Here is a 72,089-nt window from a genome sequence, read left to right as displayed (position 1 = left end):
TCAATTGTAACTTTATACACTAGTCCCCTCCACCACCACCCCCGTCCATCCATGGTTTCTCTTTGCACGGTTTCAGTTATCTGCAGTCAACTGGTGCCAGGAAGCAGATGATCCTCCTTCGGATATATTGTCAGAAAGCCAATAGTTGCCTAACACGAAGTCACAATGCCTACATCATCTTGTTACATAGGCATTTTATCATCTCACATCAACACAAGAAGGATAACTACAGTACAATAGGATATTTTGAGAGAGAGACAACATTCACATAAATTTTATTACAGTATATTGTCATAACTGTTCTATTACTATTAGTTATGGTCGTTAATCTCTTACTGTGTCTAATTCATAAATTAAATTTTATCATGGGTATGTAGGTATGTATAGGAAACAACATACCATGTGTAGGGCTTGATACTATGTGTGGTTTCAGGCATCCACTGGGGGTCTTAGAACATATCCACATAAATAAGGGGGACTATTGGGTGACCACTTCAGAGAGCAATTTGGCAGGCAGTATCTAGTAAAGCTAAAGATATGTACACCCTTCAACCCTGAAATTCTGACCCTGGGTATGAACTCCAAAGACATTCTTACAGGTTACACAAGAAGATAGCATCATTCCTTAGTTTTACTATCAATAGGAAATGGGTGAGTCAACTGTGGTATACTCATATAATGGAATCCTAGACAGCAGTTAAAAATGAACAAACTAAAGTTGCATACAGCAATATGAATAAAACTTAGAAACATCATTTTAAATGAAGAAAACAACCTAAAATGGATGTGTACAGTAAGATATCATTTTATATATATATATATATATATATATATATATATATATATATATATAATTTTAAGGCCTACAAAGCAATGCCAAACATTGTTGATGGGTATGCTTGATATAGTAATGGGTATATACCAATGCATGGAAAATGAGCAGTACTAACTATAGAATAATGGTCATTCCAGAGGGCAGGAAAGCAAATGGGATCAGGAAAAAGAACACAGAGGCCTTTGGGCGTATTTCTTAAGCCATGGTGGTAGGTACCATTAAAATGGGATTGTAGAGGCACCTGGGTGGCTCAATCAGTTGCGCATCCAACTCTTGATATTGGCTTATTTCATGATCTCCTGGTAGTAGGATCAAGCCCCACATCAGGTTCTGTGTTGAGCATGGAGCCTGCTTGGGATCCTCTCTCTCCCTCTCTCCCTCTGCCTCTCTCACTCTCTCTCTCTCCCTCAAAATAAATAAATAAACAAAAAATAAAAATAAAAAAATTAAAATGAGAATTGTGGAAGACAGAGACTTAAAAAGGGTGATAGTCTGTGTCTAGGAGCAGAGAGGAAGTGGGGGCCAGGAGGCATACCAGGCATCAAAATCCATTAAAACAATTACATAAAAATATGATTGGGGCACCTGCCTGGCTCAGTCTGTAGAGCATGCAACTCTTGATCTTGGGGTCTTGAGTTCAAACCCCACATTGGGTGTGGAGCCTACTTAAAAAATTGTTTTTAATTTAAAAATTTTAAATATGATTTCTTGATATAAAGAGATGTTAAAAACATATTAGTAAAAATTAAGTGTACAAAACAGTATAATCTCATCAACCCCGTTTTATAAGGTATAATATATAGGTGTGAAGGGGAGAGATTTGGAAAGAAATATAGCAAAATGGCACTACTGCTTAGGGTAGGAGGATGATAAATGCCTTTTATGTGCTTCTTCACATTTATCATATTATCTTTTTGTTTCTGAAACAAATACAAACTTCTTATATAAGAAACTCTTTTTTTATTTTTTATTTTTTGAAGTTTCTTTATTTCTGAGAGAGAGAGAGAGAGAGAAAGAGAGAGAGCATGAGTGGGGGAGGAGCAGAGAGAGGGAGACACAGAATCCAAAGCAGGCTCCAGGCTCCGAGCTGTCAGCACAGAGGCCGATGCGGGTCTCAAACTCGCGAACTGCAAGATCATGACCTGAACTGAAGTTGGATGCTTAACCGGCTGAGCCACCCAGGTGCCCCTTATATAAAAAATTCTTAACGAATGTCAATACTACCCAAAGCTATCTGTACATTCAATGCAATCCCAATCAAAATTGCACCAGCATTCTTCTCGAAGCTAGAACAAGCAATCCTAAAATTTGTATGGAACCACAGAAGACCCCAAAGAGCCAAAGTAATTTTGAAGAAGAAGACCTAAGCAGGGGCATCACAATCCCAGACTTTAGCCTCTACTACAAAGCTGTAATCAACGAGACAGCACGGTATTGGCACAAAAACAGACACATAGACCAATGGAATAGAATAGAAACTCCAGAATTAGACCCATAAAAGTATGGCCAACTAATCTTTGACAAAGCAGGAAAGAATATCCAATGGAAAAAAGACAATCTCTTTAACAAATGGTGTTGGGAGAACTGGACAGCAACATGCAGAAGATTGAAACTAGACCACTTTCTTACACCATTCACAAAAATAAACTCAAAATGGATAAAGGACCTGAATGTGAGACAGGAAACCATCAAAATCCTAGAGGAGAAAGCAGGAAAACCCCTCTGACCTCAGCCGCAGCAATTTCTTACTGGACACATCCCCAAAGGCAAGGCAATTAAAAGCAAAAATGAACTACTGGGACCTCATGAAGAAAAAAAGCTTCTTCACCGCAAAGGAAACAATCAACAAAACTAAAAGGCAACCAACGGAATGGGGAAAGATATTTGCAAATGACATATCAGACAAAGGGCTAGTACCCAAAATCTATAAAGAATCACCAAACTCCACACCTGAAAAACAAATAACCCAGTGAAGAAAGGGGCAGAAAACATGAATAGACACTTCTCTAAAGAAGACATCCAGATGGCCAACAGGCACATGAAAAGATGCTCAATGTCGCCCCTCATCAGGGAAATACAAATTAAAACCACACTCAGATACCACCTCATGCCAGTCAGAGTGGCTAAAATGAACAAATCAGGAGACTATAGATGCTGGTGAAGATGTGGAGAAACGGGAACCCTCTTGCACTGTTGGTGGGAATGCAAACTGGTGCAGCCGCTCTGGAAAACAGTGTGGAGGTTCCTCAAAAAATTAAAAATAGATCTACCCTATGACCCAGCAATAGCACTGCTAGGAATTTACCCAAGGGATACAGGAGTGCTGATGCATAGGGGCAATTGTACCCCCATGTTTATAGCAGCACTTTCAACAATAGCCAAATTATGGAAAGAGCCTAAATGTCCATCAACTGATGAATGGATAAAGAAATTGTGGTTTATATACACAATGGAATACTATGTGGCAATGAGAAAGAATGAAATATGGCCTTTTGTAGCAACGTGGATGGAACTGGAGAGTGTTAGGCTAAGTGAAATAAGTCATACAGAGAAAGACAGATACCGTATGTTTTCATTCTTATGTGGATCCTGAGAAACTTAACAGAAGACTATGGGGGAGGGGAAGGAGAAAAAAAAGGTTAGAGAGGGAGGGAGCCAAAACATAAGAGACTCTTAAAACCTGAGAACAAACTGAGGGTTGATGGGGGGTGGGAGGGCGGGGAGGGTTGGTGACGGGTAATGAGGAGGGCACCTGTTGGGATGAGCACTGGGTGTTGTATGGAAACCAATTTGACAATAAATTTCATATAAAAAAAAAGAAAAAGAAATTCTTAACAGTTTTTCTAAAACATCCTCCTAAAGAAAACCCTTCCTTATCCCCTGCCGTGATCTCAACATGCCATTGTGGGGTTTCCCAAAGTGTGGAATGTTAGATGATTTGGGGTGGCCTTGTGCAGATTAAGCATTTCTTATATTCATAGATATGTTAATCTTAACATATGTTACAAAGATAGTTTCAATAAATGGCACTGACACAACTGGACATTGATGTACAAAAAAAAAAAAAAATGAACCTAGACACAGACCTATACCCTTCCCCAAAATTAACTAAAAATGGATCACGGACCCAAATGTGAAATGTGAAACTATAAAACTCCTAGAAGATAAGGTAGGAGAAAAATAAGTTAGCACTTCAAACCCATGATTCAGTTGATACTCAAATTTTTTTAAATGGGATTCCTGCAGTGCAGGGGAGAGGGATTATCTTTTCAGTAAATAGTTCTGGGTCTGCAAGAAATATATATGAAGGAAATGTCATTTAGACCCCTAATTCCCTATACACAGGTAGAGAATCAGTTCCAGGTATCCTATATTAAAGACAAAGCAACAAAGCTTCTAGATGGCAAACACAACAGGATCTCTTCATGACTTTGGAGTGAAAATATTTCTTAAACAGAACAAAACATTACCAATCAAATTAAAAAAATGATTGAAAAAACAGATTATTTTAAAATTAGGAACTTCTGTTTATCAAAGGACACCATTGGGAGAATAATTTTTAAAAAACAGAATTGAAGATGGTTGCAATATTTATAATCAAAAATAGATTCATTTTCAGAATATATAAGCCCTGTGAATCATAAAAAGATAGACACAAGGGCGCCTGGATAGCTCAGCTGGTTAAGAGGCCAAGTCTCGATTTAGGCTCAGGTCATGGTCTCACAGTTCATGGATTCAAGTCCCACGTCAGGCTCTGCGTTGACATTGCATTCTGTCTCCCTCTCTCTGTTTCTCCCCTGCTCACTATCTCTCTCTCAAAATAAAAAATAAAAGATTTTTAATTAAAAAAAAAAAAAAAAAAAAGACCACACAACTGAAAACTGAGCCAAAGACTTGAACAGGCACTTCACAAAAGAAGATGCCAAACTACCTCACAAACATATGACAGAGGAATGCTTGTGGAGAACGGGCAGTTCTGTCCTCCTCAATCTCAGAGGTGATCAGATGGGTCCATGTACTCTTAGATTTTCAATCCATGGAGCTGTACATTCCATGTACACACATTTTGTGTACTTTTCTGTACCTACACTATCCTTCAGCAAAAATATTGTTTAAAAAAAGAAATTTGGGGGGTGCCTGGGTGGCTCAGTTGGTTAAATGTCCGACTTCAGCTCAGGTCATGATCTCATGGTTTGTGGGTTCGAGCCCCACATCAGGCTCTGTGCTGACAGCTCAGAGCCTGGAGTCTGCTTTGGATTCTGTGTCTCCCTCTCTCTGCCCCTCCCCCACTCATGCTCTGTCTCTCTCTGTCTCTCAAAAATAAATAAACATTAAAAAATTTAAAAAATAAAAAATAAAATAAAATAAAGAAATTTGGGTAAAGAAATAAATAGCACTTTGGGGCTTTTGCTGACCTAAAGACAACTTAGCAACATAACAATGCACTGCATTACTTTCAAAAAGAAACAACAGAAAGACAGACCAAAAATAAGTAGAAAGGATTTCCTTTGAGGGGAAGAGTGAGAATAAGAGGGAGGGAATATGAATAAATATCAGACTTCTCTCCATCTATCTTTTTTTGTTATCAATCTTAATTCGCAAGCATGTGAATAATCAATACAATACCCAACGCAGGGCTTGAATTCACGACCCAGAGATCAAGACCTGAGATCAAGAGCCAGATGCTCCCCTCACCAAGCCACCCAGGTGCCCCAATAATCAATACAATTTTAAAATAAATTATTTTTAAGAAACAATCAATTTTTGGGGCGCCTGGGTGGCGCAGTCAGTTAAGCATCCGACTTCGGCTCAGGTCATGATCTCACAGTCCGTGGGTTCGAGCCCCGCGTCGGGCTCTGTGCTGACAGCTCAGAGCCTGGAGCCTGTTTCCGATTCTGTGTCTCCCTCTCTCTCTGCCCCTCCCCCGTTCATGCTCTGTCTCTCTCTGTCCCAAAAAAAATAAATAAACGTTGAAAAAAAAATTTTTTTTTTAAAAAAAGAAACAATCAATTTAAAAAAAATTTTTTTTCAACGTTTATTTATTTTTGGGACAGAGAGAGACAGAGCATGAACGGGGGAGGGGCAGAGAGAGAGGGAGATACAGAATCGGAAACAGGCTCCAGGCTCCGAGCCGTCAGCCCAGAGCCTGACGCGGGGCTCGAACTCACCGACCGCGAGATCGTGACCTGGCTGAAGTCGGACGCTTTACCGGCTACGCCACCCAGGCGCCCCGAAACAATCAATTTTAAATTAAGTTCATAATCAAGGTATTACATACATACAGCAAAAATTATGACAGCATTAACATTGAATGGCTAAAGTCATGCAGTAAGAAAGATTTCCAGGTGATTGGGCATGCTGTCACTGCCCATGTCACAACCATGGCAGACCCTGCTAATCTACCTAGGTCTTTCCCACTGAGCCTAGATTGCACCTCAGAATCCAAATCAACATAGGACTCTACACAGCAGTGACACAAGAGCTGAAATATGCTTGCCATCCCTATCTGATGATATCAGGTCTCAAAGAAGTAGGTCAAAGCAGTCATAAATCCACCTAGGTCTCCTGACCCTTCATGTCACTAATGTGAAAGCTGAGGATGAGACAGAAGGAGTGGCTTTCCCAAGGACACACCAGGAATTTCATTTTCCCTCTGCTACACCATCACCCCGGCCTTAGCATTTCAGTCTAAAGAATGGAGCCCCTGTGCTTCTGTCATCCCGTTCAGCTGAGTAGAGAAGGCAGACAGAAGCAGTCAGCTGTGACAAGCTCTTCAAGAACTCCCAGGTAAGAATATCACAGCTCACCCTTGCATCAAGCCTTTTCCTAAATCCAGAGTTTTTCCCTTCCCTGAACAACCAGGCCACTTTCTTCCCTAACCACCACCACCACAGAGATGTCTTGTTGAATCACGGTGGTGATCTTGCTATTTCTCCGCTCAGAAATTTACCATGGCTCCCTATGTCTTCAGTCCCAACCCTTAACCTGGTATTCTAAATAGTTTGTGATGAGACCCCAAACTGCCACTCTTTGTTAATATCAGCTTACTGCCCCTATGACCTCCAGCTTCATCTACCTCCAGATCTGTGTTCATGCTGTTCCAACTGCCTTGTCCTTTCAGTGAGTCCCAGAGAGTGAAACAGGGATGCTTTAAAGTTGTGCTTCCATGCCCTGGGATGAAGCTGACCCATGGAGTGTGGCCAACAGTCTCCAGCTGAAAGGAAAAAGGGTTCCTGGGACTGAAGCCAGGTCAAACAGTGGAAACTTTCTCTTGATCATTCTCAACCTCCTTTAGATAAAGGACCCTTTGAAAATCTGATTAAAACTATGGACCCCATCCCTAGTCAAATACACCAAACACAACATTTTTCATTTAATATCAAAGGGCAGGGAGAAGAGACCCCAGCTTAAGAATCATGCCCCATGATGCTATGATAGCAGTCAGTCACCGTTTCTTTTGTGTTTATTATGTGTCAGGAATGTCCTAAGCACTACAGGAATTACCTTATTTAATACCCTCAATACCACCATGATTAATCCCAACTTTGCAGACAAAGAATGAAGGCACTGAGAGATGGTAGGCACAGAACCAGAATTCAAATCCAAGTCTTTCTGACCCCACAGACCTCTTAAACGACTCACCAAAGTTTTTGATTCCGCACCAACTATGTCAGAATTTCCTGGGCCTATCGTTTAAAAGTGCAGGTCCCCAACCCCATGTCAAGTCTAATGAATCAGAACCTCAGGAGATTCTGCATTATTTAACAAGACCCCCCCCCCCAGTTGATTCCCAATACCCTAAGACTGTAAGTTGCCACATACACTGGACTGTCTGCCCCAATAAGTGGTGGCTGAGTGGTCCAGCTATTATGAGTGTGTAACAAATTACCCCAAAACTTAATGACATAAAGCAACCACCATGTTATCTTGCTCCCACATTTGTGGGTCAGGAATTCAGGAGAAGCATCACTTCTGCCGGACTTTATTGGTCAAAGCAGTCCCAAGCTGGCCCAGATTCAAGAGGAAAGGAATTAGACTCCACCTGTTGATGGGCATGACAAGGTCCCATTGTACGCAAGCACATGCAATAGGAGCTGGTGTTGCGGCCATCTTTGAAAAGGGCAATCTGCCACTCGAAACCTCTGCTCACCTGCAAAATCGCATCAGATCGACCAGGCTGCTTCCGTGCACAGCCTAGAGAGAACAATGCTTAACATTCATCAAAGTCACTTTTTTAACAGGCTTTCCCAGGCTTCGTGGTTCACCCTTTCTGCTTCAGGAAGAGCCACAGTAGCTGCACCACACACCTCAAAGCCACTCTCAGGAAGTGCCCTCTGTGACAATGCTTTCCCAGCAGCTCATGATCTCACGGACTAATACAAAAATATGTGTTCACCCAGCTTTCTTCTGCACTCAGGTGGCCTCACCTAGGACAGAGGGTTAAGTCTAATGGGAGACCCAGAATCAAAATGAAGAAGGTTCAACAAGACATCATGGGTAGAGAATGTAAATTGGTAAAAAAAAATTTTTTTAAATAAACCTTTTCAAAGGGCAGCTTGGCCACATGTATCAAAATGTAATATGTGCGTATTCTTTGACCCAGCATGTCCACTTCTAGAATTTAGCCCAAGGAGGTAGCGGCCCAAATGTGAGAAGACATTTGCATCAGCAGGAACACACAGTGTTGTTTATGATGGCAAAAAATTGGAAGCAACCTTTCCACCATAGGTTGATGATATCAGGCAAATAAATTGTAGTCCATTAATACTAATTTTCAAAGAATGATGTAGATCTATATAGACTGATATGGAAAAATCTCCAAAACGTATGGTTAAGTGTGGGGGGGGGGAGGATTATTCGAACAGTACATATCATAAAACATATTTCTATAAAACTCCTTGTATGCTTCAACCCAAAGAGAGATGGCTGGAAGAAGGCCCCCTGGGTGATAGCATTTGGTGCAAATTTTGTTTTCTTCTATTTTCATTTTAGAAGACAAGGACACTGTGGCACATAAAGCTCAAAGAGTTTCCCCACCATCACACGGCCAGTGAATGGCAAAGATGGGAGCCAAACCCAGGCAGTCAGTCTCCAGAGTCCATGCTCCTACCCGTGAGGCTATCCTGCCACTCTGCAGCAATTTGATATAGCATTTTTACCAAAACAATAAAGCTCTTTTTTTTTTAAGTCACCAAATTAGCCTTAGGAAGCTTTAAGTTTCCAGAAGGAGCCACCATGGGTCCCTACAGAGGATTCTCCTACCCTTTCAACCCAGCTAAGTGTGCAGACAGAATTCCTCCTGGGAGAGGTCCAAGGGTCGACAAGGTCTGTGCCAGGAAGCCCCCCTGGTGCAAACGGGATGTTAAGGAGACCCAGTGGGAGGTTTCCCCCCTTGGGTGGGAATGTGGCGGACCTTCAGGTCTCTGAGAGACCAAAGGTCAAGAAAGAGACCCCCTAGAGCCTGCAGACCCAAGCCACAGCTCCTGCCCACCCCCCTGCAAGGCCAGAAAAAAGTTATTATGATAAATATCTGCTTCAAATGAGACCTTGATGGCTAGAGAGTGAGATCACCAGATAGGTGACATCAGAGGAACTCTTCGTATCCTTGGACTCAGGCAGGCCCAGCAGGAGCTGCCGTGTGAAGGACGAAAGGAGTCTCTAGGGGAATCTCATCCCAAGGGAAGGGAGAAGTGAGGCCCAGAGCTTGCGCCAAAGATGAGGATGGGGACGATTCTGAGCACAGCTCTACTGTGTGCCCCAGAGCAGCCCCAGTGCCCTTGTGCTTAAGACCTGGTACAGGTGGCCCCATAAACACAAGCTGAAGTCTGAGGAGCTGTTTCTCTCCTATACCTCAGGGTCCCTTCAAGCAGCAGAGTCAGCAGCCACCCCTCAGGACCCTTGGTACACACAGTGACACAGGAGTCGTGGCTACCTTCAGCCTAAGGGACACAGCTGACCCTTTGGGCTTCAGTAGGACTGGAGGAAAGTGGTGGACGCTTGTGGTTGCCAAAGGCACATGAGGCATCGTGAGGATCCCAACAACGTGGGAAGGGATTTGCGGTATCAGGAGTTGGCCAGACCAGTGAGGACTTGGTTAGCCCCAAGGAGAGTATGTAGTATGAGAAGCAGAGGGTCAAGTGCAAATCCTCAGTCAGACAGGAGAGAGACTAGATGTACGATCCTGTGTCCTAGGCCTGCCCTGATGAGGAGGGGGATCTGCTTCCCCCCACTTGGTTGTCCCTTTACCATCCTCCACCCTTCCTCTTTCTCCACTCTTTTTTTTTTATTTTTTTAATGTTTATTTATTTTTGAGAGAGAGACAGAGTGCAAGTAGGGGAGGAGCAGAGAGAGAGAGGGAGACCCAGAATCCGAAGAAGGCTCCAGGGTCCAAGCTGTCAGCATAGAGCCTGTCACGGGGCTCGAACTCAAGAACCTCGAGATCATGACGTGAGCCGATGTCGGACATTTAACCAACTGAGCCACCCAAGTGTCCCCCTCCTTCTCCACTCTTAACCCCTCTCCCCAGGTCACTTTCAATGCCCCCCACATGGTTTCAGAGCCTGGGTCTGTGTCTTCCTTCCATCAGGAGTCCGGAAGACTCAGATGGAGCTGCCAAGCTGGAGGCAGAAGAGATCTGAGTCTGGAAACTTTCCTTTTAAAGCAGAGCAAGAAACAAATGGTTCTCCAATCCACCAGGATCGCCTTGGGTTGGAAATTTAAAATGCATTAAGGTTGAGAGGCCCATAAACATGTCATAACACGCTCTGCAAGCTGCTGCCTCTGTGACTCGTGGGCACAGGAGCCCCGGAGGGCACAGGCAGGCATATTTGCCACACGCAGATGGGCACACACATCCATACGTGCCCATCCCTGGAACACACTCCCTCCACACCTGTGCATGTATGTGCACGCACTCTCCCCACAGACACACGCAGCTCTGTGCACACGGTCCCCCAAACGATGTCCATACAAAGCCCCTGCACACACACTCACCCCTCACATAGGAAGAGATGTGTAACTACACTCAGCCCTACCCGTGTGCATAAATATACATACCTGCTGCACTCACACACGCACACAGGTTTACACACATAGTCACTCCACAGACATGCACACACCTTCACCATGCACATGCACACACATGCGTACACACATACCTCCACATTTATACACATCTCACAGAGATAAGTCCAGACCCCAGGTTCACCCTGGGTGGGAGGCAGACATTCTCCCTCCCCACGCACAGACACACACAGATGTACACACTCACACACACTGATGCCACCCACATCTACACGGATGTGTGGGCACGTTCAAATGCACTCATCCAAAATATAGACATTCATACGCATACACGCTCATCCCACACCAAATGTATGCATTTACTTTACCCAAAGCAAAGATGTGCACAAACATGAACGCACACCCACCCGCAGGGAGTGTGTATACATATGCAGCCCACAGAGACGCATAATCAAATAAACATTTAGCATTCCTACAAACTTCAACAACCATCTGGGTGACCATCCAACAGCCTGGACTCTGGAGTGTTTTAAGCTTCTCTTCTCTGAAAATGCCACCATTTGCCAGTGGCTCAACCAAAAACCTGAACATCACCCTGGATTCTACCATGTTCCTCGCCCTCCACAGCCAGGCCATTCGTGAAGGTAACCATTTCCGTCATCTCTGAAGCCTCCTCCCCCTCCGAGGCACCGTCTCTCACCTGCACCACTGCTACAGCCCCCTCCCAGCTGTCCTCATTTCTGCTGTTGCCACCTACAATCCATCCTTCACGTGGCAGCCTGGAGAAAGGACCTTTTGGTGGCTTTGATGGCACTTTAAATAAAATGCAGACTCCTTACCAAGCCTGCAAGTCTGCCTGACCAGACCGCTGTCTCTCATGCCTGGACCTCACCTCACACACCTGCTGCCCACTCACCATACTGGCTTCCTTTCCCAGTCTCAAGCACACCAATCCCCTCAGGACCTTTGCACATACCGCTCCCTCCACCGGGGATGATCCTCCCCTGCCTCTTCCTTGGCCTACACTCACCATTTCCATTGAAATGTCACCTGCACAGAGATGGCTTCCTTAATTATCTAATCTCAACAGCATGCTCCCCATTATTTGCAATCCCCTGTATCTTGTTTCCTACGTAGCCCTTACTGCCACAAGCAATTTCTTTACATTTATTGTCTGTCTTTCCCTCTAAACCTGCGCTGTCCAATAGAGTAGCCACAGGGAGCTATTTAAATTGAAATGAACCAAAATTAAATTAATTTAATTTAAATTAAACCAAAACCCAAAATTCAGTTCCTCCGTCCAACTGGCCACATTTTGAGTGCTCAGAAACCACAGGTGGCTAGTGGCTGTTCTACTGGACAGGGTGAGCGTTTACATCATTGCAGAAGGTTCTCTTGGATGACATTGCTCTAGCATGCAGCTTTGAGAGGGCAGGGCGATGGCTCTTCTACTCACCAGTGTTGACTCTGTGCCCAGCATGCTGTTTGGCCCATGGAGGGGCTCAGGAAGTATTTACTGAATGAACTCACACATGTGCACACAGTCATAAAAGGAGATACGCCCTCCCATATATCAAAGACCCTACTCAAATGCCACCTCTTTCTTGGAGCCTCTTGTCATCCTTCTCCTCTCCCTTTCCCCCAGCCCCAAGCTTATACCTCTGTGACAGAAGGGTCCTTACGGGCCACAGAGCTGAGTTCACCACAGGCACCTTTATCTTCCACTGGCTGTGAGAAGAGAGGAGAGAAGGAAGTGTCTGGGGTCATGTCCTCATGAAGCCCACTCTGTCCGTCTCTTTAGGGACAGTAGAATAACTACAGTTAGTGTACAAGCCCTGGACACAGGTAATCCCAGGTTCACACCCCAGCTGTGCCTCTTACTAGCCATGACTTTGGGTCATTTGCTGTACCACTCTGAGCCTTGATTTCATCTGTAAAATGCACATAATGATGCCTACTTCATGGAAACACTGTGAGGATCGAAAGAAATACCATATGTGGAAGATGTCACACAGTGTCGCGTGGGGGGGCGTTGCCTACCTCAGCAGAAGTAGGACTCATTTACATCCTACCATCCACAGTCTTGTGTGGAAAGTTTATTCTCGACTCATTCCAGCAATGTCTGAAATTCTTTATAGATGAGGGCTGCAGGTCACTGCCCAGACAGCCTAATGATTAACTAGGCTCTGATCCCGGCCAAGTGGCTGCAATTCTGAAGCAAAACAATCAATGGTCGTATCTCAGTAATTAGTTTACATGGTACTGAAAGACTAGTGCTCCTACAAATATTTTGTTAAAAGGAAGTCATGATTACCACTGAACCCTAAACGTGGTCCTGAGATGGGGCGGGGTCGGTCACTGAGCTGCCGTCGGCCTTCGGGCTTAAGATTCTCCAGGTAGGCTGATGGAGGAAGAAGGTCTTGGGCAAAATAAATGATCCGACCGAGAAGAGCATGCCCCATGAGGAAGCAGCTAGCTCAGGAGGAAAAAGAAGGGGACCTCACGGGGAACTCAGCCATCAGGCAAAATACAGCATCGTGTGGTGGTAAACTCATGGCATCTGACACCAAACGGCCTGGGTCCAGTCCCAGCCTGCTCCTCACTGGCTGGGTGACCCTGACTGTATTACTTGTTCTCTCTGTTCCCTTATCTGCGAAGCAGGGATAACAGCAATACCCACTTCAATGGGGTGTTTGGGGGAGTATATTAGTTATTATTTAGAAAGTGCTTAACATGGAAACTGGTGCACATTGAGCTCTATCCCAGGGTCTGTTAAGTTGGTGGAGAGAGAAGTACTGAGATCTGGGCAACCTCTCTCAGCATGGCCCTCTCTTTTCCCCTTATCTCCTCACCAAACCTTTTTCCTATTTTCTTTAAAGTCCCCCACTCCCCCCCCCACCCCCACCCCAATTCTAGGCCAATTCCATCAGAGTCGCAAAGTGGCTCTAAAGGAAATACAGGAGACCCAAACCTGGGGAAAGATGCTCAGCCACTCGTCTCATTATCATCCAGGGGTGGGAATTCAGACAGCATCAGAGATCCCGGAAGGGCCCCACAGAGGACCAAGATATACTCAAAACGCTTCCTGAATGAGTGCACCTTTATTCAGTTGGAAATCTTGATGCAGCATGTAACTCTCGGGGTAGGCTTCACACATCCATGATTCAAATTTTTTTAATACTGAAATAACACGGGTACACTAGCAAAAACTGACTGCATTTCAGTACTTAACAACAATGCAGTGTACCAGAACATCAGAATATTAAATCCTTAAAAGTCTTAGAGTCCCATTATCATTCCCAGATTTCATGGTCAAGGGCTGTTTGGGAAGGGCCTGTCCCCTGAGGCAGCCCCTCAACAATGTGAAGCCTGGGGCCAGGGGTGTGGAGCAGGGTGTGCACAAGAGGGAGAAAGAGAATAAATCATTGAAAAAGACAGGTGGGTATCAGGCAGCATAGGACCCCCAAAGATATTCATGTTTTAATTCCTGGGATTTGTGAATGCTACCTTACAAAGCAAAGGAGACTTTGCAGGGGTGCCTGGGTGGCTCAGCCGGTTAAGCATCTGATTTCAGCTCAGGTCATGATCCCACAGCTCATGAGTTTGAGCCCCATGTCAGGCTCTGTGCTGACAGCTCAGAGCTTGGAGCCTGCTTCAGATTCTCTTTCTCTCTCTCTCTCTCTCTCTCTCTCTCTGCCCCTCCCCTGCTCATGCTCTGTCTCTGTCTCCTTCAAAAATAAATATTAAAAAAAAAAAGTATCATCCACAGACGATTTATTAAAAAAAAAAAAAGGAGACTTTGCAGATGTGATTAAGGATCTGAAGGTGGGGAAAGGATTCTGGATTTTCCAGGTGGGTTCAATGTTATCACAAAGATCTTTATAAGAGGAAGGTAGGAGGGTCAGAAAAAAAGAGAAGATCCAATGACAGAAGCCGAGGTAGAGTCACAAGCCAAGGAACGTGGGAAGCCTGGAGAAGCCAGAAAAGGCAAAGCCACAGACTCCCCGCTAGAGCCTCCAGGAGGAACACAGCCTGCTCAGGCATTTTAGACTTCTGACCTCGAGGTTTATGAGATGATACACTTGTTGTGTTAAGCCGCAAAGTGTCTGATAATCTGTCACAGCAACAGTAGGAAACTAATACAGAATCCATAACAGATAGGCGGGTGATTAACTCAACAAAGATTTGTCAGAGGCCTACTATGTGTGCCAGGCACTGCTCAGGGCAAATAATAAATGAGTAAACCAAGTGGGATCATTTCAAATAGTTAAAATAGCATGAAAAAAATAAGAAAGGTGGACGTGACAGAAAGTTACCCATTGCCGGGAGGGGCTACCTCAGGTGGAGCAGTCAGGGAAAACCTCTCCGAGGAGGTGGCCAGAGTGATGAAGAGCCAGCTGAGCTAAGACCTGAGAGAAGAGTATCGTGGACTGTATGGTTCAACCTTGACTCCCTAACAAACTGCCCCAAAATTTAATGGCATAAAACAACAACCATTTATTTGCTTCCAATTTTCAAATTTGCTGGAGCTCCTGGAAAACAGCTCACCTCTGCTTCATGTAGCACCAGCTGGGATGGCCCACCTGGGGCTGGAGGGTACACTTCCAGTACGGGTCACCCATATGGTCCAACAAGCTGGTCCAGCTGTCAGCTGGGAGCTCACGTGGGGCTGTCAGCTGGCTGTGACAATTAGCCTCCACATGGCTGCTTGGGCTTCCTCACAGGATGGCAGCCGTGCTCCAAAAGGAAGGGAACAGACGCTGCCAGTCTGAAACTGGCATAGAGTCATTTCTACCACATTTTATTGGTCAAAGCAGCTGCAGTCCAACCCAGAATCAAGAGGACAGAGAAACAGATTCCATCTCTCAGAGGGAGAAGGGACAAATAATCTGCAGTCACCTTTCACCCACCACAGACACCAAAGGCACTGGATTTGCAAAAGTCCTGAGCTAGGAATGACCTCGGTGAGTTTGGAGACAGCAGTGTGGCTGGAGAAGAGAACAAGCTGGCAAAGAGGAGAATGGTAGATGAGGTCAGAGAGGAGGGCAGCTACTGGATCGCACAGGGCCTGGAGGCTCTACTGATGAGTTTAGATTTTATTCCAAGGTAATGGGAAACCATTGGAGCAGTAAGTAACATAATCTGATAGACGGCTTTTTGGTTTTCGTTATTTGTGTGTGTGTGTGTGTGTGTGTGTGTGTTTTATTTCTTTATTTTTTTTAGTGTCACTCTTCATGCTGAGTGCAGAGGGGTGAGGGGGGGAAGCAGGTTGCTATAGTAGGACCATTCACTGAGATAGAAAACAATGAGAGGGCACACGGCTTGGTTTTAGCTGTCCACTTTTTCTTTTTGTGAACAGTGATGGAAGGGAGATTGGGGAAGAGTCTATTTCAGATTAGCTGCACCTGGGGAATAACAGAGAGTGGCAGTTAACAGCATGGGCCTTGGCCATTGTCAGCTTATGACCTTGAGCAGATAACCTTTCCTTTCTTAACCTTAGTTTTCATAAAATAGGGGATAATAATATCTATCCTATACAGTTCTTGGGCAGCTTAAATTAATGAGGTTATTAATTCACTCCACAAATGTGTACTGAAGGCCAACTATGTACTAGAGAAAGATTACAATGACTGTACCTCCATGGAGCTTACAATCAAACACAGAGTGATACAGGTACATAAATAATTCCGTGCCTCACACACACACCACTGCTCAGTAGCTATTTTTATTGTTGCATTGGAGGGGCCTATGGCACCCTCAGGTGGAGAGTTGCAGTAGTCAGTTGGCTACTCAGCCTGGCTATCTCTCTCTGCAGCTCAGTGGCCATTTATTGAGCACCTACTATGTGTCGGCCACTGTACGAGGCTCTTCCACATCCACTCTCCCTTATCATCTTCCCCAGAGTGGAGCTGTTAGGAATTCAGGGTCTCAGGTGCCAGGCTGAATAATTTACACCAGGTACCCAAAGGGCTGTATGATCTGGCCCTTGAGGCGTCACAGACACACAAGCAAGCAGTTTGTCACCCCTGCTTCTTCTGGAATCAGATCGTAGGACACACTACCAGTGTGCCAGGCTCTCTAAACTTTCCACTTATATTATCTCATTACATCTTCACAACGGCCTTACGAAATAGGTTCTGTGTTGTCCCCCTCCCACAGATGGGAACACAGAGGCCCAGAGTTGCAAAACAAGTAATTGGCAGACCTGAAATTTAAACCCACACAGGCTGACTCCAGGGACCACTATCCCCTACTGCCACATAGCCATTGGTGCGAATCCCCAAATGTAAGGACGGTGGGAGACCCTGCAGCCTCCTCTGTTATGGGGGGAGGCACAGGAGGCTTCTCTGGGGCCAGCAAGGACCAAAGCAGCATAACACTGCAGGAAGAAAATCAGCCTGGGAGTAAGAGCCCTATGGGGTCTGACTCTACCACGTCCTAGCTGCAGACCTTAGCAAAGAACCCTGGCTTCACTTGGCCTCCGCTTCCTTTCAGTAACACCGAGATCATCATTCATTCATTCATTCAACAAATAAGTACTGAGAGTCTCTTACGTGCCAGGACCTGTGGCACACGCACTGTCCCCCGTCCTCATGAATCTGACATCCTAGCTAGGAAGACAGATGATAAAACAAGGCAACAGACAAATACAATATTTTCCAGCCATAATGAGCACCGTGACAGAAATTAGCAAGGGGCTGAGAAGGAGAGGAGAGGAAGGGACTTGCTTTGGACAAGAGCACCCAGCGGAAGGATAAGAAGGAGCTGGCCGTGCAGAGAGGAGAAGCAAGAACATCTGGGCAGAGGGAGAAGAGAGGCAAGGACCTCAGGAAATTTGGGAACCACAAGAGCTCAGCGTAGCTGATGGGCAATGAAGGGATCACAGCATAAGATGCTCCTCAACTCTTGCCAGCTTGTCCTGAGCAGGAAAGAGGATGGTGCTTGCCAGACATTAGGCATGATGCCTGACATGCGGTAGACACTTAATAAATGTGAGTTCTCTCTCCCCCTCCCCCAGCCAGATGCTCCGGGCCCAGAAAGAGGCTCCTTCTCTGGGGTGGGTGGGGGAAGGGTGGCAGGGCAACCCCACCCCCAGCCATCTCGGGGTCCCCGAGCCCCGAGCCCGTTTGCCACCATCGAAGTGCACACTTTCTCTCTTTGTCTAATTATTCCTAATTGGGAGAAAAATTGTTTGGCAAATCAGCTGGCATCTCCTCAGCTCCGGTGTCCTAGCAACCCAGCTCTCGGGGGTGACATTGGGGAGGTGGCGCTCCAAGGCTTCCGCGCTGCAGGGAGACCGGGGCAGGGCGGCGCCAGGCTCCCCCGGGGTGACCTCTCCTGCGCCCCGGCCACCACTGCGCACTCCAGCGAGGCCAGCAGCGCTCGCACAGGCCAAAGCGGAGCCTCAGCCTTTCTGGAAAGCAGAAGGTGTCTCAGAAATAGATTTCTAATTTTCCAGCCACCTGCTCGGCTGAAAGATATTCTGGAGTTTATAATTACTTTTCAGGCACTTAACTAGAGTCTAGTTTCTAGGGCAACTTGATGCATCTCTTAATGTGTTTTTGGCTAAATCGCACCTTGCAGCTCAGCCGGGGCGGCCTGAGAGTGCCCTAGCCAGGCCCAGCGGAGGGTCCCGCATCCCGGGGTCAGGCCTTTGAAGAATAGTGATACTGACCACAGGGAACTGGAAGGAGCAAATGTGATGGTGTGGGTCAGGCTCCTGGCGCCCCCGCACGTGGCCCTTGAGAATATTTAGCAGCCGTAGTAATGGGTCTAATGGAAACAGATGGCGTGGCCTCCACCCTCGGGGAGCATGCAGGCTCAGCAGCCAGGCCTCAGGGGCAGAACCACCCTCCATCGCCCAGGAGCGTCATGGCTGGGCTAGGATTTGAATCCCAACCGCTCCATTGACTGGCTGTGTAATAATGGCAAGTTACCCACCACCTAGGTGCCTCAGTCTCCCCTCCTGGGAAGTAGAGATAATCGTGGTGCCTGCCTCAAAGAGTTGTGATGGGGCTTAACACAGTTAATTCATGGAAAGCGCTCAGCATAGTACCTAGCTCATACAGAGTGAGCACTGAGTAAATAGTCTATTATTGTTATTATTGAAAAATCACAGAACAGCTCCTGGAGGGCCAGGAAAGTCCTGTGTGGGCCACAGGAGACAGAAATGGCTTCGGGGAACTCACAAACTAGAACAGAGGTCTCCCAGAGGAGGAAAATATATACATATTGTAACTTCTAATTTGTATTTTTATCTTCTCCTTTTTGATTTATATTTAATGTATATCTTACAATGTGTGTATTCTATAAATAAATAAATAAATAAATATTCAGGGGCCTCACTCAAGAAGGTTCCAAGGACAGAGGAACATGGTTCAAAAAAAAAGGGTAGCACAAAAAAAAAAAAAAAAAAAAAGGGTAGCACAGAGGGAGTAAAACAAATTATTTTAAATGAAAGGGGCCCTAGGTGTCATTTGACTCACCCCCACCCACATTTCATACGTGGGGACACTGAGGGCCAGAAAGTGGGTCACACTTAACCCAGAGTCATGCCAGAAACAAGGATCCCCCTGAGGGATCCACAGAAAGCCCATGAAGCAGGCCCTGCAAGCCTTCCAGGAGACAAGAGCCCCGTGGGCCGCACAGTCAAGAAGGCTTCCTGGAGGAGGAGCACAGGTACCAACCTTTGAGTGGAAAAGTGCGGTTCCACACGGGCAAACCAAAAACAGAGAAGCAGAGCCATTGCTTAGAAAGCCCCTCCCACTGGGCTCCCCAAGGGTCATGACATGGGTGAACACCCCCACCAGAGCCAATTTCAGACATCAGGGGTTTTACAACTGGCAAATTTCCTGAATCTGTAACAATCTGTTGTGAGCTGGCGCCAGCATGCCCTGGAGGGTCTCTCACCCAGGTCGTGATCATTTGACCCTGAGGCCTCCTCACTCTGAATTTCTACCTCCCCCTGGTCCTCCCCTCAGTCTCCCTTCTTCAGGAGAAAAAAAAACTCAGTCCACATTTTTGTTGTCTGTCTGTCTTCTTTGGTGCTCTCTCTCTCTCTCTCTCTCTCTCTCCCCCCCCCCACCCCTTTCTCTCAATGTACCTGGTCATTCTTTGACCTGGGATGGGGGACCACAGGGGATCTCCTCCATGACTCCATATTTTGGGGTCTCTCTCTCTCTCTCAGTTCTGCCTACATGCATCTGGGTCTCTCAGCCTCCTTGGTACCTCGACTTCAGAGCACGTCTGTGGGTCCCCTTGGCTGTCTGTCACCTCTCTGGGCCTGTTTCTGTCTCCAAGTCTCTCTCTGGCTCTGAGTGTATGTGAATGGGGGCAGTGAACATCTGGGCTTCTCTGTCTCAGATTCTGTCTGTCTGTCTGCCTGCCTGTCTGCCTGACTTCTCTCTGGGCCACTCTCTAAGTTGGTGATTCTCAAAGTATGGTTCCAGAGCCAGCAGCATGACTTGGAAATCTGGTAGAAATGCGCATTCTTGGCCCCACCCCTGACAAAGATTCCCTCCTTGACCAAACTCCACTCAGTCTCCACGGAGCTCTTTTTCAACTAGGCCTCGATTTCCATGTTCTTTGTGTTGTCCAGATTTAGCAGGAATCCTGCTAAGTCCATTTAACCAGAACCCTCCCCCCCCCCCCCACACACACACACACGCTCACTAATCAGGTTCCTCAGCCTCCACCCACCCTCCCCCCAACCAGATGATGTCTGATCACCCTGGCCTGCCCCCAGCAAGAATCCTATCAGGCAGAATCCTCCAGCAAGAATCCTATCAGCCAGAATATCCCCTGACCCCTGATGTTTCCTCTCAGTAGTTTTCCATCCGCTGACCCCACCCCTGTACCTTAGCTTTAAGTTTCCACTTGCCTGTGCTGTATTCAGAGCCAAGGCCAATGTCTCTCATTGTGAAAGCCCATTTCAGGGGTCCCTACATCTATCCAGGTTGACTTCCAGCTAGAATAAAGTCTTCCTATCATGCTCCAACAAGCACCATTGAGTAGTTTCCTCTTTAAAACCCAAGACAGACTGAATCTGAAACTCTGGGAATGGGGCCCAGCAATCTGTGTTTCTAGAAGCCCCTCCAGGTGGCAGGATGTTTCTGATACAGGTCAAGCTTAAGCACCAAGGCAATCTCTCTTCATGGCTCTGTTAGGAGGAGGGGGATGGCAGGGGACTCCGACCTCTTGGCTTTGTCTGTCCCTGTGTCACTCACTCTCCTTTGTAGGTCCATGTCTGTCTGTCACACCCAAGGCCATTGGACAAAAGGCAGCTGGTTTCCATGGGCGTACTGCATTTGCTGTCCCCTGTCCCCAACAGCGTGGTCACAAACAAAGAATAGACAGCTCAGAGAAAGAAGGCTGCCCAGTCTGACTGGCCCCAAAGCCTGGGAAGGCTGCTGGGGATTAACTGGGAACTAGCTCTGCTTCCTCTGCTGGAGGTGATCACAAGACTGTGGCCGCATCAGCTAGTACAGTGGCTCCCTCCCCCTCGGCCCCCATGACCCAGGTGATTCTTTAAAGTTTTTTTTTTTTAATTTTTTAACATTTATTCATTTTTGAGAGACAGAGTGCAAGTGGGGGAGGAGCAGAGAGAGAGGGAGACACAGAATCTGAAGCAGGCTCCAGGCTCTGAGCTGTCAGCACAGAGCCTGATATGGGGCTCGAACTCACAGACTGCAAGATCCTGACCCAAGCCAAAGTGGGACACTTAATCAACTGGGCCACCCAGGCACCCCACTACCCGGGTGATTCTAATGTGCAGAGGGGCCAAGTCCTAATGCAATCCTCATAACTGCCTTAAAGATGGAGATGGGGATTCCTTTTTTACAGTTGGAGAAACTGAGGCTTAGAGAGGGAAAGTGCATAACTAAAAGTGACATAGTCAGGATTTGAACCCAGAAGTGTGGCCTATGCTCTTCATTCCACTCCATGGGAGGCATCTTGCACATAACACTGTCATTCTCCATGGCTCACTCTCTTCGGGTCTCCCAGAATGGCTGTATGTTCCCCACTCCAGCCAACCCAATGGCACCCTTTCCCTTTCTGTCCCATTCTCTGCAGCTCTGATGGCCCTGGCCCCCTGCAACCAGCTCTGCCCCTCAGAAATGGCTGACCTGTTAGAGGACCCCACCCAGGATGTGAACACTCTTCCTTGGCCTGCTTGCAAGGTTATTGTTATATCCCCACCAGGGAGGTTTCCGTCTGATATCTCCCAGAATGCTTCCCTCCATCCCTACTCCATGTAAATGCTCTGCTCCAAGCCCCCTGCTCTGCAACCTGGCCAGCAGACTTCACGTGATGTAAGGCCCTGTCCTCATCGCTGCAGGCCCACCACGAGAGTCTGCACCGGTGCTTTGCAGCCACAACACTGAGAGCAGCATGATTCCCTGACAACAGATCCCCAGACCTTCCCATGGAAGTCCCCCCAAACCATGGGAGTGACCCCAAATCTGCAGGAGCCCGGACCCCAGCCCTGCTTAAGCTCAGATTTTCTTTGAAGATTCACACTTTCTTTCTGAAAGCCAGGCGAGCTTTACATCCTGCTGCATAATGTGTCAGGGTTTGTTTCGATAAAAAAAAAAGAATGCCTATTGATTGAATTTTGACAAGGAACATGTATTACTTTTGTCATGTAAAATATTCAATTAACAAGTAAATATAATGCTTCTCCTTCCCTACTCTCAAGTAAAATTGATGATCCAGGGAGATGCTGGGTTTATTCTGTGGCCTTATGAATTCTCAACACAACTAGGGTGTCCCTAGGGGCATCCATAATGCATCCATTCTTTCTTTCATTTACCCATTTAACAAATACATTTGGAGTGCCTACCCTGTCCCAGGCATGGGGCTAGAGTCTAGAAGTATAATGATGAGTAACAGAGAAATGCTACCTGCCTCCAGGGAACTTCCTGTCTACTCAGGGGATCAAGATGTCAAAACACACACATACACACACACACACACACACACACACACACACATACAAAAGTATAATAACTTATAATAAATACACTGTAGAAAAAGCAAAAGGATGTACTGAGCAAGAATAATGGGGGTACTAAAATTGTTTCCAAGGAAGTGACATTTAAACTGAGACATAAAAGATGAATAGGAGTTGGTCAGGTAAAAAGGAGCAGTGGGAGAATGTTCCAGACATAGGTAATAGCCCATGTGAAGAGGGAAAGGAGACAGACCCAAAGCTTTCCAGCAGCTCAGAGATGAACCCTTCATCACTTGCAGCAAGAGCTCACAGGCCAAAAGCAGGAGCAGCCCCCCTCCCAAGCCCTGGAAGGCAGCTGGACGCTCTGCCAGACCGAGCTCAACTGCAGTCTCTAGGCACAAGGCCACCTGTGATCACACAGCCAGCATCCAGCTCAATACTGGCCCTGAGGCCAGACATGGAGCCAGATGGGGTAAGGGCTGGTGGGACCCAGGGATGCAGCCCCGAGGGGGAGAGCACAGGACTGTGGTCAACTCTGACCATGGCCAAGCCCAAATGAATCCTCTAGGGCTTCCCTGATGTCTGGCAACAGCACCTTTGGGACACGTGGGCAGGAGGGAATAGCCTTTAGGTACTTAGGGCCAGCCGCCCTTCTGAGCCGAGGACTGGTCAGAGATTCTACCTAGTGCCAAGATCAACACCTCACTTTGTGCTCCAGTCGAGGGTCCCTGGCCCCCGGTCCTGACCTGCAACCCTGACACCTTTCCTGGAAAGCCAGTCTCCGTAGGACTGGGGGATGCCCCTCTCCTGGGCCCATGTCTTGAGCCCTCGGCCACCAGGGCAGTGATGTGCTCATTCTGGGGTCCAGCACCCCCATACACACCATGTTCAGCCCAGCTGTTCTTCACGATGCTTCCCACAATCTGTCTAGAGGACTGGCTGGTTCCTTACGGACCCTGGCCTTCTCCCACTCGGACTATTGGCTGCTGTCTGGACTTGCAGCTTCCGTCATCCTTCTTCCTGTAGCTAGAGTGACCTTTCTAAAAACACAGATCTGATGGTGTTGCTTCCCTGCTCTGAACATTTCAGTGAACTTTCCATTGCCCTTAAGGTAAAGTCCAAGCTCCTTCATAAAAGTCAGACAAGTTCTGCATGCCCACCCCAGCCCCCATCTCTGCTCTCATCTTCCAGAAAGGAGACTTGTTGAGGAGGAAAGGGCACCGGAAGAGACTGGGGGAAGAGTGGGAGGAAGAATGCAGAGGTAGGAGCACAAGCTGGAACAGCCAAACCTTTGGCCTGAGCACCCCTCCACACCCACCCCCCAAGTCCCTAGCCCCCAGTCCCCAGCCCCCAGCAGAGCTGGAACAGGGCCTCAGAGAAAGCTTCTACGTTCTGAAGGCCTCAGCAAGGGCTGGTCAGCCACAGCGAAGCCTGGGCCTCTGCTGCCACCCAGGGGCTGGATGGAGCAGCGCAGGCAGGAGAGCTAGTCTCGTGGCCTCCCGGAGGCGGAGCTCATCTCCCCAGGACTCAGGAATAGTGAGCCAGATCCAGCCAAGGGTGGGGCCAAAAGCAAGGGCCTCAGTCAGCAGTGACAATGTTGCAATCCAGTCTAATGGGTCCTAAACACACTTCTATTATGCATCTGTCATAATACTTTGTAATTTACCTGTTGTTGTGTCTGGCTCCCCCACTAAGGCCCTGTAATCTGAGGTCTCTGCTCACAAAGCAATCCTATACCCTCTGGTCATCCAGCCTCTCCAGCTTCTTATCCCTTAGTATCCCCTCCTCTTCCCAAGCCACAGGGTCCTTGGGAACCATCCCCAACCAACTTCAGTACAACTTCTGCTTCTCCACGTATACCCTTTCTACCACCAACACCAGATTTTTGTTTGTTTGTTTATTTATTTATTTTGAGAGAGAAAGAGAGAGAATCCCAGGCAGGCTCCGCATTGTCAGTGCAGAGCCTGACGCGGGGCTCAAACTCACAACCCATAAGATCATAACCTGAGCCAAAATCAAGAGCTGGATGCTAAACCAGCTGAGCCACCCAGGCACCCCATCACCAACACCATGTTTGTTCACTCATTCATTCGTTCACTCATTCACCAAATATTTACTGAAAATCTTGTAGGTGCCTGGCCCTATGCTAGACAAGCAGACAGATAAGGTCCCTCTGTCATGGAGTTTATTTTACTTAGGGCAGACAATCAGATAAATGAACAAATTTCAAGTAGCAACACACCAAGTGGTGTGTTAGGTAGCATTTGGAGAGTGACAAAGGGAGAGAAATTCGTGGTCATGGAAGGTCTCTCTGATGCCAAGTTTGATGCTCGGATTTAAAAAATGTCCACTGTTGGGGCTCAGCGGGTGGCTCCGTCAGTTGGGTCTGACTCTTGATTTCAGCTCAAGTCATGATCCCAGGGTCCTGGGATTGAGCCCCATGTCAGGCTCCACAGAGTGTGGGGCCTGCTTAAGTTTCTTTCTCTCTCTCTCTCTCTCTCTCTCTCTCTTTCTCTCTCTCCCCTTCTCCCCCAACTCACACTTTCTCTCTTTCTCTCTAAAATAAATAAAATTAAATAAAATATGTCCACTGCCTTCAAAAAGTAGAATCTGCTTTCCCTCCCTATAAGCCCCTTAAGTGTGGGCTGTACATTACTGACTCGTTTCTAACAAAAGAATGTGGCAGAAGCAATGGTATGTGGACCCTGCATGATTTCCAAGAGAGGATATAAAAGGCATGTGGATTCCTCCTGACTCTACATCTTTCTTTCAGATCACTCATTCTAGGGGAAGCCAGTTGCCATGTCATGAAGATGCTCTAGCAGCCCCATGGAGGCCCACATGGCTGGGAACTGAGGTCTCCTGCTAAAATCCATGTGAATCCACCATCTGGAGTGTGGATTCTCCCATCTCAGTCAAGCCTTCAGATGACTGCAGCCTGTGCCAACATCCTGCCTCAGCCACATAAGAGACCCTGAGCCAAAACTACCTGGCTAAGCCACTCAGGGGCCAGTTCCTCCACTAGACACAATAGGCACACTGCCCAGGTCCCACAATACTTTCAGGACCCGCAGAAATGTTTTGATTTCTATGAAAACTCAGAGAAAGAAATGTTATCACAAATATGTGCAGATTAAACAACATACTGCTGAACAACCAATGTGTCAAAGAGAAAAATCGAAGATACTTTGAGACAAATGAATATGGAACTATAATATACCAAACTGTGTGGGGTGCAGCAAAAGCAGTTCTAAGAGGCAAGTTCACAGAGATAAATACACATTTCTTAAGAAATAAGAAGTCTCGGGGCACCTGGATGGCTCAGTCAGCTAAGCGTCCGACTTCGGCTCAGGTCACGATCTCACAGTTTGTGAGTTCAAGCCCCGCGTCAGGCTCTGTGCTGATGGCTCAGAGCTTGGAGGCTGCTTTGGATTCTGTGTCTCCCTCTCTCTCTGCCTCTCCTCTGCTCATGCTCTGTCTCTCTCTGTCTCTCAAAAATAAATAAACATTAAAAATTTTTTTAAAAAAGAAACAAGAAGTCTGAAATAAACAACTTTGCACTGCAAAGAACTAGAAAAAGAAGAACAAACAAAGCCTAGAGTTAGTAGAAGGAACAAAATAAAAATTTTAGAGCAGAAATAAATGAAATAGAGCCTAAAAAGACAATGGAGAATATCAGTGAAACTAAGAGCTAGTTCTTGAAAAGATAAACACAACTGACAAGTCTTTAGCCAGACTCAGCAAGAAGAAAGAGAGAGGACTCAAATAAATAAAATCAGAAATTAAAGAGGAGGGGCACCTAGGTGGCTCAGTCGGTTAAGTGTCCAACTCTTGGTTTTGGCTCAGGCCATGATCTCATGATTTTGTGAGTTCAAGCCCTGGTCAGGCTCTGTGCTGATGGCACGGAGCCTGCTTAGGATTCTCTCTTTCTCTGCCCCTCCCCCACCACGCTGTCTCTGTCTCTCTCAAAATAAATAAATAAACTTTAAAAAAAGAAGAAATGAAAGAGGAGATACTACAACTGGTACCACAAAAATACAAAGGATCATAAGAGACTCTTCTGAACAATTATATACCAACAAATTGGACAATCTGGTAGAAATGGATAAATTCCTAGAAACATACGACCTACCAAGATTGAATCATAATAAAATAGAAAATCTGAACAGACCAATTACTAGTGTGGAGATTGAATCCATACTCAAAAACCTCTCAACAAAAGCTCAGGATCAGACAGTTTCACCAGTGAATTCTACCAAACATGCAAAAAAGAATTAATGCCAATCATTCTCAAACACTACCAAAAAATTGGAAGAGGAGGAAATTCTTCCAAATTCAACTTATGAGGTCAGCATTACCTACCCTGATACCAAAACCAGATAAGGACACCACAAGAAAATTACAGGCCGATATCCCTGATGAACACAGATGTAAAAATCCTTGATAAAATATTAGCAAACTGAATTCAATAATACATTAAAAGGACCATATGCTATAATCAAGTGGAATTTATTTCAGGAATGCAAGGATATTTTGATAATGGCAAATTAGTCAATGTGATACACCTCATTAACAAAATGAAGAATAAAAATCATATGACCATCTCAATAGATGCAGAAAAGTATTTGATAAAACTCAGCATCCATTTATGATAAAAACTCTCAACAGAATTGGTATTGATAATGTACCTCAACATAATAGTGGAAACATATATTGCTATATATGACAAATCCACAGCTAACATCAGACTCAATGAAAAGCTGAAAGTTTTTCTTCTAAGATTAGGAACAAGACAAGGATGCCCACTTATGCCACTTTGATTCAAAATAGTATTAGAGGGCCACCTAGGTGGCTCAGTCAGTTAAGCGTCCAACTTCGGCCCTGGTCATGAACTTGCAGTTCATGAGTTCGAGCCCCATGTCGGACTCTGTGCTGACAGCTCAGAGCCTGGAGCCTGATTCAGATCCTGGGTCTCCCTCTCTGCCCCTGCCCCTGCCCCAGTGTGTGCTCTCTCTCTCTCAAAAATAAACATTAAAATTTTTTTTTTCAAAATAGTAATCGAAGTCCTAGCTAGAGCAAGGCAAGAGAAAGAAATATAAGGCATGCAAATTGGAATGAAATAAGTAAAACTGTCACTATTTGCAGACAACATGATATTACATAGGTAAGTCCTACTAAAAACTCCATCAAAAAACTGTTAGAACTAATAGACAAATTCGCAGACTAGGCCCTGTAATCTGAGGTCTCTGCTCACAAAGCAATCCTATACCCTCTGGTCATCCAGCCTCTCCAACTTCTTATCCCTTAGTACTCTCCCCTCCTCTTCCCAAGTCTCAGGACACAAAATCAATACACAAAAATTTGTTGCCTCTTTACACACTGATAATGAACTATTGGAAAAAGAAATTAAGAGGGGCATCTGGGTGGCTCAGTTGGTTAAGCATCCAACTCTTGATTTTGGCTCAGGTCATGATCTCACATTCATGAGATCGAGCCCTGCCTTGGGTTCTGTGCTGACAGCACAGAGCCTGCTTGAGATTCTCTCTCTCACTCCCTCCCTCTCTCTCAAAATAAATAAATACACTTTTTTAAAAAAAAAGAAGAAGACTGGGGCGCCTGGGTGACTCAGTTGGTTAAGCGTCCGACTTCGGCTCAGGTCGTGATCTCGCAGTCCGTGAGTTCGAGCCCCACATCGGGCTCTGTGCTGACAGCTCAGAGTGTGGAGCCTGCCTCAGATTCTGTGTCTCCCTCTCTCTCTGCCCCTCCCCTGTTCATGCTCTGTCTCTCTCTGTCTCAAAAATAAATAAACATTAAAAAATAAAAATAAAAATAAATAAATAAATAAATAAATAAAAAGAAGGAGAAAAGGAAAAGAAGAAAAAAGCTTGAGGATATCATGCTCCCTGATTTCAAACCATATTACAAAGCTATAGTAACTAAAACAGTATGATATTGGCATAAAAATGGACACATGGATCCATGGAATGGAATAGAGGGCCCAGAAATAAACCCATGCATGTATGGTCAGTTAATTTATTACAAAGGAGCCAAGAGCTGGGGCGCCTGGGTGGCTCAGTCAGTTGAGCATCCAACTTGGGCTCAGGTCATGATCTCATGGTACGTGAATTCAAGCCCCGCATCGGGCTCTGTGTTGACCGCTCAGAGCCTGGAGCCTGCTTCGCATTCTGTGTCTCCCCCTCTCTCTGCCCCTCCCCTGCTCATGCTCTGTCTCTCTCTGTCTCAAAGATAAATAAAAAACATTTTAAAAAATAAAAAAAACAAAAAACAAAGGAGCCAAGAGGCATCTGGGTGGCTCAGTCGGTTGAGCTTCAGACTTTAGCTCAGGTCATGATCTCACAGTTCATGAGTTTGAGCTTCACATCAGGCTCACTGCTGTCAGCCTGTCAGCACAGAGCCCACTTCAGATCCTCTGTCTCCCCCTCTCTCCACCCCTCCCCCACTTACCCTCTCCCAAAAAACAAATAAATACTAAAAAAACAAAACAAAGGAGTCAAGAACATGTGATGGGGGAAAGGACAGTCTCTTCAATAAATGGAGCTGGGAAAGCTGGACAGCCACATGCAAAAGAATTAAATTAAACCATTATCTTAAACCACATACAAAAATTAACTCAAAATGAATGAAAGACTTGAATATAAGACCCGAAACCATAAAATTCCTAGAAGAAAACATAGATGGTAGGCTCCTTGGGTCTTGGTGATGAGTTTTGAGTCTGACATCACAAGCAGCAAAAGCAAAACTAAACAAGTGGGAGTACGTCAAACTATTTCTGCACAGCAAAGGAAATCATCCACAAATGAAAAGGCCACCTACTGAATGGGAGAAAATATTTGCAAATCATATACAGGCACACTGCCGAGATATGGCAGGTTCAGTTCCAGACCACTGCAACAAAGCTCGTATCACAATAAAGTGAGTCAAATGAATGTTTTGGTTTCCCAGTGCATGTAAAAGTTAGGTTTACACTCTACTGGCGTCTATGAAGTGTATAATAGTATTATGTCCAAAGAAACAATGTACATGCTTTAGTTTAAAAATACTTTATTGTTAAAAAATGCTAACCATCATCTGAGAGTTGTAATCTTCTTGCTGGTGGAGGGTCTCGCCTCGATGCTGACAGCTGCACACTGGTCAGGAAGGTGGGTGCTGAAGGCTGGGGCAAGTTCCTAAAATAAGACGTGAGTAAAGTTGACCAATTCAGTTGACTCTTCCTTTCAGGAATGATTTCTCTGTAGCATACGAGGCTGGGTGATAGCATTTTATCCACAATAGAATTTCTTTCAAAATCGGAGTCAATCCTCTCAAACTCTGCCACTGCTTTATCAACTAAGTTTATGTAATAGTCTAAATCGTTTTGTTGTCACTTCAACAATCCTCACGACATCTTTACCAGGGGGAGATCCCATCTCAAGAAACCACTTTCTATGCTCACCCATAAGAAGCAAGCCACTCCTCATCCATTAAAGTTTTATCGTGAGACTGCAGTCATTCAGGCACATCTTCAGGCTCCGAGAGTAACAACAAAGATCAGTGATCACAGATAGCCACAGCAAATATAATAATAATGAAAAACTTTGAGATATTGTGAGAATTACCAAAATGTGACACAGAAGCATGAATGCTATTGGAAAAATGGGACCGACAGGCTTGCTGATTCCAAGTTTGCCACACACCGCCAATTTGTAAAAATTATAATATCTGCAACATGCAATAAAATGAGGTGTGCTCACATCTTACAAGGGACTAATATCCAAAATGTATAAAGAAATCATACAACTCATCAATTTTTTTAAAAAACTGGTTTAAAAACAGGCAGAAGAGGGGGCGCCTGGGTGGCTCAGTCGGTTGAGCGTCCGACTTCGGCTCAGGTCATGATCTCACACTCTGTGGGTTCGAGCCCCACGTCGGGCTCTGTGCTGAGAGCTCGGAGCCTACAGCCTGCTTCGGATTCTGGGTCTCCCTCTCTCTCTGCCCCTCCCCCACTCATGCTCTGTCTCTGTCTCAGAAATAAATAAACATTAAAAAAAATTTTTTTTAATAGGCAGAAGATCTGAATAGACATTTTTCCAAAGAAGACCTAGAGAGACCAACAGGTACGTGAAAAGATGCTGAACATCATTAATCATCAGGAAAATGCAAATCAAAGCTGCAGTGGGATATCACATCACACCTGTTGGAAAGGCTATTACCAAAAAGAGAAAACAATAGCAAGTGTTGGTGAGGATGTGGAGAAAAAGAAAGCTTTGTGCCCCGTTGGTGGGAATGTAACCTGGTGCAGTCACTGGGGGAAACAATACGGAGTTTCCTCAAAAAAATTAAAAGTAGAACTACCATATGACCTAGCAATTCCAGGTCCGGGTGTTTATCCCAAGAAAACTAAAACACTAACTTGAAAAGATATGTGCCCCTCCATGTTCACTGCAGCATTAGTTACAACAGCCATGCTATGCACGTGTCTGTCAGTGGCTGAATGGATGAAGAAAATGTGATACACACACACACATACATACACACTCACTGTGAAATATTACTTAGCCGTAGAAAGGAGTGAGATCTTGCCATTTGCAACAACATTAAAGGACCTCAAGGGCATGATGCTAAGTGAAATAAATATCATGTCATCTCTCTTATATGTGGAATCTGAAAAAAATAAAATAAAAAACAAACAAAACAAGCTCATAGATACAGAGAACAGATTGGTGGTTGCCAGGGGCAGGGGGTAAGGGATGGGAGAAGTGAGTGAAATTTTTTCAAATTTGAAAAAAAAAAAAAAAAAAAAAGAAGAGGGTAAAGGGAATTTGTATAAGCCTCTGATCAAAAAAAATTTTTTTGAGCCTCTGATCAAATTAAAGAGAACTACTTTCCCAAATTTAATTAGCTATGCATATTGCTATAAAAACCAAAAATTTTTAAGACATCTTACATCAAAGCATATGTTTTCATATAGAATATTAATATCTCCATCTTTATAGTATCACAATCATAAAATATCATTTTTAATATTCTTTTAAGAAAGAAGGGGCCAGCAAGGGTCAAAGTACCTAAGTCCCATGAAAGTCCTAGTGTGGTCCCTAAGCTGCTCTTGAATTCCTGACTCACAGAAACTCTGAGATAATAAATACTTGTTACTTTAAGCTACTAAATTTCAGGGTAACTTGTTACACAGCAAGAGAGCACTAATAATACTGGCCTCATAAAGATCTGAGGGCAGAGCACTGCAGACAGGGGAGAGCAAGGCAAAGGCCCTGGGGTAGAAGTAATCCTGGCATGTTCAAAATGAACAGGAAAAAAAAAGTGTTACTTAACCTCCTGAAGCCTCAGTTTTCTCATCTGTAAAATGGGGATGATGATTGTCACAGCTCCTCACTGGGTTGTTATTGGGATTGATTAATAGTATCTGACACAACTGTTTGCTATTCAGCCTCCTCTTAGCTTCTCTTTCTCCTCCTCCTGCCTAGACCTGATATCTGAAAGCCTGAGCCTCTTGCCAGCCACTTTGGTCTTCTGCCCCCAATCTCCATCAACACGCCCAACAGCTGGAGGTCCAGAGATGCTTCCAGACAAGATTCTGAGCTCAGAGAAATAGGTATTCCACAGATGGGAATGAGAGGCATTCCAGTTTTGCAGCTCTCCCCTGAAATCTCTGCCTTCTTTGCTCATCACCCACTTGCTAACTCCCTTAGAGCCAGTGAGAGTCTCCTACAATTCTAGAAAATTCCAGATTGTCAGACAAAGCCCTTAGTTTCCACCAAAACCCTCCATTTGCCCACACATCCACCTGTGCTCTGTTGGGACGGGGAGAAGCCCTTCTCCACCACTGTGACGGCATCAGCCCCAAAGCAGGGCCACAGCGCAAGGTCTCAGCCACAGTGGTGGGGGAGGGCTGGAATTAGTTTACACGCACGCGCAAGCACACACCTTCCTGTACTTTGAAGCCCCTCCCTGCCCTTGAGTGGAGTCCTTTGTGTACCATCACAAACAAGTTTGTGAGTGAGAGTGTTGGAGTCAATAGTCCGTGAACTGGCTGGGTGTTGCACACACCTCCGTCACTGCTGGCCACAATCTCTGTCCCTACCAAGTTGGCACACCATATTCTAGACTGGCAATAACAATAATAATGATAATCAGTAGTGGAAGGGTGCTTCCTCTCCTCCAGGCGCTGTCCGAAGACCTTCACAGCAACCACATGAGGAGTGTACCATTATTATCTCCAATGATGTATTGAGAGCACAGAAAGATGAAGTAACTTGCCCAAGGCCACACAGGAGGAAGAGGCAATTCAAACCCAAGCAATCATCAGCAGAGAACAGACAGTGCCATACAGGCCTGCGTGCCCTGCCCATTCAGGCCTCAGCTGCCTGGATCCAAGGATGGCCGGTCCACGAGATGAGGATCCGGACCAATCAGTTGCTCCTTTAGCAGAAATGGGATCAGTGGGCACAGAGGCCAAAAGAAACTGAGCTTCCCCACAAAGTAAAGACAAGGGGACAGCCTTCAGGGCCGGGAGTCAGAGAGGACAGAGCAGCAATTCAGACAAAAGCAAAGATGAAATGACCAAGAAGCTACCAGAAGAGGGGCCTAGAGGCAACCTCAGGCTGCTGGCTCCTAAGCTCCAGGTTGCTGGAGACCTGGTGGCTGAGCGACTCCCGCCCCCACCCCAGAGACCTGGAGCCTCTCCTGCATCTACAGTAAGTCTCCTTTGTGGGGCAAGCTTCGAAGAAGTCTTCCACCCTGGCTATCAGAAAAGCTCTGACCAGAACATACTGTGCGGCCTTGGACAAGCCACCTAACCTCTCTGAGCCTCCGACTACTCCATGAAATGCAATTTTGTAAGAATTCAAATAGATACTAAGAGGTTGCTAGCACTAATAGGCCTAAAGGCAATGGCAGAGATTATCAGAGCATTCTGGTGCTTCCCACTCCACTCCCCTGGTGAACTAAATCCTGAATAGCACAGTTTAGGCTCTGACTGGGGCCCTAAGTGAGTGGCACTGCCCTGATCGGGGTACCTCGTGTGCCACAAGACCCCGTGTGCCCCACCCGGGTGAGAATGCTGCCGTGGGGCTCCTGTACCCCTCTCCCCTCTGGGGCCCTGGCCTCTGCCCAGCCCTCATCAGCCTCCTCCCCTACCCACACCAAACAGCTGGGATCTGCTGTGTTGTTGTGCTTTAACAAACTATTTGGGGATCACACAAAAATTACAAATAATAGTTCAGAGAGGTCCCACATGCCCTTCACCCAGCTTCCTGTAGTAATGTTAACATCTTGCATAACCATGGTATCAAAACCAGGAGATTAACACCAGCACCATACTGAGCGTCGGTGACAGCATAGAGATGTCTCAGCCCAGCCCTGCCCTCGAGGAGTCACAGCCTCGGGGAGAACAGATATGGAAGTGAGACAGTCACCCTGTGATGAGGTCCAGAGAGAGGAGGCTCATCTTGCTGGTGGGATGCAGAGCGGAAGCCCTTCATTCCAGCACAAGAGGGTCCCGGTCTGAGCCGAGCCCTGAAGGACAAGTCTCCAGAAGTCAATGCTCTTCCCCAAGTACTGGTCCAGGGCTTAATGAGGGTCCCTTTCCCAGTGAATTCTCAGGGAAGACAAAGGCCAAACCATAGAGGGAGACAAGACCAGGAGGCAGACAGACAGGGGCCGAACCCCTGCTTCAACACTGTGCGACTCTGAGCAGGTGACTCAACTTTTCTGGGCTTCAGATTCCTTGCTCCTCCCATGCATCTCTCTCCATCTCTGTTTCAGACTCTGCATCTCGGGTCCTCTATCAGATGCAGTGTCTTCCTGCCTCTCGTTCATCTCGCCCAGTCTCTCTCAGCCTTGGCCCTCCCCCCATCCCAAAGCCCTTGGAGTCCCATTAATTTTGAGAGGCTGTCTGGATGGATTGCCGCCTGGCCCCGTCCTGGGGCTCAGAGAGCTGTGTAATTATCCACTTGGAGCTGAGGGGAAGCGATAACCAGTTCTCCCTCCCTCCTTCCCTGCTTGCCTTATGCTCATCCATTTTGCTCAAACATCCCCAGGGAAGCCGATTATGGAGGGGCCCACTGGGGGAGGTGGGATGGGGATCCTCATTACCTCAGACAAGGTCAGTGAAAGGGAATACCAAGGCCCTGACCCCCCAGCCTGGGCCCTTCTGTCTGTCCCGGACATCACAACTTAATCTCTAGACCATTATCTCCAGCCAGGAGCTCACTCCTGTGTCCCTGCCTTGTTCAGCCAACTTTCCCCGGGGCACCTGCTGCGTACATCTCACAGGTCCTCAAATTCAACACCTTCAACCTAAACACATCATCTTTCCTCCCAGCCCTGCCTCCCCCATCCCTACCCTCCTCCTCCCATACCCCACTCATTGTCACCTCAGCTAATGTGCCACAACCATCCATTTCTCTGTTTACCTCGGACCAGCAGGACCAGCTTCTGTGTCTTAAAACTTACCTGGGAGTGGACCCCTTCCCCTGGACAGCCCATGGACCCTGCACATTGGCAGTGTCCCAAGTCTGATTTATATCATCTTACCTGCAATCTCCCTGCCTCTGTGACACCCCCCTTCGCAATCACAGATACCAAATTTCTCCACCTCCTCCTGATCCCCCTACATACAACCCAATAGTCCCCATCCTGGGGCGGGAGAATGGACTTTGGAGTGGATAAGAACTGAGAGATAATCCCAACTCCATCATTCCCTGACTGTGGCCTGGAGCAGGTCACTTCACCTCTGGCCCTCGGTTTTATAGTCTATGAAATGGGACTAAGGGGATCCACCTGGCAGGGCTGTTGGGAAGATAGGGTGAGAATATCCAGAATTACAATGTCAAATGACTATAGCACCAAGCAAGTAACATGCAGGAGTGAAGAGCCTGGTGGGTGTGGCCAGACAGTGGATGCTCCATCAAAAGGGGACAGCTGTTCGTCACTCCAGCCATTGATACCATAGGGGATATGGGCCTCGAATGGCCAGGACTTCCTAGTTCCCAACCATGTTTCCATGTGCAGTCTCCAGCTTTGTATATGTTGGCAATGAATTGAAATGTTTCTTTAGCACCACGAAGGCCAAACTGCCCCAGGGCGCCAGTTTGTAATCCTTGATGTATGCAAGGGGTTGAGCCCAGTGCTGGCCCAAAACGGTCAATAAACATTAATTCCCTAATCTGCCCTTCTTATTCACTCACTCTCTCAAAAACCAAAAGTCTCCCCAAGCTATTCCTCCCATGCTGCCCTCACCCTTATCATCTTCATACAGCTCCTAGTGGCCAGCAGCCCCAGGCCGCACCCCACCCAAGGTGCCTTGCCCAGCTGGGCTCCTCCCTGGACACTTGCCAGTCAACAAATCCTCTCCCTTTCATTTTCTCACTGCTCTTTCCAATACCCCCACCAAACAAATGAGGGAAGTGAGGTCCAAAGGGCGTGAGTCAGTCAACAAATACTTATTACACACCTACTATGCGCCAGGCTCTCTTAAATGGCAAGTCCAAGGTCACACAGAGTATTCTTGGTTGCAAGTGACAGAAACCTAAGTTAAACCTGCTCAGGCAGAAGCCAAGATGGCAGAACAGCATGGAAGTTTTCTGTGTGTCTCGTGTCCATGAAATACAGCCAGACCAACAATAAACCATCCTATACACCTAGAAAACTGCTTGGGGAATTAACACAACAACCTGCACAATCTGAGCCACAGAATTCAGCAGGTACACGGCACAGAGAGGTGAACTCGGGGAGCGAGAAGCCACGGCGGGCAGGGAGGTGCTTTTGCAGGCAGAGAGAGGACAGAGACGTGGGGGGGGAGAGAATACGGGAAAAACACTCCTCCCCCCCAAAAGCAGCTGGAGAGAAATGGAAAATTGGAAACAGTCACAGGGACTAAACTAAAAAGGGAGAAAAAAGAGGGTTTAAATTCCATTAAGACTGTAAACAAGGGGAGTGCAGTCTGCAACTCCACAGCTCGATACCTGGTGCTGCTCTGGTGGGAAGGTCGAATCCCCAGGAACAGAGTGGGGTCTGGGAGGTTCTCAGGCCACATGGGGAAAGGCGGTTCCACTGCTGGAAGGACATTTGGTAGAGATTGTTGAAGCCACCTGGTCCCAGCAGACCCCAGAAAACGGCCACATTCGCTGGTGCTGGAACAAGGTCGTTAAGGGTGAAGCCTGGTGCCAGATGTGTGTTGTGATTTTCCATAGTCCCTGAAACGCTGCTGCTACACTATCTCACGAACTTTTTCTGGGGCAGGCTGGCACCTGGCCGCAGTCTCAGGGCACCAGCAGCAGCAGGGTCCAGCAGGCGTTCCTGGATGCAGCCAGCATTTGGCCATTGCTTGGTGAGACCCTCCTGCAGAGGGGCAGAATGGGTCAAAGCCGCAGTCCTTCGGAAGTAAGGGGCCGGGGAAAACAGCCGCATCTGAGACAAAACTCGGGAGAGAGGTACTGCCTGGGGCTTGGTCACAGACAGTGAAAAAGCGGGGAGTGGACGAAAGCTGAAGACAGAGGACAGGTGTATGATTGCTGATCTGGGAGAACAGAGTTCCGATACTAGAGACTGGGTAGCTGGGTGCCGCCATTTTCACCGCTCCCGCGCGTGCGCATAGGCACCTACGAGCGCCAAAGCAATCCACCCCAGTAGGCTAGCAGCGCCATCTAGTGGAGAGCAGAGCCATTACACTGAGACCCACCCAACTGGGCCAACCTCGCTCTTCAAGAACACAAGTCTCACCGCCTGCTTAGTTTATGATTATAAAGCTCTTCATAGTCTGACTTCTAGGGAAAACGAAGTAATTTCAGTCCTATTTCAATCTATTAGCAGGTCCATCTATTCAACTTCCTTTCTTTTTTTTCTCTTTTTCACTTCTTTTCTTGAATGCAGAAAGAGAAAAACTTCATTTTTACTTTCAATTTCTATTAAAAATATTTTTCTTTAATTTTATTACTATATTTTTCACTTTTATATAATTTTTTTCAAATTCTATTTTATGTCCATCATTTTATTTTAGTCTATTACAGTCTATTCACTTTTTCAAATTTTCAAACGATTTCCGTTTTTTTCTCTTTTTTCTCTTCTTTATTTCTTTTCTTTTTCTTGAATACAAAAAGAGAAATTTTTCATTTTTATTTTTAATTTTTATTAAAAATATTTTTCTTTAATTTTTTCCACTATATTCTTTACTTTTGTGTAATTTTTTTCAAATTATATTTTACTCCCATTATCTCATTTTAGTCTACTTCAGTGTATTCATTTTTTAAAATTCTCAAATGATTTCCTTCCCCCCCCTTTTTTTCTCTAATCTGTCAAACCACTTTCAACACCCAGACCAAAACACACCTAGAAGTAGCATCATTTATCCGATTTGTGTGTGTGTGTTTAATTTTTTAATTTTAATATTTTTTTAATTTTAATTTTTTTAATTTTAATTTTTCTACCTCATTAATTCCTTTTCTCCCTTCAAAATTAAAAAATGAAGGAAGTCCCCCAAAAGAAAGAGCACAAAGAAATTACCACCAGGGATTTAACCAACACAGATACAAGCAAGATGTCTGAATCAGGATTTGAATCACGATAATAAGAATACTGGCTGGAGTTGAAAATAGATTAGAATCCCTTTCTGCAGAGATAAAAGAAGTAAAAACTAGTCAGGATGAGATAAAAAATGCTATAACTGAGCTGCAACCATGGATGGATGCTGCAGCAGCAAGAATGGATGAGGCAGAACAGAGAATCAGTGATATAGAGGACAAACTTATGGAGAATAATGAAGCAGAAAAAAAGAGGGAGATTAAGGCAAAAGAGCACAATTTAAGAATTAGAGAAATCAGTGACTCATTAAAAAGGAACAACATCAGAATCATAGGGGTCCCAGAAGAGGAAGAGAGAGAAATAGGGGTAGAAGGGTTATGTGAGCAAATCATAGCGGAAAACTTTCTTAACCTGGGGAAAGACACAGACATCAAAATCCAGTAAGCACAGAGGACCCCCATTAGATTCAACAAAAAACGACCATCAACAAGGCATATCATAGTCAAATTGACAAAATACTCAGGCAAGGAGAGAATCATGAAGCAGCAAGGGAAAAAAGTCCCTAACCTACAAAGGAAGACAGATCAGGTTTGCAGCAGACCTGTCCACAGAAACTTGGCAGGCCAAAAAGGAGTGGCGGGATATATTCAGTGTGCTGAATTAGAAAAATATGCAGCCAGGAATTCTTTATCCAGCAAGGCTGTCATTCAAAATAGAAGGAGAGATAAAAAGTTTCCCAGACAAACAAATTTAAAGGAGTTTGTGACCACTAAACCAGCCCTGCAAGAAATTTTAAAGGGGACTTTCTAAGGGAAGAAAAGATGGAAAAAAAAAAAAATATATATATATATATATATACCAAAAGCACCAAAAGATTAGAAAGCACCAGAGAACACCACCAGAAACTCCAACTGTACAAGCATCATAACGGCAATAAATTCATATCTTTCAGTGCTCACTCTAAACATCAGTGGACTCAATGCTCCAATCAAAAGACATAGGGTAACAGAATGGATAAGAAAATAAGATCCATCTATATGCTGTTTACAAGAGACCCACTTTAGACCTAAAGACACCTTCAGATTGAAAATAAGGGAATGGAGAACCATCTATCATGCTAATGGTCAACAAAAGAAAGCCGGGGTAGTCATACTTATATCAGACAATCTAGGCTTTAAAATAAAGACTGTAACAAGAGATGAAAAAGGGCATTATAGCATAATCAAAGGGTCTATCCACCAAGAAGACCTAACAATTATAAATATTTATGCGCCAAATGCAGCAGCACCCAAATATATAAATCAATTAATCACAAACATAAACTCATCGATAGTAATACCATAATAGTAGGAGACTTCAACACCCCACTCACAGCAATGGACAGATCATCTAATTTAAAAAATCAATAAGGAAACAATGGCTTTGAATGACACATTGGACCAGATGGACTTAACAGATAGGTTCAGAACATTTCATCCTAAAGCAGAATATACATTCTTCTCCAGTGCACATGGAATGTTCTCCAGAATAGACCATATACTGGGACACAAATCAGCCCTATGTAAGTACAAAAAGATCGAGATCATACCGTGCATATTTTCAGACCACAACGCTATGAAACTCGAAATCAACCACAAGAAAAAATTCAGAAAGGTAACAAATACTTGGAGACTGAAGAACATCCTACTAAAGAATGAATGGGCTAACCAAGCAGTTAAAGAGGAAATTGAAAACTATATGGAAGTCAATGAAAATGATAACACCACAACCCAAAACCTCTGGGACGCAACACAGGTGGTCATAAGAGGAAGGTATATAGCAATCCAGGCCTTCCTAAAGAAGGAAGAAAGATCTCAGATACACAACCTAACCTTATGCCTTAAGGAGCTGGAAAAAGAACAGCAAATAAAACCCAAAACCAGCAGAAGACAGGAAATAATAAAGATTAGAGCAGAAATTAATGCTACCAAAACCAAAAAAACCAGTAGAACAGATCAATGAAACCAGAAGCTGGTTCTTTGAAAGAATTAACAAAATTGATAAACCACTAGCCAGTTTGATCAAAAAGAAAAAGGAAAGGACCCAAATAAATAAAATCAAAAATGAAAGAGGAGAGATCACAACCAACGTAACAGAAATAAAAACAATAATAAGAGAATATTATGAGCAATTATATGCCAATAAAATGGGCAATCTGGAAGAAATGGACAAATTCCTAGAAACATATACACTACCAAAACTGAAACAGGAAGAAATAGAAAATTTGAACAGACCCATAACCAGTAAGGAAATCAAATTAGTAATCAAAAATCTGCCAAAAAACAAGAGGCCAGGGCCAGATGGCTTTCCAGGGGAATTCTACCAAACATTTAAGGAAGAGTTAACATTCTCTTGAAGGTGTTCCAAAAATTAGAAATGGAAGGAAAACTTCCAAACTCTTTCTCATGAAGCCAGCATTGCCTTGATTCCAAAACCAGACAGAGACCCCACTAAAAGGAGAGCTATATACCCATTTCCCTGATGAACATGGATGCAAAATCCTCAACAAGATATTAGCCAACTGGATCCACCAATACATTAAAGAAATTATTCACCACAACCAAGTGGGATTTATACCTGGGGTGTGGGGCTGGTTCAATATCCACAAAACAATTAATGTGATTCATCACATCAATAAAAGAAAGGACAAGAACCATATGATCCTCTGAATAGATGCAGAGAAAGCATTTGACAAAATACAACATCCTTTTTTGATAAAAACCCTCAAGAAAGTAGGGATAGAAGGATCATATCTCAAGATCATAAAAGCCATATATGAACGACCCAATGCTAATATCATCCTCAATGGGGAAAAACTGAGAGTTCTCCCCCTAAGGTCAGGAACAAGAGAGGGATGTCCACTCTCACCACTGTTATTCAACATAGCATTGGAAGTCTTAGCCTCTGCAATCAGACAACACAAAGAAGTACAAGGCATCTAAATCGGCCAGGAGGAGGTCAAACTTTCACTCTTCGCAAGTGACGGGATACTTTGTATGGAAAACCCAAAAGATTCCACCAAAAAACTGCTAGAACTGATTCATGAATTCAGCAAAGTTGCAGGATATAAAATCAATGCACAGAAATCGGTTGCATTCCTATACACCAACAATGAAGCGACAGAAAGAGAAATCAAGGAATCAATCCAATTTACAGTTGCACAAAAAACCATAAAATACCTAGAAATAAATCTAACCAAAGAGGTGAAAAATCTATACACTGAAAACTATAGAAAGCTTATGAAAGAAATTGAAGAAGACACAAAAAAATGGAAAAAGATTCCATGCTCCTGGATAAGAAGAACAAATATTGTTAAAATGTCAATACTCCCCAAAGCAATCTACATGTTCAGTGCAATCCCTATCAAAGTAACACCACCATTCTTCACAGAGCTGGAACAAATAATCCTAAAATTTGTATGGAACCAGAAAAGACCCCAAATAGCCAAAGCAATCTTGAAAAAGGAAACCAAAGCAGGAGGCATCACAATCCCAGACTTCAAGCTATACTACAAAGCTGTAATCATCAAGACAGTATGCTACTGGCACAAGAACAGACACCCAGATCGACGGAACAGAATAAAGAACCCAGAAATTGACCCACAAATGTATAGCCAACTAGTCTTAGACAAAGCAGGGAAAAGTATCCAATGGAAAAAAGACAGCCTCTTCAGCAAGTGGCCCTGGGAAAACTGGACAGCGACATGCAGAAGAATGAACCTGGGCCACTTTCTTAGACTTTACACAAAAATAAACTCAAAGTGGATGAAAGACCTAAATGTAAGACAGGAAGCCATCAAAATGCCCGAGGAGAAAGCAGGCAAAAGCCTCTTTGATCTTGCTCACAGCAACTTCTTACTCAACACGTCTCCGGAGGCAAGGGAAACAAAAACAAAAATGAACTACTGGGACTTCATCAAAATAAAAAGCTTCTGCACAGCAAAGGAAACAATCAGCAAAACTAAAAGGCAACTGACAGAATATATAGGGTTAGTATCCAAAATCTATAAAGAACTTATCAAACTCAACACCCAAGAAACAAATAATCCAGTGAAGAGATGGGCAAAAGACGTGAATAGACACTTCTCCAAAGAAGACATCCAGATGGCCAACCAACACATGAAAAAATGCTCACCATCACTCATCATTAGGGAAATACAAATCAAAACCACAATGAGATACCACCTCACACGTGTCAGAATGGCTAACATTAACAACTCAGGCAACAACAGATGTTGGCGAGGATGCGGAGAAAGAGGATCTCTTTTGCATTGTTGGTGGGAATGCAAGCTGGTGTAGCCACTCTGGAAAACAGTATGGAGGTTCCTCAAAAAACGAAAAATAGAACTACCCTATGACCCAGCAATTGCACTACTAGGTATTTATCCAAGGGATACAGGTATGCTGTTTTGAAGGGGCACATGCACCCCAATGTTTATAGCAGCACTATTAACAATAGCCAAAATATGGAAAGAGCCCAAATGTCCATCGATGGATGAATGGATAAAGAAAATGTGGCATATATATATATATATATATACACATATACATACAATGGAATATTACTCGGCAATCAAAAAGAATGAAATCTTGCCATTTACAACTACGTGGGTGGAACTGGAGGGTATTATGTTAAGGGAAATTAGTCAGTCAGAGAAAGACAAAAATCACATGTCTTCGCTCATATGAGGACATTAAGAGGCAAAACAGATGAACATAAGGGAAGGGAAACAAAAATAATATAAAAACAGGAAAGGGGACAAAACAGAAGAGACTCATAAATATGGAGAACAAACAGGTTACTGGAGGGGTTGTGGGAAGGGGGATGGGCTAAATGGGTTAGGGGCACGAAGGAATCTATTCCTGAAATCATTGTTGCACTATATGCTAACTAATTTGGATGTAAATTTTTAAAAAACAAAATTAAATTAAAAACAAAATCTTACCCACACACAAAAAAACAAAAAACAAAAAACAAAAAAAACCTGCTCTGGAAAAGGGACCATGTAGTAGCTCTGTGCCTGCAGGAAGGGAAACAATGTGGCTGGGCTCCACCGGCTAAGGGAGCTGGGGTGCAAAGGCCTTTCCCAGAACTCACTTGCTTCTCACTTGTTGCTGCTTCCACCAGCAGATCCAGAACATCTCTGTGTTTATCATCAGATGGACACTGCCCCTGTCCTGTGTTCAAATGCCCCTGGGAAGGACGCTTAGCAGCTCAGCTTGTGTCTGTGGTCGCACTGGGCCAATCAACAGAGCAAGGTACCTATGACTGATTAGCTCAACTCGGGCCGGTCCCAGCCCTGGGCCAACCAACGCTCAACAAGACAGCAAGCCCTGTGGGGAGATTGTGGCTGGTTGGAGAACGGGGATTCCCCAGGAAGTGCTGTATGTACAGACAAGAGATGTCTTACTTAGCGCTCTCCCAAAAGCCAGGCCTGAGGATGAGGATTTATGTGCAAGTTGTTTGTTGGGGAGGTGATCCCAGGAAATATCAGCATGGGAATGGGAAGTGAGGCCAAGAAGGAAAGGAAGCTGGTGAAGGGCAGGTGATTGAGTGAGTTGCTTCCTTGGGCAAGTGAGATTAATCCCGCTGGGGACCTCTGGGAAAGAGTAGGACTTGAGCCTCACAGTTACCTCAACCAAAGGGGGTGGAAGTTGGAGGATTTATTCCCTAATTTCCATCAGTCATTGGTTGAGGGCTACTCCGGTGAGGTGCCAATTTGGGGGTACTTCCAGCCACCCCATCATAAGCAGGGGCCCCAGAAGCCCAGACAGCGCCAGGCAGGGCGGCAGGTGCTGGCCATGGGACGTTGGCCTGCCTACTGTAAATCACCGAGCTTTGCACAGTCCTCTTAATCGCCAACACAGAGCAGGCCAAGGAGACACGCAGAGGGCACTGACAGCATGTGCTACGTGTACTCACTACTTGAGGAAACAAACTTTAAAACCATCACTGACCATAGGTGCAGGGCATTCCTGCCAGAGCCCAAAGGGAGGTCCCTGGCCCTTGGATGCTTGGGGCGAGGTTGTGGGGGGCCACCTGGGTGGCTCAGTCTGTGGAGCCTCTGACTCTTGGTTTGAGCTCAGGTCATGATCTCATGGTTTGTGAGTTTGAGCCCCATATCGGGCTCTGCACACCTGTGCGGAGCCTGCTTAGGATTTTCTCTCTCTGTCCTTCCCAGGCTCACACACTCTCTCTCTCAAAAAAAAAAAATTTTTTTAACCTTAAAAAAAAAAAATCCTCACAGGAAACTGAGACAAGCTGCTGTGGTCACAGGGCACTAGGCGATGGGGACCATCTCCCCAGTGTTACTGTCAGGCTGACTGGAGCGATGGGGAGGCAGACGGGGGGAGTCAGTGCTGCCATGACCCAGCCCACCCAGAGCCTCAGAGACACTCAGAGATAGTAGAGAGAGACCAAGGGGCGGGCCAGCTCCAGCCCCCACCCCCTGACCCCCAGCCTCAGGCTGAGCTTGGGAGCAGAGGCAGACTGGTGGAGTGGCTCCAGGGGCTCAGGAAGAGAAGGTCATCAGGGAAGAGCATGACGATGAATGCCATGCCCACCGGGGGCTCCAGGAAGGTAAGACAAGAATGTCCACCCTCCCAACTGGCTAGCGACAGCCTTCAGAGCAGGGGAGAAGAGAAGGGTGGGGAGCATACCAACCATCATTCCTATGCTTTCCATAGGCCCTGCTGTCTCTCCCATAACAGCTCTGTCACCTGCCACAACACACACAGAACAGGGACTAAGGCTGGGAAAGGAGAGTGGGTTTGGACATGCCTAGGGAGCAGAAGTGGGATTTGAACCCAGGGCGGTTTGGGTTCCATCTGTTGCACAGCCCTCCCCCGCTTCCCAGCTCTGCCTCTTCTCCGCCCTGCCTGCCTCCCACCCTTGCACCCCTACCTCCTTCCTAGACTCCTGCCATACCACAGCACCCATCATTCTGCCAAGGAACAGTCGGGAAGTCTTGCCACAAGCTTTCCATTTCCAGAAGAAAGCGAAGCTTCTCCAGCACAGGAGCAGGCTCTCCCGCTAAGCCAGCCCAGGCCCTGAGATAGAGGCAGATCGGCTGCAGAAGAAGCTCTCCCAGGGGCTGGGCCCTGCCCTTCCCCCAGAACTACAGGAATGGGTCTCCTCCATTCCCTCAAGGTCACAAGCAAATACAGGACAGGAACCTGACCTGTGCATCCCTGTATCCTTTCAGTGGTGGTGAAGGATTGGACCGCTGAGGTCCACATGGCTGTTTACTTCCCCCATTCCCCCTCAACTAGTTGAGACAGGCTCCTCTAAAGACTGCCACCAAATAGTGAGGGAAAGAGATCAGAGAGCAGTATCAGCTCGGCCTTTCTCCCAGATAGGGATCCTCGCAGTGAACAACAGCATCTTGCATTTATGAGGTATTTATGATGTGCCAGGCACACACGTTTTGTATATTTTTATTCATCTAACCCTCACAGCAACCCTACAAGATGGATACTATAGTGGTCTCTGTGTTCCAGATGGAGAAAGTAAGGCCCAGAGGGGCTAAGAAAATTGCCCAGGTTGGAAGCCAGTAAGAGCTGGGTAAGCAGGAGAGTTGGGTGGGAATTTGGGCCGCCTGACTCCAGAACCCATACTCTTAAAACAGCATCTTGGCAACATGCTTCTGCTCAAAGATTCAGCAAGGCTCGTGGCTCCTTTACTCTTGATAAACAGAAACATTCATTCATTCATTCACTCATTATCAATCGCTCATTAGGCAGCTACTACGGGCCAGGGGCTGTGCCAGATGGTAGAGACAAGAATGAGCATGATTCCCATGGCCCAACCTCTGTGTCTGTCCTTTTGAAGACGGCACTCAAAAGGAGGAGAGGACATGAAATACACAGGCACTTCCCAACTACAAGTGCAGTTGTGACACAGTCACAAAGGAGAAGCAGGTGCCAAAAGAATGGGTGACAGAGAACCTGATCTAGTTTCAGGGGTCAAGAGAGGCTTTTCTGAGAGGGACATTTAAATCAAGATCTGGAACTTGAAGTGATGCTAGCTCAGGGAAAATGAGGAAAGATCATTAAGGCACGTGCAAAGGCCCTGAGGTGGGAAAGAGATTCCTGTGTTCTAGAAAGTGAGAGAAGGCCAATGTGGCTGGAGCACAAAGATAGAAGGGAAGAGGCTCAGAACAAAGGGTAGCAGAAGCCTCATCGTGCAGGGCATTACCATATTAGCAATATGAGACTTTATGTCAAGACAGTGGGAGCCACTGAAAGGTCTTGAACAGATTTTTTTTTTAACATGACTTGCATTTATGTGTTTGGTGCACGTAGAGCATTTGGCCTAGTTTCTGGCACAGAGGAGGTGTTCAATAATGAAGCTGACATTATTACCCCATTTTCCAGCTTTTCCACCTCTCCTGGGGACAGGGAATGGACACCACCTTGGCCCCCAGGCTGACTTCCCTTGTCAAAAGGACCAAAACTTTACTCTCATTTGGGAACAGGGGTTTCAATAGTCATCAACGGGGTGTCAGGCCACAGTGCCTATACTGCCCTTTGTCTGCTGCATTTAGAAGGGAGCCTGGGAGGTGGCTGGTGTCCAGAAGGGAGTCCAGCTCCCACCCACCCCATACCCATTAACAGGGAGAACAGGCAAGAAACAGGAAACAGGTGAGCTGACCCCACAGGGTACCTCCCCACAGGGAGGCCAAGACTGTCTCCTGAAGTTAGGGCTCAGGGAAGGGTCCCTCCGAACCGGAAGGACATGTCAAAGATGATGAGGAGAGTCACGAATGCCCTGGCTGAGGACCGGGGGACATGCGAGTAGGGCCAGAGAACCAGGAAAGAGAAGAGTAAGAGAAAGGATGACAGATAGAACGCATTAACCATTTGCAGGGCAAATGGCCCTCCAGCCTCCTCCCCTCTCCCTGGAAGGAAGGAAACCCTTCTTCAGCTCTGATGCATCGGCCCTGCCTTTTTCCCCTGCAAGCTTCCCGAAAAGGTTCAGTCTCTGCTTTCCCCACCCACTGCCTTCTAGCCTGTGTCACCACAGCCCTGCTGAACTATTCTGCCAAAAGTCACCAGGGACCTCAACTGGCCTCTCTGCAGGTGGGTTTCCTGTATCGCACTTTCATGACATACATCCTCCCCTGCTTGCCCTGGTTTAGCCTTCCACAGACAACGCTGTTTCTCACCTGCTTCCTAAAATGTCAGTGCTCCCCAGAGCTCTGCCTGGACCCTCTTCTCTTGTCACCCAGCACGCACTCCAAGGCCACCCTCTGGGGCTCCCATCACCTCCTTGGGGCCAGCTGCTGGCTGTGGACAGTCCACATGGCTGTCCTCCACGTGGAGCACTGACCTCACTAACTCCTGATCATCTGGGAAGAACCTGTGCATCCCCTTCCCTCCCCCACCCCCACCAGACAGCCTGCTTTTCCTCCTATGTTCCTTACCTCCAACAGCGAACCCACCACCTGCCAATCACTAACACAAGCAACCTGGGAACCATTGGGGTCTTCCTCCTACCTGCCCCCTGCATCCAGTCAGAACCCATACAGGCAGTGCTGGCTGTACTCATCAACTGCTTCCCAAATCCATCCCTCTGGCTCCTCTCTTGCCTAAATCAATTGCAATAACTTACCAGTCCCGCGTGCTTCTTCTCTCAAACAGAGGGAGCTTTCTAAACACATAGTCGATCCTTATTATTCACAGATTCCATATTTATGAGTTCGTCTATTCACTAAAATGTATTTGTTTAACACCCCCCCCCCCACGAAATCAATACACTCGGTGCTTTCATAGTCATTCGTGGACGTAACCAGGGCAGCCAAAAATTTGAGTCCCCGACTTGCATGTCCCCAGCTGACGCTGTTGGTGGTTTTGCTGTTTAAACTGGCCCCCGAGGGTAACACTGAAGTGCTGGCCAGTTCCTAAGCTCAGGCGGGCTATGTGGAGCCTTAGGGAGAAAACACATGGCGGTTCGATGAGCTTCATTCCGCGAGTTACAGTGCTTTTGGCCACGAGGTTAACGTTAATGATTCAACAATATATATTAAATAAGGTGTCTTTAAGAAGAAACACATAAAACAAGGTTAGGTATTGATCAGCTGATGAAAATGCGGACAGAACCTGGCAGAACCTGACACTGCATTTCCCCCACTGGCAAAGTTTCAGTATTTGCTAATTCAGTGTTTGCGGTGACTTTACAGAACGTAAGTACCACAAATAATGAGAATCAACTATACCGGTATGACCGTGTAGCTTCCTTCCCTCCCTCATGCCTCCCTCCGCACACAAGGTAAATCCAAACTTTTCAGCACGGTGTTCCAGGGTCTTTCAGGGTCCAGACTGCCCTTGCCAACCTTCCAGGTGTCTTCTGGTGCTCCCACAGCCCCCCACCCAGTCCACTCTCTAAAGGTCTTCTATCATCTTTCACGGAGCTCCTTTGCATACTCTGGGCCCTCTGCCTCGGAGGCCTCTCCTCCTCGGCTCCTCTTGGTGAACTCCTACACATCCTTCAAGATCCAACTTAAATGTTACCTTGTCCGGATCTCCCTCTGGCAGAATGTGACGCTCCCTTCTCTGTTGTATGTCCCTCATAGCACTTCTCACAATGTTGTACCTGATCCATCCGTGTGTCTCCCTCTCCTGGACTTGGAAATCATTTGGCGGGAAGAACGTAGAGGGAGACGGAGATGTGTGTGAATTTTTGCAGGGTGCATGAATTTCAGACATCATTCATTCAGTAAACATAAATGAGGCCTAACTTGGTACGAGGCACCATTCTAGGCACCAGGGGTAGAGCAGCAAACAAAACAAAGCACTGCCCCGTGTAAGTGTGGCCTCTGTGTGTGTGTGTGTGCGTGTGTGTGTGTACATGTGGGGCTGCACTGTGCTTGCTGTAGACCTGTGCTATTTGTGCCTCCCCCAGGTTTTGCATTTTTAACCCAAAGACAGCACTCGTCCACATGAGGTTTCCTCTGGTATGCCTGTCTCCCCCTCCCTTCTTTGCCTCCCCTCCATCTTGGAGAGAAAAGGCATAGGATTAAGGAAAAGGGAGGAAGTCACTTTTTGTGAGTGCCCACCCTGTGCCAGGCGTGTGGGGCCAGATCAGTTCACACGCATCAGGGGTAGTCCTAAAGAGGGCTTCCTTTGTGCCAGGCACTGTTCTAGCACCGTGCCTCGGTTAGCTGGGTTAATCAGTGCACCAACCCTACCAGGTAGGCGATCTTACTGTCTCACTATGCAGATAAGAAACTGAGGCATCACATAGAGGGGACGAGGCAGAAGTGGGATTCCGGCCACGCACCCTATGTTCAGTCACTGTACTGCATTGTGCTCACTGCCTCCAAGGACACTCCCCATGGGGAAAAAAAAAAAAAAAAAAAGTCTCATTGTACTTTGGAGAATAGGGAAATTTCCCAGGTCTAACAGTACCAGAGGTTGGGACACCTGGGTGGCTCAGTCAATTAAGCATCCAACTTCAGCTCAGGTCAAGATCTCGTGATCCGTGAGTTTGGCCCCACATCAAGCTCTGTGCTGACAGCTCAGAGCCTGGAGCCTGCTTCAGAGTCTGTGTCTCCGTCTCTCTCTGCCCCTCCCCTGCTTGCACTCTGTCTCTCTCTCTCTCTCAAAGATGAATAAACATTTTTTTTAATAAAAAATAAATAAAAGTACTAGAAGTGAAAATCAAATCCAGAGGGCGTGAGATTCCAGATGCAGGGGTGTGAGGCCCAGAGATGCATGTGTGCTCACTAGCTCCCTCAAAATAAATAAATAAACTTTAAAAAATAATAATAAAACAAGGGTTGGTGGAAAGGCTATTGAATGCAGTGTTGGGGGTGGGGGGTTCTGTGTATGTGTGTGTGTTGGGGAGGGGGTAGCCTTTTGCACAATCCCTCATGCACCCAGGGTAGGGGTGTAATGACTGAACTGGATTCCAGCAGGCACAGGATGGTGGAGAAGGGGAGACTGGGCCCCGAAACCTGTCCCATGGCCTCTTGGCAGTCATGAGAGGCTGTGCAGCTGGTACTGGTCTTATCAGCTGGTAATCAAGGCCAAGTTGGTGAGTTCCTGGAGGTCAGGGGCTTGTCTGCTTTATGTCCTGCTCACAGGTCCCTAAAACTGTCTGTTGATGTGGATTGATTTGTTTATTTAACAGACAGGTCCTACTTGGAACCAGCTCAGTTAAGATCAACTATTCCAATACAGCTACGATGATGTGGAAGTTCAAGGCCGTGGAAGCCCAGAGATGAGGCCCTAAGCCACCTGGAACGGCATAGTCAGGGAAGGCTTCTTGGAGGAGTACCAGGCAATGCGAAGAGCGAGGGAAGGGCATCCAAGGGTGAGCAAGGGATGGGGCAAAGCATTTGGGCTGGAGACAGTGTTTGGGAGTCACTGTGCTTCCGAAGGTAACTGAAGCCATAGGATGGAAGGCCAGAGAGCAGCCTGTAGAGTCCCAAGAAGCAGCATGGGGCATTTCTGGAGAAGGATGAGAAGTCAGGACGGACCTCAGGTCCTCGCACACAAGGCCAAGGATGAGTGGACAAGCCGAGGTTCAGAGTGGACCTGTGGCTCTACCCTAAGAGGATGCCAGGATTCTGGGCTCAGCACCCAAGGAAGAGTGAACCATGAACCCTTAAGTTTCTGGGCCTCCTCAGAGGCAGTCTGGGGAGGCTGGGGCCCAGCCAATGGCAGTGCCACGTACAGCTCCGCCTCCTCCCAGGCCAGCGGCACACCCAGCTGCCTGCGGACTCTGCAGGCTCCGTCCCAGGAAGGCGCTGCCCCAAACACCCTCCCTGGTTCTGACATGAGTTCCAGCTGCCTCCGACTGCCAGCTTCCAGGACTGTTGAGGAGTAGCCACTCAGGTAAGGCCACCTGTGTCCAGATGGACCCTTGGTGTACCTGGCAGAGGGAGACATCTCTGATGGAGAGGCGAGGGAGGCAGCCTGGACGTATTCGCCACCCTGGGTTCTGGTGGGAGAGGAACAGAGGGCTCCTCCCTCCACTGCTCTGGGTTCTTTCAGCTCTTCCCAGCTGAGCAGAGGCAGGAGCCAGGGACCAAGTGGGAGAGGGGCTCACAGGGGTGCCAGAAGCTGAGCAAGCGAAGAGACTCTGCCTGGGCTTGCAAAGCCCCACCCCACCACACCCTAGGTGGGCTGGGCCAGAAGCCTCTGGGGACTAAGGGCTGGAGCCTCCTTGGCTGTTCCCTGTCAGGCTGCCAGGAGTTCCTCCCACCTTAGGCAGGACCGAGCAAAGATAAGTTGATGATTCACTACCAAGTGGTAGGTGGTATAGACAGAAGAGTAGAGAGACAGGGTAGGAGACAGGGTGGGAGCAGAGACGCCTCCAGCCTCCCTAACCTGACGTCCACCTCGTGGAGGAGAGGACGGGCACAGACCCCTTTCCTGCAGCTTAGGGAAAGGGGTCCAGGCCCCAGAGTGCAATTCAAATCCCAGCTCTGCTGCTTCCCAGATGTGCAAATATGAGCAAATTAATTAACCTCTCTGTGCTCCACTTTACTCATCCGCAAATTGGCAATAAAAAATAGCATACCCTTTCATACTATATTGGTTCGTGCAAAGTGCTCAGAACAGTGCCTGGTGTTGCATAAACACCCTATAACTGTTGGCTGTTATCACTACCCTGCCCATCTCTAACAGATCCCACAGGCAGGACAGGGCAATGCCCAGTGCCTAGACCAGCGCTGGAAAGGGTACCAGGAACCCCTCACAGCAAGAGGCTGTGCAGTCTCCCTGAGGTCCTTGGGGATCCCAGCAGGTGAGACCACAGTACATGGGTCTCAGGGAACCACCCCCCAACCCAGGAACCAGGCAGAAGAACTCCAAGAGATCAAGTGGACACCACACACTCAGAAGGGCAGTCATACTCCCTAAACGGAGTTAAATCTGATACCTGTGTGTTTATCACGCTGAACTCACCAGTGAAACTGACCAGAGCAGAATTTCCCATTTTGCTGTGTTGACAAGACTGCTCCATAAGATGATTTAAAAAAAAAAAAAAAAAAAAAAAAGGTTCTGTGGTCAAAGGAGTTTGGGCAATGCTACATATTTCGTCCCCCTTTTGGAGACTCACAGCGTAAACGTATTAGCATGGTCAAGTAAAGGGACCTATTTAACTTTGCTGAACCTGTGTTTGCCTACCTTTCTTGAACACAGAATCCTTTTCTCTCACTACTCCTGTTGCCAAACTATGGACAGGATTCCATGGAACTCCAGTTTGGGAATCCAAACTACAGCATACCAGGCTACTCTAGGAAGGCCATTGGATAAAGAGAACCATTGTCCCCTACTTTATCTTTCAGCTGGATTGTCATTGGCCTTGCTTCTAGTGAGCTGCTTTCCAGCAAGACATTGCCTGGGTATTTACAGATGGCAGTCTGGGGACAAGTTTCCAGCAGCCTCTCCAGCCCAGTCCCGCAAGCCAAGGAAAGGGCAAAGACCGGGTTCCCCTTCGGAGGGGCTAAAAGGAGAGAGCGGGCTCAAAAGGAGAGAAGTCTTCCTGAGGCTCGGCCCCCTGAGGAGGAGGGCCAGGGTCAGGACAGAGGGAAAGGGCAGAGTGTCCACCTACTTAAACCTTCATTCTGCAGGACTGTAAGACCAGAATCTCGGGGCCCTGGGAGGAAAGACTGACTCCCTGGACCACCTTCATGCACTTTTATGGATAAGTGTTGGGTTCTGGATTGAATTAGCTGGGCTCAAATCCCAGCTCTGCACCTAATAGTTGTGCAATCTGCATAACCCCCAAACCTCAGTTTCCTTCATCTGCAAAATGGGGACAATAATAGAACCTAGCTCCTCTGTGGCTATGAGAATTAAATACAGATGATATACAGTATTTCTATAAGGTGCTCAGAGTGAGTGCTCTATACATGTGGGGAATTCTTATCATTTCTCAGCAGTAGCAGCCAACAGCTGGGTCCACCATGAACTGGGGGATCTTCGAGGGGCTCCTGAGTGGGGTCAACAAGTACTCCACTGCCTTTGGGCGAATCTGGCTGTCTCTGGTCTTCATCTTCCGCGTGCTGGTGTACCTGGTGACGGCTGAGCGAGTGTGGAGTGACGATCACAAGGATTTTGACTGCAACACCAAGCAGCCGGGCTGCTCCAACGTCTGCTTTGACGAGTTCTTCCCCGTGTCCCACGTGCGCCTCTGGGCCCTGCAGCTCATCCTGGTGACCTGCCCCTCGCTGCTCGTGGTCATGCACGTCGCCTACCGGGAGGCTCGGGAGAAGAAGCACCGAGAGGCAGTGGGGGAGGATGGCGGGCACCTCTACCTGAACCCCGGCAAGAAGCGGGGTGGGCTCTGGTGGACCTACGTCTGCAGCCTGGTGTTCAAAGCCGGCGTGGATACCGCCTTCCTCTATGTGTTCCACTCGTTCTACCCCAAATACACCCTCCCTCATGTGGTCAAGTGCCACGCAGCTCCGTGTCCCAACACAGTGGATTGCTTCATCTCCAAGCCCTCAGAGAAGAACATCTTCACTCTCTTCATGGTGGTCACGGCCGCCATTTGCATCCTGCTCAACCTCGTGGAGCTGGCCTACCTGGTGAGCAAGAGATGCCGTGAGGGCCTGGCAGCGAAGAGAGCCAGGGCCACGGGCGGAGGCCATCGCCCAGACTGTCCCACCTCTTCCTACAAGGAAGACGACCTCCTCTCAGGCGACCTCATCTTTCTGGGCTCGGACTCTCACCCTCCTCTCTTACCAGACCGCCCTCGAGACCATGTGAAGAAGACCATGCTGTGAGAGCGCCCTGGTCAAGCCTGTTGGAAAGGGCCCGGCATCTCCCATGGGTGCAGCCTTGGGGGCGGGGGAGCTGAGCTGCAAGCAGGGGCAGGTAGGAGGGGGCATCCTGCACCTGCCCCCTACTGCGGGGCCTCGGGAAGGTTACCCCTCCACACTGAACCTTAGTTTCTTTCTGTGTAAATTGGAGGTGAAGCCCACCTCGCTGGGTTGTTGCCGTGAGGAGGGGTTTATTTAGAGAATGGATGTGCCAGTGCCATCTGTGGGGGGGCGCCCACGGTCAAGGTTTAATAAAAGTCAATTCCTCCACTTGCTTCGAGCCCTGCTTCGTTTCTTCATCCTTTGTGACCCCTGTCAGATCACTGGGTCAACGTCTCTTGCCCCTGCAAAGGGCTGGACTTGAACCAGCCAGGGGGAGGAGCCGTCCCCTCCCCCAGAAAAAGTCCCCAGCACTCCTGGGGGTCATGCCAATTGCTCAAGCTCAAGACAAGCCTTTATCCCCAGTTGCAAATTTAAGCCCAAGGGCTGTCTGCAAACATAATGGGGCTTAGCACGTGGGGACGTGTGTGTTGCAATGGAAAGTTCGTGAACTTTTGAGTCAGAACACTTGCATTCGAACCCATGTTCCACCGGGACTCTGGAAAAGTGACTTCAGCTCCTCTCTAAAGTGGGTTAATAATAACGTGGAGCCTGGAGGGGCTGGGGGGTGCTGGATGAGCTCATGGCTGTGGATGGGGTAAGCCAGCTGTAAGAGGCCACATAAATGTTAATCATTGGTATTAGGAAGTGCTCAATAAATGCTTGTGGGAAATCAAGCAGAAGAGCCCCTCCCTGGCTGCACATTAATCCTCACTATCCCAGCCACTGGGACAGTCAGAAAGGACACAGGCCCAAGGCCCCTCTGCAGCCCCCACCCAGGAGGACCCTGACTTCCCTGCAGGCCTTCCCCAGGGACCCAGGTCTACGGAGACAGACAGGGAGGCTATGCCTGGCCCCATGCCAGCTGGGACGTTCCATGCTGCTGGCCTGCATTCCTTGTCTCCACCCGAGCAGCGGTATCCTTGTCTGAAAAACCAGAATCCGTCCCTCCCACCCCCACACAGCTCACCAGCAGCCCAAGCTCTAGTCCCCAGAAACGTCTCCACCTGGGTGCAACGTGATCCTGGGCTGAATCAAGGTTGCCTCTCTCCACATATACCACCTGCTGAGGACCCCAGACCCGTGCTTCCGAAAAGGGCAAGAGAGAGGCCTGGGGACAGAGGGACTAGGGGCAATAAGGCAACTGGAAGGGGCTAGGAGCAACAGACAGGGGCTAGCGTTGGGGCTGACCTGGGCCCTGACATGAGAATACAAGGCTCCTGCACTGCCTCCCCCCCTCCAACAGTTCCACCTACATACCTGCCAGCCCAGGGAGCCAGACCCAGCCATGCCCATCCAGGCTGGAGAGAAGGCGTGGGCCAGGGGAGAAGAGCCACACAGGTGTTTGCTCTGAATATGTGCCCGAGGAAGTCCGCCCGCCGGCCCACCCGCTCACTCTCCCTTGGCTCATTGGCTCAGAAAGCTCCACCCCGAAGAGGAGTGAGGAACAAAAGCTGCCTCTGGGAGGCCCTCAGGCACACAGACCAGCCCAGGGACCAGAGAGTGGCTGCTAGACCCAAGAAAGGTGAGGACCCAATCGGGCCGGAGAGGGGGCTGGGAAGCAGGGACCAGGTGGGCTGAGGAACCTCGTGAACTCAGGCTACAGGTTGGGCTCCTGGGAGGAAGAAAGAGGACAGAGGATCCCTGGAGAAACCCCAGGGAAGCCCCAAGGAGGGGAGGGGACATCCTGCCAGACCAAAGGGAGGACAGAGGACCAAAGAAGAGACAAAGAAAAGGAGGAACCAGGAAGAGAGAGTTTCTGCTCAGTTCAGCAAACATCTATTGTGTGCTCACAGAGCCAGGCCTGGTGCTGAGTACTGGGGGAACAGATGATCCAGGCGTAGAGGCTGCCCTCCAGACGCTGACAGTCTGGTGCAGGAGACAGGTAAACAGGCTATTTGAACACCAGTGATCCATTCGGCCATGAGAGATAGAGGAGGGTATTCAGAAAATGTCCCAGGGTGAGAAGCTCTGAAGATGGTGAGGTCTGAGTCAGGGATGCGGGGGGGGGGGGGGGGGGGGGCTGGGGCAGGAGAGAGAACCTGATGGCTCTCCAGATAAGGGGGTGTGGAGGACAGAGCACATCGGACAGAGGCCCGACCAGGAATAATGAGAGACCTGGCTGACAATCAGAGAAGACAGGTGTCCCTGAGAAAAAGTACATGATCAAGGGTGGACCGAGCCAGAATCCTGCCTTTGTCCCTTTCCCAGGCCCTCCCTAAAGCCGAAATGGTTGGAATTCCAAAGGAACCCACTGTGGTCAGGACAGTCAGTGCTCGCACGGGTGCAGGGAAGGGGAGGCGCATGGGGCCAAACCGCCACAGCTCCAAAGAGCCTATTTAGTGTGGGAGGAAATGTCCGGGCTGGGGATGCCCTGGGCCTCTCAGTGAGGATGGTTATCACTCAGGGGTTCATCAAAGAGGCCAATGTGAACACACCCAGCACAGGGCCTGGCTCATGTTGGTGCTCATTAGAAGCTGGAGGATAATGATACACACCCCTCGTCCCCTGCCCCTGTCGAGCCCCAACAGCTGGCAGGAGGGCAAATCATCCAACCTGAACCTTCTTCCTGTTTCTGTAGAAGTCATGCTATCCACAGAAACTTGGGGTCACAGAAGTTGGCAGGCACATCCATGGAAGATGATTACCTTTCACGTTTATCCATTACCCTGTAGAATAAAACATCCCCTGATTTTGGAGCTGGAAGATGGGAGTTCAAGACCAGCTCCACCATTTCCAGCAGGGGGAGGCCTTGGGTAGGTGGCTGTCTAGGACTTAGTTTACCCACTGCCCCCCCCCCACTCCATGAAATGGGGATAACAGCCATCCCTACCCCCCCCACCACCACCACCACCAAGTCATTGCAGGTGAGGACGTGATGACAAGGTGGTTCTGAAAGGGTTTTGCCAATCGCACCTTCAATAAAGGGCACCCATTTCCAGGCTCTCCCAGGCCTCGTGGCCCCCACCCCGGAGTGGGCACTCACGGTGTAGACCGTCCACGTGAGGAAGCAAGGACACAGTCGGCATGAACTGGGCGTCCCTGCAGGGCCTCCTGAGCGGGGTCAACAAGTACTCCACGGCGCTAGGCCGCATCTGGCTGTCGGTGGTGTTCATCTTCCGTGTGCTGGTGTACGTGGTGGCCGCGGAGGAGGTGTGGGACGACGAGCAAAAGGACTTCGTCTGCAACACCAAGCAGCCAGGCTGCCCCAACGTCTGCTACGACGAGTTCTTCCCCGTGTCCCACGTGCGCCTCTGGGCCCTGCAGCTCATCCTGGTCACCTGCCCCTCGCTGCTCGTGGTCATGCACGTCGCCTACCGCCAGGAGCGGGAGCGGAAACACCGCCTGAAGCACGGCCCCAACGCCCCGTCCCTGTATGACAACCCCAGCAAGAAGCGGGGCGGGCTCTGGTGGACGTACTTGCTGAGTCTTGTTTTCAAGGCTGCCGTCGACTCTGCCTTCCTCTACATCTTCCACCGCCTCTACCAGGACTACGACATGCCCCGGGTGGTGGCCTGCTCCGAGTCCCCTTGCCCCCACACTGTGGACTGCTACATCTCCCGACCCACGGAGAAGAAGGTCTTCACCTACTTCATGGTGGCCACAGCTGTGATCTGCATCCTGCTCAACCTCAGTGAGGTCGTCTACCTGGTGGGCAAGAGGTGCCTGGAGACCTTCAACCCGAAGCGCCAGCGGTCTCCGCGCCGGGATCACCTGCCCGATACGTGCCCCCCATATGTCCTCTCCCAGAGAGAGCACCCCCAAGATGGGAACTCTGTCCTAATGAAGGCCGGGTCGGCCACGTTGGATGCAGGTGGGTTTCCATAACCTGTGAGGTTGGTGGCTGGGACCACCGGGTCCATGGTCTGTTCCCTAAGGCCACCGCAGGGCAGTGGCCTCTTTTCTGCAGCAGGGCAGGTGAGGAAGATGGTTGTGGGGCTCAGGAAGCACCCCCATGGGCCAGTGCTGGAGAGCAGCTTGGTCTCTAGGTCCTGAGCCCCCGGGGGAGGGAGGTTGACGGCTGGTGGGGATTTTGTATATGGCAATGGGGTATGTCAAAACCTTAATAAATGTGATTTTCCCAGTATTTTGTAGACCAGGTGGGGAGTGGCGGGTAGAAGTGTCAGGGGGGTTCACCATGGACCTCAGAGAGGAGCCACAACCATTCAGTGGGTGCCTGCACCCCAGAACCTCAGATCCAAGGTCATCGATGCATCACACACACACACACACACCACCACACCACACACACTCACACGCACCACACAACATATGCCACACATACACACACAGAGTGTGCCCCCAGGACGTGGTAGGAATGCCAAGAGGTGGCTCCAGGGGTCTCTGGACTCTGCAACCAGCTGGCCAAGGCAGGAGGAGTGGAACCCCAGGAGACCCTGGGCCCAGCACAGGTCAGTTTTCAGTGGGAGCCCCTGCAGTGAATGTGCATGGTTCAGGAGGCCTCGGCCCCTCCCCCATTCCAGCCTCCCTCACCCTGCCCATCACACTCCTCAGAGAGAGAGTCTCCCTGAGGGTATCAGGGGAAGGCTGGGAGGGAGGGGAAGGTGCTGAGAGTGAGCCCAGGATGGGAGTCTGTAGGGATATCCCCACAGGCCACGGACCAATTGAGAACATCGGAGCTACAGGGTCCCTCCCAGAGCCTCCAGTCTGAGGAAATCCCCCTCTTCACCAGACACACATTTCCTCATCCTCCCACCCACATCCCCACCACTCAGACCTTGACCCCTCCCCAAATCACACCTCCAGTATGGACCTGCCTCAGAGCCAGAGCCCCCCACCAACGGCCCAGGGAAACAACCCTCCGGGAGGCCCCCAGGCCTCCTCCAGTCAGCAGCTCCCATGCTGACCACACCTACCGTCCTCACACATCACCGACTCCCTGACCATGAATGGCACCCCAGCCACCCAGTTGTCCCACCCAGGAGCTGACCTGACACCCTCATGCCCTCCCCGTCTCCCAGCCTCTCACACCCCATAAGCCAGTGCCAGTGAAGTTCATCCTGCTAACTCCAACCCTAAATGTCTCCTGAATCTGTCCTTCCTTTCCCACCACCCTTCCACCATGGGGACAGAGTAGTCCTTCTATATATGAACCTGACTCTGGCATTCTTCCTGCTTTAAAAATTCTTCCACTACTGCCACAACCCTCCATTGCCCTCAACCTGACCCCTGCTGGCCTCCCCAGTGTCACCCCTGCTTCCTCCCCCCTTGTTCCCACCAATAATACCAAAGGGCTTATGGGTCCCCAACCAGACACATCATGCTGTGTCATGCCTCATGCCTTCGCATATGTGTTCCTTCTGCCTGGAATACCCTTCCAATCTCCCCTGGGATGCTTCCTTGAACCCCATGGTTCAAAACCTTAAACCTAGCCTGTGCCTTTGCCTTTGCCCATCAGTCTGTGAGCCCTTCACGGGCAGGACGCTGACTCACCCAGGTCCCCAGGTACCTTTAATAAATGTTTGGTAAGTGAGTAAATGGGCTATGAGCTGCCTGGCGGAAGAGACCTGTCTTGTTTATCTGAATCCTTCACCACACCTAGCCCAGGAAGCACAGATAAGTGTCCTCTCATTTGCTTATAGATTCCATTATTGTTGCTGTTTTAACTAAATCTAGCCTAAAGATTTCATTTATAGTTAAGGAAACTGGCCTGGAGAGGGCCCACCTAGCTGGGCTGTGTCTCTAGTGGTCCATAGAGAGCCTCTGTGCCCCACACCCAATTATGGGACAAGATCAGGAGTCACTTCTTAGGTCAGGGTCCCTGGAAACAGAACCAACAGCAAGAATTTGTTTGCATGTGGTGGAGGGAGCAAGAGAAGCAGGCTATGGAGGGGAGCAAACTGAGCTGGGTATGGGCTCAGGGAAACGGCCTTGGCCGGATCCCTGTGGGGTGAGGGGCCTTTGGATCATAAATCCCATCTCTGAGTTGTCCCAGCGAGAAAGGGCATCAAGCTTTGGAACTCCCATACCAGTCAGTCATTGGCTTCAGGCAACCCCATGGGCAGCAGGGCTGACAGGAAGGGGTAGGCGGTTCCTATTCAATCAAGGTCAATTCTCCAGGGACAGCTAGAAGCCACGAGTGCCCTATATTCACAGCAGCTGGGAGAATGGTTGTCCCCCAGTAAAGGGGACATGGGCAGGGCACCAATACCATCCACTGAACTCCTGCCCCCAGGAAATAAGGGTGGCTCTACCTCCAATCCAGACCAGAGCTGTGGCCACCCGATCCCAGAAAGCAGGCTGATGCTCTCAACCTGTTCAGAACCAGGTGACCCCATGCTTCTCAGACCAATGAAGCCCCCACCAGCCATAGCCATATCCCTCTGAGATTCCAGATTGCCCATTCCAGTTTCTGCCAGTATATGGTGAGTGCATCCTGGGACCTGACTACTCCTGTGGCAGCCCTGTTCATAGGTGCTGTTCTCAGAGATCCCAAGTCCTGAGCCAGTGACCCAGATAGTGGTGGAACACCATCTGAGCTGCTAGCCATGGAACTTTTTTTCTCAGTCCTGCCCACACTCTCAAGGCCCCCCCACAGCCCTCACTACCACTCTCAGACCTTCCCATCTCCCCCTTCTTGAACTCCCTTCACTCAGCTCAGGCCCCTGCCATCTGTCTCTTCCGCCTTCTGCCCCACCCCCATTGCTGCCACCTCATTGCTTCTAGCTCATTGAAGACTTGAGGACACAAGTCAGGGTCTTTGGGTATTCTCTCATGGCCCAGGGCTGCCGGAAACATCTGGGCGTCACTCTGTCCTTTTCATTCCATGCCCTCGGTGTCTCTCATGACCTCCTCCTCTGTTCCATTTAGCTACCCACTCACAGGACCACACCCCAGACTTTGTCTTCACCCAGCACTACTCCACCTCTAGAATCTCCCACTTGATTCAAGCCAACAAATATTTATTGTTCACTTTTACGTGACAAGCACCACGCTAGGTGCCAAGGATCAGACACAGTCCCTAATCTCATGGAGGTTATATCCCATGAAGAGAACAGCTCTTAGCATCCTGGGACACACAGGGTGCTGAGGGGAGGGGGGAGGGAAGAGGGGGGAAGGGGATCCAACATCCAGGGATTCAGGAAAGGCTTCCCTGAGACTTCTGAAGCTCACACCTAGAGAAAGAAGAGGATTTTGCCAAGCAGAGCAAGGAGGGGATGCCAGGTGAAGGGACAACATGAGAAAGGCATGGAGGGAAGAGCAAGGACAGGGTGACCAGGACAGGAAGTAACCCAGAAGGGCTGGAGCCCAGTGAGGGGGCTGGCAGTAAGAGTCAGGCCCAAGTAGGCAAGGGCTACATCATGCAGAGGTTTCATGGTAAAACCCTGTTAAGGATTTTGGACTTCATCCTCAGGACAATGAAAAGTCACTGGAGAGACTCAGCACAGAGGTGAGATGATCTCATGTGCAGTGTCTCTGGTTAATGTGCAGAAGGGCCAAGGCAGGGCTACTTATTTGGCAACTGATGCAATAGTCCAAGTGACAAACAACAATGGCCTCAACAAGGGTGTGTGCATTGGGGATGTAAAGAAGTTGCTGGATTTAAGAAAGATTTACGAGATAGAATCAGATCAATTGGGTGATTTGAGTGGGTGTGCGGATCAGGGAGAGAGGAACCGTAGTGACGCCCAGGTTTCTTCTCAGGGTGGTGGTGCCATTTCCCTAGGGGAGAGGCAGGTTTGAGGGACATAGTGATAACTTCAGTTGCAGACACATTGAGTTGGGGAGACAAATAAGATATCTTGGTTATCTCCTCTTGTTCCTGGACCAGCTTAGCCCCTGGATCACCTTCTCTCTCTCTAAGGCTATGCGTATTACCATTTCTGGTGACCACATCTAACACCTACCTCGCCATGCTTTGACTTCCTTGTTCCCCTCCATCTTTAGTCACCCACATATGTCTTGTCTTAACAAGAGCTGCATCATCTCCTAGCTCACCCACTCTGCTTCCCGCTCCAGCGCTCCCTCTGCCACATCTACTGTTTCACCATCCATCATCAGCCCCTTTATGTCCTCCCTCCCCTCTTTTCCCAGCTTAGACTCTGTGGGCCCCTCCTAGATGTGTCCTGCTCTCCCTTGCCATTGCCTGCTGCTATAGTCACTCACCAGGCAAGACAAACCCCAGTTAAAACCAGCTCTCCATGTGGCACCCATTCCAGAGCACCTGGAGAATAACACAACTGCACTGACTGGTTTCAGTGGAAACGTCTGAGTACAAAGCTCCGGTGGGCACTCAGCACCTCAGGCAAGTCTACATTTTCCTAAAACTTTAACCCTAGTCTCCGAGATGACTATATCATACCTTCTCCTCTTGCCCCCTCTTGCCTAAACCTCCTCAGCTGACAGGCAAGCATTATGCCCCCCTTCACTCTGCCTTCTCCCCTGTGACACGGATGAGCGCCCCTGCTCCTGATACCCCCTCCTCTTGGACACTGGACCCCTCACCTCTCACCCCTCTGGACTGTGCTCCACAGCTATTGCCTCACAATTCTGTAAAAATGCTATAACGTTGTCCTCTCTCTTTCTGTCATTCCCTCTTGACATCACATCCTTCTCCAGCTACCACCCCCTTTGCAAAAAACAAAACTCTCTAAAGGTGGTCTATACTTGCTGTCTCCACCTCCTCATCACATTTACTCATTCTAGTCAGGACTGTTCTTCCCAAGTTCACCAATGGCCAACAAGCTGCTAAATCCAGTGGTTGGTTCTTCAATCTCATCTTACTCCCCCAGCAACATACGGCCACTGAGAGCTCCCTCCTCAAACACCATCTTCCTTTGGCTGCCAGGAAGCACCCTGTCCTGGCTTTCCTCCCACCACATTGAGGGGCCCTCCTTGATTTCCACCGATGCTTCTTCTTCCTCTTGCTGGTCTCTAAATGCAGGGTGCCTTAGGGCCCAGTTCTCTACCCTCTTTTCCCCTCTGTGATCTTGTCCAGTACCATCTATAAAAACCATCTATAAACCAATGGCTCCCACATTTATATGTTCCCACCTAACCACTCCCATGAGTGTTGGATTCATATATCCAACACTTCCTTTCAGTCATCCAAAACAGAACTCCTGAACCTACTAACAGAGAACAGATTTATGTTCTCTCCCAGTCTTCCCACCTTGGAAGAGGAGATCCCCACTCACCCAGCTGCTGAGTTCAAAAACCTACATGCCTCTTTCTTCACAATTATATCCACACCATTAGCAAGTCACATTGGATATAATTCTAAGTTCAAAGTCCATTCCCTTCAGACCGTCTCCAAGTGCTTCCATCCCAGGCCAAGCCACCTCACTGAACATCTGGATACCTGCAGCAGCTGGCCCCCTCCTCTCTCACTCCTCTGCTGTTCCTTCTGCACGTGACAGCCTGAGAGATATTTCAACCAAGATCAGTCAAGTCACCCCCTTGCTTAAAACCCTCCGAGTGGCTTCCATAATGGCCATAAAAATGAAAATTAACCATTCTTGGGGCATCTGGGTGGCTCAGTCAGTTGAGCATCCGACTTCGGCTCAGGTCATGATCTCATGGTTCATGAGATCAAGCCCCACATCAGGTTCTGTGCTGACAGGGCAGAGCCTGCTTGAAATTCTCTCTCTCTCTCTCTCTCTTTCTCTCTCTCTCTCTCTCTCTTTCTCTCTCTCTCTCTCTCTCTCTCTCTCTCTCTCTCTCAAAAATAAATAAATAAACATTAAAAAAAAAGATTTTGTTCCAAAATTATCCCCCAGGTAGGAAGGATTTGTTTTATATCCAAGTCCTTACCAAGTCTCTCACATTGTGGGGCATGCTCTCAATTACTGCATTTTGAAAAACAGAATGCTCTTTGGGGGAAAGTCATTAGCCTGAAATTACCCCAATCAATGAAGTCTTGGATATCCACAGAGGTCACTGGGTAGAATCAGAAAAAATGGAGGCAAAGACATTTCACACAGATTCCATCATTACTCCCAGTGGTATGACCTTCCAATTGCAAATATTTTCTTCCTAGGCAAGCCCTTAAAAAAACAAAACAAAACCACATTAAGAACAATAAAAAAAGTGGTTGTGTTAAGGAGATGACATATACACACCTACCAGATGATTTTTTTTTTTAAGTCATACAACCTAATATTATGCAACCGGGTTTTGTGGAAAGAATAAAGTTCTCATTCTTCAGTATCATTCACAGACTTAAAAAGCACTATTTCACAAATAACTTGGACAAAAATTAAGTTTGTGTGTTTTGTAAAAGGTTAATGATAACAAACAAAACTCTAATGACTATTAACCCAGGTGTTACAGAAAAATGTTCAAAGTTTAAAGAAAATTGCTTCATAAACTATTCAGGGGAGAAAAAAATAATAGGTTTACTACATTGTTCTATATAATGTGATTTTTTAATTTTTTTTTAACGTTTATTGATTTTTGAGACAGAGAGAGACAGAGCATGAACGGGGGAGGGGCAGAGAGAGGGAGACACAGAATCTGAAACAGGCTACAGGCTCCAAGCTGTCAGCACAGGGCCCAATGTGGGGCTCAAACTCACGGACTGCGAGATTATGACCTGAGCCGAAGTCTGACGCTTAACCGACTGAGCCACCCAGGCGCCCCTATAATGTGATTTTAAAAACAGGTTGCAAACTGTAGAGAATATTATGCTAAGTGAAATAAGTCAGAGAAAGACAAATACCATATATATGATTTCACTCATATGTGGAACTTAAGAAACAAAACAAATGAACATAGTGGTAGGGGGGCAGGAAAAGAGAGACAAATCAAGAAACAGACTCTTAACTATAGAGAACAAACTGATGGTTACCAGAGAGGAGCAGGGTCCAGAAATAGGAGAAATAAGTGATGGGGATTAAGAAATGCACTTGTGGGGCGCCTGGGTGTCTCAGTCGGTTGAGCGTCTGACTTTGGCTCAGGTCATGATCTTGCGGTTTGTGAGTTCAAGCCCCACGTGGGCTCTGTGCTGACAGCTCGGAGCCTGGAGCCTGCTTGGGATTCTGTGTCTCCGTCTCTCTCTCTGCCCCTCCCCCACTTGAGCTCTGTCTCTCTCTATCAAAAATAAAATAAAAATGTAAAAAAAAAAATTAAGAAATGCACTTGTGATGAGCACCAGGTATTATATTAAAGTGTTAAATCACTAAAATCTATACCTGAAACTAGATTCACACTGTATGTTAGCTAACTAGGATTTAAATGAAAACTTGGAAAGAAAAAAATATATAGGTAGCAAATTAAGTAAATTATTATTTTGGTCACACTAAAAAGTTTATGTGTCCATATAAGCCCCCAACTTTTTAGAGGGTTCTCTCACTGGGAATATAGAGGGTTGCTTTTGTTTTTTTAATGTTTATTTTGAGAGAGAGAGAGAGAGAGAGAGAGAGAGAGAGAGTGCGCGCAAGCAGAGAAGGGGCAGAGAGAGAGACAGAATCCCAAGCAGGCTCTGCCTTGTCAGCACAGAGCCCGATGCAGGGCTCGATCCCATGAACCGTGAGATCATAACCTGAGCTGAAACCAAGAGTCAAAGGTTTAACCAACTGAGCCACCCAGGAGACCCTAGGGGGTTGCTTTTTACTTGGAGTTATCATACATCTGGGCTTATGGTAGGTGGTAACTCAAGCTGTGAGGGTGGCTAATATTGTACAGAGCCTGCGGGGGGAGAAACGAGAAGATGTCCTAGGATGGAGGCTTAGAGGCCAAAGAGAAGGGGGAAAAGCCAGCAAAGGGGACTGCAGGGTAAATTGATATCATAGAAGCCAAGGAAGTATGATGTCACAGAGGAGGAAGGTGATGTCACAGAAGCCAAGAGATGATTGTTCTAAAGAAGTTTGTAGAACTTCTAGAAGAGGAGTCTCTAGAGAAAAAGAAATGATCGTCAGGGCCAAACATTGCCTTGGGTCAAACTAGATAAAGACTGAGAAGTGTTCATTCAATTAACATAGATGGTCACTGGTACCCATGGCAGGAGCCCATCTGTAGAGAATGGGGTGCCCATCTGGTACCCATCTGTAGAGAATGGGGTGAGGAAACCAGGTCCCAGTGAAGTGAGGGGACAGTGAGGGCCAAGTAAATGGAGATAGCAGCCATGAACAACTGGTTGGAAAATGGTGGCTGGGAGAAGAAAAGAAAATGAAAGGGTGTTCGTCACAAAAGGATGGGAGCAGTCAATTTTTTCCTTTTGTTACGGTTTAAGAGACTTGGGAATATTTAAATAATGATGAAATAAATCCAGTACACAAGAAAGGAGGTCAAGGTCCCCCTAGAGCCAGAGGGAATGGGATGCAGAGCCCAGATGGAGGCACATCGGCTACTGTAACAGGAGGGAAGGAAGAAGTGGGGAGACAGGTGCAGGTCACCCCCGTCTCTTACCACAGCCTCCCCACCACCCTCTCGCTTAGCTCCTCCCTCAACATCTGCCCATATTTATTCAACAAATCGACAGGGGACCTGAGAGGCACCTCCAGACCTGACCCCATGACCTCCCAATCTGCTAGCCCCTCCTACATTCACTTCCTTCTGAATCTAGCCTAGGATTGGGATCCAGAGTCTCTGGCACCACCCTCACATGAGAGCTCTTAGACTGGTGTCTGTCCTCCCCTCTAGACTGCAGTCTCTCTAAGAGCCAGAACAGTACCCATCTGGTTTGTGAGTGTATCCTCAGGCCCTGCATCATGCCTGGCATACAGTAAAAGGGTAAGAAGTATTTGCTGATACAGTAAAAGGGTAATAATGAGATAATGACTGGAATGAACTGCTGTCCTACCAATTTCCCCATCGTCCCTCTGTCCCTCCTATCTAGCAGGACTCCAGGCCCAGATCAGTCCAACAGTGCTTTCCCATGGTTGCACCCTGTGCTGGGCTCTGCTCCAGTGAACCCAACAGCCAACCAGAGTGAGGTCACTGCAAATCCGTGTTCTCCAGCCCCACCTGACAGCCCTCGTTCTTCCCTGCTTTGGTCTGTCTGCTGTCATTCATGGTGGCGTTTGGCCTTCTCAGCCTTCTCCACTCTCCTCGAACCCTCTAGCCAGTTCTATCTTATCTTTATCCCACGTCTCAGAGAAAGCAAAAGCTATCCAAGAATGCTCTCCTGTTGACTGCCACCAGACCAGTCGCCCTCCCTCCTTTCCCCCAGCACAGTAAAAGGGGTGAGCCCACTCCCGTTAACGCTTTAAAACCCCCACCCCCACACCCTATGCTGAGGACTCCTCTCTCCCACCCCCTCCTGCCTTCCTGTTTCTTCAACCTCTAGCTCTCTCCTGGCTCTCCTGGCACTTAAGCAGGCTCACACCTCTCCCATCCAAAAATCAAAACAAAACCCTTCCTTGACCCCATGTCTCCCACAAGCATCTCCTTATCTCTCTCTTGGCTTTTGCAACTGTGCATCCTAAAACAGGTCTACACTCACCATCCTGACTTCCTCATCTCCCACTCCCTCCCACCAGCTATGATCAGTCTCTGCTCCATCACCCCACTCAAACCACCCTGCCCTTGCCAAGGGCACCTAAGATTCCTTTGTCACCAAGTCCAGTGGGCACTACCATTCCTTGAGCCAGGAGCCATTTAACAGGGTTAACAGCCCTCCCTCATTGTACCTCTTCCCGTATCACAGACACCTTGTACGTTCTGTCCACCCGGCCCTTCTCCAAGGGGGAGCTAAAGGCGACTGCCAGGCGTGCCACCGGGCCTCTCGACTTCAGGGTGGATGTGTGTTCCCAGGTGGGACCACTCGGGGTTCTTCCCCAGATTATTTGAGTCTTTCCTAAAGGAAACTTGGGAAAGTGTGAGCTCAGAGCCCATGACCATGAGAAAAACCATGTGCAAAAGCCCATCAACACATGGAGAGAAGCCAACGGTCAGAGAGGAGCAGGGGTGAGGCCAGCTGGAGAGGCTCTAGACACAGCCAGACGTGGCTCTACTGAGTGCTTCTGGGGCTCCAATACATCCCTCCCCTCCTCGTGTTTCTACAAAGCAATCAAGTGCCCAAACTAATTCAAGTCAGATTTCTGTCATTTGCAAGCAAGAGCACTGACTAATACACTCAGGCTTCTTCAGTTTTCCTGATGCTCCAGTCATACCCCCTCAATCTCCTTCAACGTCCCCCATTGGGGTGGTCCTCGGGGCTCTTCCCAAGCTGTTTGCTCCCCTCAGGCTCCACTCCCTCCCTGAGTGAGCTCCCCCTTTATCATGTCCTTCATCACCATCTGGACACTGCTGACTCCAAATCTGTATCTGCTTACAGATTATTTCCTCATCTCCTATTTTTCCCTCATAGTCCTCATTTTTCTTAATATTTCTATTGTGATAAGATATACGTGAAACTTCCATTCTAATCATTTTTAAACATACAATTCAGTAGAGTTAATTTCATTAATAACGTACAACCATCACCACTATTTCCAGAACTTTATAATTACCCCTAACAGGGCACCTGGACGGTTTAGGTAGTTAAGCATCTGACTCTTGATTTCAGCTCAGATCATGATCTTACCATTTGTGAGACTGAGCCCTGTGTCAGACTCTGTGCCAACAGCATGGAGCCTGCTTGGGATTCTCTCTCTCTCTCTCTCTCTCTCTCCCCCTCCCCTGCTTACATGTATATGTGTGCTCTAAATAAATAAATAAACTTTAATTCTCCCTAACAAAAACTCTGTACTCACTAAATAATAACCCCCACTCACTCCTCCACCCAGGCCTTGGTAGCCTCTAACGACTACTGTCTATGGATTTACCTATTCTAGACATCCCAGAGATCATACAATATTTGTCCTTTTGTGTCTCGCTTATTTCAGTTGGCATATTGTCCTCAAGATTCATCCATACTGAAGCATGTATCAGACATGACTCCTTCGTATGGCTGAATAATACTCTACTGTATGGACATACCACCTTTTTGTTTGTCCGTTCTTCCTTTTGATGGACATTTGGGTTGTTCCCAGCATTTGTCTTGGCTATTGTGAATGGTGCTGCTATGACCACCCATATCTGAATCTGAGTCCCTCTTTTCAGCTCTTCTTGGCCTTTACCTAGGTGTGGACTTGCTGGGTCATATGGTCATCCTGCATTCTTTTGGAGGCACTGCCGATCTGTCTTCCACAGCAGCTGCACCATTTTCACACTGGCACCAGCAGTGCATGAGGGCTCCCCTTGTTCTTCTCTTTCCTGTCCCTATCCCATGCATCCAGATGCCTCTTGCACATCCACACACGTGTGTTCCACGGACACCCCAGCAAGGAATTTGGATGCAGAGGAAAATTTGGTTGTGTGAACAACCAGTGCTGAGCCACACCCCACCCCCGAGGATCTGGGATGGGCTGTGTTGGGCATGAAGTGAGGCTCAGAGTTGGAGTGACACTGTCTGATGCTCACCTGAATCATAAAAATGGGGGGTTTACAAGTCATGTCTGAACACTCTCATGGCCTTGTCAAGATGACTGCACTGGAATATCATCAAACACACATGTCATTTAGCCAGCTCCAGATACAATGAGCCTATCAATTTTTTTTTTTTTTTTTCTGCTTCTCCCAACCTGCTTTCTTTCTTGTGCTTCCCAGCTCGGCCAATGGCAAACCATCTACTCAGGTGCCTATGTCAGGACCTCCCCAGTTCGTAGAAACAGCAAGTTCAGGAACCACAGCCCTGCAGCCCAGTCCCAGTCTAGGCTCTACTTCCTGGGGCCCAGGGCCCATCACCTCCTCAACCCAGAATCAAGGCTCCAGAAGCTCCCACACTGCAGGTGGCAGGCTGATTTCAGGCATCTGGCACACATCTCACCCCAGGCTGGCTTCATCAGCCCACACCTTTGCAGCTCAAAGGACAGCCCAAGCAAAGACTTCTTCCTCATCCAGAAGGAGAGCAGAGGCTGGGTGAAGACAGACAAATTCAGACAGACAGACAGCCCACCTGCCCCTTAAGTACCAGGTGTTTGAGCCTAGTAGCAGGAAGGAGGGGAAAGAGATGAGGCTTAATCAGTGAGGGCTTCCTGGAGGAGGCAGGTGGCCAGGGAGGGACTTTTAGAGGGTAGGTAGCTGGGACACTAAGCTAAAAGGAAACTGGTGAGGAGCGCCTGGGTGGCTCAGTCGGTTGGACATCTGACTCTTGATCTCAGCTCAGGTCATGATCTTGGAGGTGTGATTTCAGGCCCTGCATTGGGCTCTGCACTGGGTGTGAAGCCTACTTTTAAAAAAAATTGAAGAAGGGAACTGATCAAACACCTGCTCTGTGCTGGCCTGGGATGGGGGTTTATTGTGTGCATGTATTTATTCGTTTGGCAAGTACTTTGTCTACAAAGTGCCAAGCACCATTTTAGGCACTGAGGATACACCAGTGGACACAACAGACCAAAAAAAAAAAAAAAAAAATAGCTGTCCTCACAGCTTCTAGTGATAGGAGAGACAATTAACAAGAAGAATATGCAAAATATTAAAATATGTGACGTGATCATAGTTGCTAAAGAGAAAATTTAAGCAGGAGAGAGAGAGTGTGGGGAGGGAAAGGTCAGTTCTAGATGGGGAGGCCAGGGAAGGCAAGGCAGCACCCGGCACAGAGAAAAGCAAGCACACAGGCCCTGAGGCTGGGAAAGACCCTTTGCAGACCCATGCACAGCAAAGAAGTCAACAGGCCGGGCAGCAAGAGAGCTGAGGGCCGTGGAAAACAAGGCCAGAGTCCTCAGGTGAGGCCTGAGAAGGACCACCTCACACAGGCCATCCTGATGCCCCTGGCTGTCACTCTGAGTGAGCAGGAAGCCTGAGCTTTAGGGAAAAGAGGGGGCACAATCCCCTTGGTGGCTGCGTCAGCAATGGATGAATGGGGGCAAGGACAAAGCAGGGCGATCCGTTATGAGGCTACTGCAATAATCCAGGAAAGAAACCAGCCGTGGGTTTGATGTTACCAGGATAACCTTAACAGAATCTATGAGAAGCGACCAGATTTTGAAAATATTTTGAGAGTAGCACCAAAATGATTCTGTGGCACTGAACGTGGGGTATGAATAAAAGGAATCAACAATGACTCTTAAGTTTGGGGCCTTAACAAGTAGATGAGTAACATTGCCATTTACTGGAAGAGTAAGTAAGAAGGATGGAGAGGGATGTAAGGAGCAGGTTGCCAGGTAAAACACAGGACAGCCAGCTAAATTTTAATTTCAAAAAAAGAATAGATAAGTGTCTTTTAGTATAAGGAAGTCCCGTGTACAATCTAAAATTCAATTTTAACTGAGCACGTGATTCGGGGTATGGTTTTACTTAAGGGGGGGCGCTTACTTGTTTGCTTTGTCCCTAAATCTGACAATCCTACTAAAGGAACGAGTTAGACTGGGGACAAGGTGAGTCTGCGATACTTACTAGACACTGATAGGAGAGGTGGACGGGCGGCTATGCACATGAGCCCAGAGTTCAGGGGGCTGGTCTGGCTGGAGATAAATAAGTATCTAGGAGTTGTCAGCCTAATTCTGATTATTTTAAGCCCTGAGACTGAATGGCACTGCCAGGAGAAGGAGTGGGGCCAGAGGAGAGAAGGAGCCTAGGACTGAGCCCCAGGGTACCTCAATACTTCAACGTCAAGGAGATCTGGAGGACCCAGCAAAGGAGACGGAGAAAGAAAAACCAGAAAGGAAAAAAAGTCAGGAGAGTGTGACATCCTAGGGACCAAATTCCTGCCAGGAATGCAGAGCCTTAGCTGTGGGAAGCCGGGCAAGAGGGTTCAGGTGGAATATGATGAACCAGGGACTGGTTAGAGTGACTTCAAGAGGGGACGGAGGGAACAAATGGAGATGATGCATCAAGACAACTCTTTTGAGGAGTTTTACTACAGAGGAATGGAAAGAAACGAGGCA

General features: G+C 47.7%; 2 protein-coding genes across 2 annotated transcripts; both read left to right on the top strand.

The window, feature by feature from the left end:
- The first annotated feature begins 51,090 nt into the window (after positions 1 to 51,090).
- On the top strand, positions 51,091 to 54,304 carry GJB5 (gap junction protein beta 5). The gene is made up of 2 exons (XM_047872121.1): positions 51,091 to 51,223; positions 53,275 to 54,304. Exon 2 carries the CDS (start codon positions 53,302 to 53,304, stop codon positions 54,121 to 54,123), a length of 822 nt encoding a protein of 273 aa, XP_047728077.1. The 5' UTR covers positions 51,091 to 51,223; positions 53,275 to 53,301; the 3' UTR covers positions 54,124 to 54,304.
- A 2,981-nt stretch (positions 54,305 to 57,285) lies between these two features.
- GJB4 (gap junction protein beta 4) lies at positions 57,286 to 58,086 on the top strand. Its single transcript, XM_047872344.1, has one exon. The coding sequence runs from the start codon at positions 57,286 to 57,288 to the stop codon at positions 58,084 to 58,086; it is 801 nt and encodes a 266-aa protein (XP_047728300.1).
- Positions 58,087 to 72,089: the final 14,003 nt, after the last annotated feature.

This window comes from Prionailurus viverrinus, chromosome C1, assembly GCF_022837055.1.
Source record: "Prionailurus viverrinus isolate Anna chromosome C1, UM_Priviv_1.0, whole genome shotgun sequence".
Classification (NCBI taxonomy): domain Eukaryota; kingdom Metazoa; phylum Chordata; class Mammalia; order Carnivora; family Felidae; genus Prionailurus; species Prionailurus viverrinus.
This window is presented reverse-complemented; position numbering and strand designations above follow the sequence as displayed.

What these genes read in the sequence shown, in the direction of transcription:
- GJB5 (XM_047872121.1), top strand. Translation starts at nt 53,302, where the DNA reads ATGAACTGGGGGATCTTCGAGGGGCTCCTGAGTGGGGTCAACAAGTAC.
- GJB4 (XM_047872344.1), top strand. Translation starts at nt 57,286, where the DNA reads ATGAACTGGGCGTCCCTGCAGGGCCTCCTGAGCGGGGTCAACAAGTAC.